The sequence below is a fragment of the Protomyctophum bolini genome (genome assembly GCF_963924005.1).
Source record: "Protomyctophum bolini genome assembly, chromosome: 8".
NCBI lineage: Eukaryota > Metazoa > Chordata > Actinopteri > Myctophiformes > Myctophidae > Protomyctophum > Protomyctophum bolini.
In genome coordinates, this window is record NC_137869.1 from 16,622,063 (window position 1) to 16,687,348 (window position 65,286).

Sequence of the window (65,286 nt, forward strand, 5' to 3'; positions counted from 1 at the left end):
TCAGCAAAATATTTGCAAACACGTCATTCTATTGTTTGATCACTTAATTATACAACGTAGGCCTAGTTATTGTTGTAAATTATACTTTTGCAGCAATTTGTGATTAAACTTTGCTCTGGCAATTTCCGCTGCAGGATTTGCAAAAGGGATTTATGCAATTCCCTTTATTATATCATTTGAGTCAAATAAATCCAGCATATCTTGTTATTCTAGCGGTAAATTACATTGTTTAGTTATCAAAGGCTTTGTGTAATTACATTTGCACAATTCACGATGACAGGGCTGATAGTGTCTGCTCAAGACACTGGCATACATAATCACAGCCCAAAATCCCATTAGGGAGAATGCAGGCCATTATTATGGAAATGACCTTTGGTTGACAAGAATTCAGGGGGATAAAAGACTATGTAATCCATCCAAAGGCACGGTGTGAAACCCTCCTTATTTTCTCATGTGCAAGCTGGTGAAATCTTAGGTGCTTTCTGAAAACGTTGGCCTTGCTTCTAAAATCTTCTTGCACAGTTGTTCAGTGAGATAGACAAGATGTGACATCAATGACTGTATGGTACGACACATGGTATGCAATAGGTTATTGCAAATTTCTGTTACTTCTGTTACTAGTAATTTATTATCTCCAAGTGATACAGGCATTTGATAAAGTATAAATCTGGTTTTACATCACTGTTTCTTTATTGTGGCAGTGAGAGACGGAGACCACACTCACCTTGGGATTACTGAAGTGTCAAACTGCATCTCACTGTGTTTGTTTTGAGCCACGCTTTGATACTCTCACACTAGAGAGGCAGCTTCATAAATTCACATTGTGCCAAATAAATCAATAGATCCCATTAGCCAGGAAGTTCTGTAGTGCAGTACTTGAGGGGCCGCACCCCCCAACCTCCTCTGCCCTGTTCTGACATTTCTTCAGTGAAGGTGAGGGTTGTGTGGGAGAGTGTACTGTATATAGATGGCTGCTGATCCATATAGACAGACTAACTCCAACAAGTTGAAGTGGTCTGTCTGGCTGACTGGTCCCTGTTGGTCTCCAGCAGCCTCCACTGTGCTGCCAGCCTGGGTCCACACTCAGTCCAGGTAGAAGACGGAATTAGTTTAGACTATAGCAGCCTTCTAAGCCCACAGCAACATGCCCTCGTTCTTATATAATACCTGACCTTTGCGGTGTGAAGCAGACTGTTGACTTCGGCCTGTCTGTGTTATTGTTATGCTATTCTTTTCAACCATGGTATTTCCCTGCAATACCGATAAACATAACAATTCCCTGGCAATTACTTTTAACTTGTAACTTGTACTGTAGGTGAAAAAAAGGTCCATTCTCTGAAAAACACACAGTTTTGCTTCAGTGGGTGTTCAGGAGGGTACCGTGCACCAATGAACAACAGCTCCCCAATATAGTATTTTAAAATAATAACATGTGATGTTGTGAAGAATTTAATACTATTTTCCATCAATCATTCCTTCTTTAAAATGTTTTTCTGACAGTGCATTATGCAGGCAGTGCGCAGATTGAACACTCTGCACTCTCCACAATCAGAAGCTCATGACCCTCCTCGCCTCTCACCATGCTAACGTCATGTTTCTCGGTGGCATCAGTCCGACACTCTACCCCAAGCAAGCACGACAGGTACAGGCTTTAGTTCCGACTGTCATTAGACCGGCAACCTACCTCAAACCCTAACCTAACCATAACCGCAAGCACGGGAGCAGCGCATGTCGGACCACATGTCGGACCACATGTCCAACCGCATGTCCGACCGTTGTTTCCGCATGTCGGACATTTGGTATGTCGGATCTACATGTGCATCCCAAGCACGACGCATCACATGGCATCAGCCGTGGAACACCTGTGGCAGGTGCCAGTATTTCTCGGCGGCATCAATCCGACACTCTACCCCGAACCCTTACCCTAACCATAACCGGAAGCACTGCCGTGGAAGCGAGTGGCAGTCGAGTGTCATAATCCGCCCCTTCTCCAAGCAGCGCCGCGGCTGTTACCGGCAGTTTACCGGTAGTTGCTGTGTGAATCGGCAGCCACGAGATGGAGCGGCAGTGGAGTGACATAATCCCCCGGCACATGCCGCCCTCCCCCCGGCAGCGCCGCAGCTGTTACCGGCAGTTTACCGGCAGTTGCGGCGGCTGGAGTGCGGACCGACAGAGCAGCGGTCACCTCCCCTGGCAGTGCCGCGTCTCATGCCGTTGCCGGCATTTCTGGGTCTTGGCGTGTGTCCCAAATGACATGGGCGTGTGCAGTGCAATTTTATTTGACCAATGGTTTCAGAGAACCAAAAAATCTGTCTGTGGAGGACGCACTGAATCTCAAGCAGGGTATGAGTCTGCCAACAGGACGCTGAGTAGGGCATGCGTCTTGCTCAGCAGCCTGATGACAGGCAATGCCGTTAGGCTGGCCTTAGACCTTTTTGCTCTTCCTCTGTGGATTATGCGAGGGACTGGTACTTGGACTTGGACTTTATCTCTTCTTGAACAATGTTGCACCTTGAATAATGTGGCACCTTGACTAGTGTCCTGCACCTTGAATAATGTCCTGCACCTTATATCTTCTTCTTTTCCTTCCGTCCACACTTAATTAAATATTTGCCTCCCATTCACTTCCACTGTATGTGAAGCAAGGGGCTAATAAAACGTCTTCCGGTGTCACAGCAGTCCAACTTTGGTGAACTTTGACAGGACCTCAACCAATATTAAAATAAGTGTTTGTGGCTGACGCCACTTGGCTGTCAGTGTCGGGCCTTAGTTTTCAGCCAAGATGGAGGAGACCAACCACAACCATTGAAACGGTCTACAAACCAGAAAATCATTCAATCATTTCTTGTGCGTCACATCCCACACATTCAGCACGACAAGATACCAGTAAGAAGACGCCTGAGGGCGAGATGCGCCTGGGTGACAGCAGACTGCTGGGTGAGCGCTGGTGCTTTGGCATGGGGGGTCAGATCAACATATGGAATGAATTCTATATGGAGCGTGTCTTAAGTGAACAGCTTTTGATGTGGTCAGATCAACATATGGAATGTCAGAACAGGTCAGCTCCATATATTGAGCGGGGGCAGTGTCTTGAGTGTATAGGGTTTGATGAGGGCCCAGGTAGGGCCGGGCCTTAATTTATTTTCGGGCCTGTTGAGAACTTCCCAACAAATTTTTCTTCAGCAGGTGGTGTCACTCCCATGCACTCGCACAAGTGACCATGCCTGCAAAGTACTGTATGCTGGAAAGACAAGCTCTGCCACTGTGTGCCCAGAAACAGTTTTATACTGTTATGTCATGCTGAGGTTTGTTATGGGTCATGGAATTCTTCTATAATGAATTTGTTGTATTGATTTCATGTCATTGTTGTCAAATGTAAGAAAAAAGTTTCATATGATGAAATCTGTAAGTCAGACCAGCTGCTTGTTAAATATAGAGTGGAAAGGTCTGTTTGTCTCCGTCGGGCCTACAAAATCGTGATTTCATCTCATTATCACCTTACTGTTTTTTCTACATGAACCTAAAGAAGAGGTGCAATGAGAGTGTTACCTCAAGTGGTGAAAGACAAACCAAAATGAAATCAGAAACAGAAAAAGGGCCCTCTATCACGTGTTGTCTTGCTCAACAGCAGACAGTAATTCTCCCACTAACTCTCATTTGACAAGCGAGAAAACAGGGAAAGTAGCGGGCAGCATTAGCAGGAGCTCATAGAAGCAGATCAATTTGTGCATACAGCTTAAATGTATTTAAGCTTGTAATCCCTGTAAATATCTTCAGGCAAGGCAAAGTCAGCCTTTTAACATTGACTAAATGAAGTAAATAGAAGCAAATGAATTTTTAAAAATTGCATTTCTGTTGAACCCTGAGTGTGTGTGTGTGTGTGTGTGTGTGTGTGTGTGTGGTGTGTGCATGTGTAATTGTGTTTGCAGTACACATTGTATATATTATACATTACAATATATAACTATGTTGTATACAGTATGTGTATACATAGAAATGCATATGGCAGCAGGCTGTGTGAGTTGGCTGCTAATGAGGCCTGTAAATCTCCGAGCTCAGATATTTTGATGGCTTCGTCACCCTGCTGTTTGGGGAGAGGGGGGTGCCGTGAAGTTGGCTTTAAATGCAGAGCGTCTGTTCTCCCTTCGAACCTCTAACACCACAACAGATGGAGAGAATATGGAGCTCGGAAGGTTTTACCTTTGAGGTGGTAACAGTGAAGCCACTCATTAACACTGAATTTACCACTTCGTTAGCACCGCAGCTTCCTGTAGAGAGCAACCCAGCGCTGGATGTCAAATCCACTGAGCATACGTTTTAGAGTAGTGGAGCCAAGTGCGCCCCGGACACATAATGGTGGTTTTAAACGGCGATATTACTGTATGTCACAATGCTGCATCTGTCATTTTTGATGCCTGGTATTATTTTTATTACATTTAAAAACAAACAAACACATGTTATCAATCAGCAACACAAAGTGACTCATAGCTTATACATCTGACAGTCGACCCCTTCCCCGACAGAATTTCCGTGCGTGCGTGCGTTTTACACATGGAGTCTGCGGCTGCCAATTTGTCAGGATTCAAGTAACAACAGTCTCGTGCTGGGACCTGCGTTGGCACCATCATGGAGTGAAAAGACAGAATGTGATCTCATTGGGAGATGTGTACTTTGTTCCCATGGAAATTGGTCAATTTTCGCAGGCAACTGAGAACTTTAGGGGGAGATATGGGAAGGTTGTGTCCCAGAGGTGTGCTCACATAATTAAGCATCCTCACCAAGGTATTCGGGGCTAACAGCAGGGTTTGTTGTGAATAGAGGTGGTGAGAGAGGGTGTTGGAAAATCATAAATGTGCCGTAGAAAAATGCCTTATTGCTCCATCGTACAAATGGTGCCACATGCCGTAAAATATAGGAGATCTACAAGCTCACAGCACATTGCAAATGCAACGTGATGTGAGCATGTAGAAGTGGCGGGAATACACCACCAAAACTGCACTTTTACGAGCAACCCGTCGTTGTCATTGTGGATAAGAAAAACAATTACTAAGATTTCATGAACTAGAATGTTATTAGGACATTTATTTTATCATCATTTTTCTTTTGATTATGGGATAAAGACAGAGAGTAGGGGAATGACACATAGGAATCGGTCCTGTCAGCCGGGAGTCCAACCAGCGACTCGCTGAAGAAGGCATTTTGCACCCTATATGTGTTATGCACTGTGGGCATAGGAGTGATATTCTACAGTAGGACTATATGGAGTGCATATGTATATACGCTGTACATATTTTGATATTCTGATGTTGTTGTTATTTTCTCTTCTCAGAAAGTATTGCTGCTATGTCTGATCTGAAGCCGAAAGCACAAGAGGACAAACATGTGAAATCTGCTTCTGACAGTCCGGGTCGCACTCAGGAGCCATTACAGAGTCACACATCCTCCCCAAAGAACAATGCCACGGGTCTGTCCTCGGATGAACATGAAAATCCTTTAAATGGAGCCCAGCCAAATCCATTTGTATACGGCGGTGTCCCTGCTGTTCACCATGCAGGCGATTCATTGCCTCCAGGAGCACTTGTTAATGGCCCTGGTTCACACCCCACCTCAGAGGTACGCCGGGTCCTGAACAAAGGCACTCTTTTCTCCAACAATGTCCTGGAGGCCGCGTGGCGACTGGAGGAGGACACCAGCCCTCAGGTGTCGCTGCCACCCAGTGAGCTTCAATCAGACGCTTGGAGGAACACAGCGGGACTCGTCCTGAAAACACTGCCCACGCAGCCAGGTGCCGACGCACCGTCTCACTCCGAAGAGAATGAGTCTAAACTGCCCGGCTATTCCACTCTGTCAGGTGACGGTTCAGACCAGATGCACATTAGTCGGCCTCTGATAAACAAGGCGGTGAAAACAAGAGCTCTACGGGATGTAAACACAGAGTTGTCAGAGGGCTGCTCAGATGATTATGATGAGAAGGAAACAACCAGATGGGATTCAGCACAAGAGCTTGTGCACTCCTTGAGGAAGGGCCACACTGTTAACAGACGGCTGCAGAGAAAGGCCAGAGTGACACCTCTTTTAACAAGCCAAATTGAGAGGAAGTACAATACACACGTGAGGGGTGTGCCTGGCACTGCAAAGAAGGTTTACAACAGTTTAAATCACACTCACAATGGTTCCCATAGTGGCATCGATGTAGATAAATTTGACAGTGCCAATAAATATGTTTCTTTTGGTACAAAGCCTATTTTAAAATATCCCATCGAGTCACTGAAAGATCACCCCAGCAGCACAACAATGGACAGCGAGCTACTAATTGGTAACAACGCAAGAAAAGGTTGCTACACGCAAAACGACTCTGAAGTAGCATGCAATTTTAATGCTAACCCTGAACAACTGAAGATGGAACATTCTGAGTCGGAGCCACTGTTCGCACTGTGCAATGTTAATTTCCAGGAAAAAATACATTTGCATAGACATATGATGTATCATTTAGATGGGCATGATCAGGTGGAGAATGCTCCGTATCCCTTTATATGCAGGGAGTGTGGGCGTTCGTTCTGTGATAGCAGTTCCCTCATGAAGCACATCATTATTCACCAGGAGAGGCTTGAAAAACTCATGGAGGAAATCAAAGGTCTCAAAAATCTTGAAAACCAAGGCAGGAATGCCACATTACAATGGCCTCGGTGTGTATTTGCAAGCAATTGCCCTAAAACCTTTGTCCAGCATGCCAAAGCAAATGAGAATGTAAAGCACTATTACTGCTGTGAGGAGTGTAGCTATGTAGCACTAACTGAAGATGCACTTGAAACACACTTAAATGTTATGCACTTAAAGACACATCACCAGCAACAACATTGGAGTCATACTAATGACACAGGGATAATGGACCTGGTTCAGCAATGTAAACTGTGCTCTTTCACTTGCCAAGACAGACAAATGTTAAAAAGGCATTCAGAACTGGAACATCAAGAACCATTACATGATGAATGGGGCAGTCCAGTATTTCATAAATTGTATGAGCATACAGAATCCAAGGTGAGACGTTTGAAGCTCAATGACCGACCCAACACCGCTGATTCAGAACTAATGCACTTGATGCCAGATTTATGTAACACACAGCCCACTTTCTGGAAAAGAGCTGACTTCACCTGTTGGGCCGGTAAAAATTCCTACAAAATTCTACACTCTTCACAGTTCAGGTGCAGTGATCACTTCACAGCACCCATGCTGTCACAATCTTTGTGCAAGACTGACAAGCGTGGCAAATTATCTCCACAGCCAGGAGACAAAATAGATATGACACCAGGTGTACCCTACGCAGAGGAGGACGGCCAGGACAACTTAGAACATGCAAACTCTCCCTCAAACATTGATATTGTGCTCACGGCAAAGAAGGCTGAATCAGACCAGACCAGTCAAGGACAGAAAAATGCCTTGGCGAGTGCAAGTTCACAAGTGCAAGCAGCCCTAAAGTCTCCATCAAAAAGTAACATGTCAGCACCATCGCTTCCTGAACAGATGAATGATAATATATTTCACAAACCTAACCAAAGTTGTGAAAAAGATACCGGCCCTGAGGATATCAAACGAGACTACAGTTATAACTTCAGTCACTATGCCGGTGAAACTACAGCCAACTTTCTGGACAGCAGTGAGAATGAAAAGCATCTCTATGATGATGATGGAGACGATGACTGCAGTGACATACAGCAACTCATTATCAAAGAGGAGTACATCGAAAGTGATATCTGTGACGATTCCCTAGACCTAGAGACATCTGCCACCATGCCTAAGACTGAGCCTTTTGAGTTCCCACTCACGGCTGGGCCAGAACACAAACCCTGTCCCTACTGCCCCGCCGTGTTCGAGTCTGGAGTAGGCCTGTCCAACCACGTGCGAGGACACCTCCATCGAGTTGGGTTGAGCTACAATGCTCGACACATGGTTTCACCGGAGCAAGTGGCGTTACAGGACCGCCAGCCACGCATCCGCAGAAAGATCCCCTCTGGCACAAGGAAACTCAAAAAAGGTGATGCTATTAATTATTTATTTTTGTTGCAGGTTGTTAACCAAACAGTGACTGTACAGCAATTCATATAAAAAAAGTGCAAGAGAATAAATGATAACCCTGACATTTTATCATTGTCCATGGTTGGATGATAATATTTGTATAACATACTGTACCCCATTGCCTTATACACTTAAATTGTATACTTAATTGCACATACATCAAATAGCAAAACAAGCTCAGAAAGTGCACTGGATGAAAGTCCAGTGCACAGTAGCACTTTAGCTGGTCATCTGCCTTGTATGGTGCTTCAGCACTCATTATTATTCTCACTCTCTGAACTGTTACAGTTGATAAGCCGGAGTCACAAAGACACACATGCCCCCTGTGCTGGGGTTGGTTCGATACTAAAACGGGCCTTTCCAATCATGCAAGGGGCCACCTAAAACGAATAGGGAAGACCATAACCAGCGATAAGAAGTCCCCGGTGTCCATACTACTTGAACTCCTCCAGGACAAGAGGGAGCGTGAGAGGATTGTCCAGATCCTGAACAAGGAACAGTTCGTCTCCCGTCCATTCATCTCCCAGAAGTTTGTCAGCAGCGGCAGCCTGTTTCTGATGCCCCCTGGGATCCCAGTGGAAATCCAGTACGCTATGAGGAATACTGTACCAATGGGCAGCTGTGTGCCCAAACAAGAGCCAGAGTTCTGCCAGACAAGCAAGGGGATTGAGGAAGCACAGGCTGCTGACGAGACGCCCTCGAGCACTTTGGTCAAACTTCTGGAGACGAGAAAGAAGGCAGCGGAGCTGAGGGAGCGAGAGGCTTTATACACAACCAGGAAGCACTTCAACATGGAGGCACAGATGATCAGTGAAGAGTCAAGTTGGACTCATGGTATGGTATTACTTTTCGTGCCCAGCATGAAACATTCTATCTCAAAAATAGAAACTAGATAAGCAAAACTGAAATCTCATCTACCACCTTGCTACACTGTCTGAATATACTGTTAACACAATGGTGCTATCAGTTTTAACACAAAATACATACACATTCTGAACAGAGCTGCTCAAGCTCTGTTCAAGTGTTTCTCTACACATGAAAATCCCCAGTGTTCATTTGACTATAATGATCACTCTCTGGGAGTTACAACACTGTGGATTTTGCTGTGCGTAAAGAAAGCTGTATGACTGTTCATACATGTATATTACAGTGTTCACCATAAGGTATCGAAGCAGGGAATAACACATTTTAGTGAATTTCAGTTGCATACAAAGTTGCACACAAATTCCTACTCTTCAATATCAACACGTCGTGTATAAGCTCTTTCAAATATGTAAATGTTTACTGTACTTGGTTTTGTATAGTACAACTTGAAATGTGCTTTAGTTAGCACAATATAATACAATTTTCATGTTTTTGTTGCCAGTTTCACCAGCATTATTTCCTTATTTTAAATCATTTTAACGTATCAGTCGAAGTACCAATCATCCTTCTATTAATAATTTCGATATGAAAAGAATGGACTGCAGATGTTAGTGGGGGCTGAAACATCTCACGTTTTCTCTTGAAGTCTCTTGTCTAGGTGCCTTTGGTGTTTAATATAATAACTATTATGATGTTTAAATGTGCTGCATACAGCCTTCTGTTAGGAACTGTGTAGACACTCATGTTTCTCACAATTTAAATCAGTTGATTATACAGCTACCAGCTCAATTGTGTGATAAAAATAAAAAGAATGTTGACAATCAATTGATTTGTTGGAACACACATGAAGAATAAATGTCACCCAAGTCGCTTTGAAATTGAAATGAATGAAAATATCATGAGAGCACTTTGATGTTGAGCTGGAATCACATCAGCTGTGTTTACAGGCTTTTGTTTAATGTCGATCCAAATCAAACCTTCAATCAGGTACAGAGAACAGTGTTGATAAGGATGAACTCAGTTTCCTTTTTGTTCAAGTTAAAACCCTGTGAATAGAGCTGATCATTTTCACAGCATGACAGCAGCTGCAGTGACATACAAAACATTATGAAACCTACACTATTGGCAGGTTGGGATTACAAAAGAGACATATTGCTGATTTACATTATGAAACAATGCATTGCTGGGAATGTTTTTGATATGGCCACATCATTATTGAGTTACCGGTACATTTAAGACAATTCACACATACCGGTAGGCCTATATTATTATGTCACCACATTTCAATTTACAATATTCTTACATGAAGAAGGTGCTATCAATGGGGCAATTTAATAGTTAATAGAAGTTTCAATCCGACTCACAAAGCAACATGTATATATAATTTACATATACTGTACAGTACATAATCAATGTCACTCTCAATGTTCATGAACGGGCAATGGAAGTCTGTATCGTTTATGTAACATATTGATGCGGTGTTGGCAGCCACAATGTGTTGTCTGTTTGAAGACAAACAACGAAACATGAGATGTTTTCAAATTCATCCACTACCCTTCATGACATCCATAACATGTAAGTGAAAATAGGCCCCCTGAAGACATTAAATTGTGTTAAACATTATCACCAGCACTTACTTCAGAATGGAAAACACATCCTTAGTATTTCAAACCAGATGGAGAGAGTGGTTAGGGCACACAGGGAATAGCAGTTTTACTTTGTACAATATTTCATTCCTTCTGCACTCTGAGACACTTACAGTACAGTAGACACCTTAGGGCGAGAAGTGTGGTGCACACATTTGACGGAAGACTGCTGGGCGAGTGATGGCGCTTTGGCATGGGGGGGTCAGATCAACATGGAATGAATTCTGTACTGGCCATATAAGGAGCATTTCTTGAGTGTACAGGGTTTGCTGAGGTCAGATCAACATATGGAATGTCAGAATAGGTCAGCTCCATACAGTTTGGAGATCGAAGGGTGGTAGCGGGGACATTCTCTTGAGTGTACAGGGTTTGATGAGGGCCCAATGTAGGGCCTGGCCTGTTGAGAACTCTAGTTTTCGGCCGGCTGCCGGACACGGCTGCACTAATAACTTTGGGTTAACGTCTAGAGTTTTAATGGACAGGTATCAGTCAAAAAGGAGACATCGAAGAGGAAGGATGGATGGGGAAGGATCAACATATGGAATGTCAGAACAGGTTCTTCTGACATATGGAGATCTAACGGTACGTTCAGACTTGTATGCTTAGAGCGTCGCGATTACAGACAAAGTCGATGCAAAGATGAGAAGTTATGCGAGCGCCACGAACGGGCACGGCGTGACCTGGCACAGCACAAACGGGACGAACCAAGCCGAATATTTAAATTCAAGTCTGAGCGCACTTTAAGGGTTTGAGGTTTACATGATGTAGAGTTGCTGGCCAATATTGATAACATCAGGGATCTAGTTCGGTCGTGATTAATGCATCATTTCTCATAACCTTGCCGTACAGCCTTCATTTCATTGTCATTATTAAACTATTATATGAATCTATTAGTGTAAGAGGTCAGTAAGGATATATTCCTGCTGTGATGACTAACTGCATACAAACCAACATTTTGAATACTTTTTCTTGCAGATGAATGTGAGTCCGGTCAGGCTTGTGGTCACTGTAACACTGCCTTCCCCAGTGCTGTCAGTCTGTCCAGTCATCTCAGAGCCTTTTCAAGCAGAAAGAGGTTCACCGTTTTGGAAGAAACGAGTAAGTGTCAGCCACCACGACTCTGCAGGCAAATGTAATATTAAACATAAGGCCTTTAAACAAAGGCCTCCAGTATGAGGGCTGTGGTGTTAATGGCAGTTTAATGGGTTTGAAAGTTTGACAGCTATTTAACATAGCACGCAAAGACTCACAATAAGAAAATAAATGCCAGAAGTCTTAGCGTCAAGCCTTCCTCAGCGTATATGCTGAGGAAGGTTTGATGCCGAAATGCTTCTGTGTACTGTATGCTGCCTGTGCCTTAATGAATTAAAAGTACCAAAACGTGAACTTTTCACACAAGTTATCTCATAAGCTATAGGCTGATTCCAGAATGGATATAGGACCTGCTAGCAGTGTTTTCAGACTCGTCTAAAAACAGATTTTCATTCCCCAAAAATGGTACATTTTTATCGACTTGTTTTGTCATTCTCTAGGCTATGATTTTAAACAAAAGAAGTCAAGATCAGGACACGGGAAGAAGGTGTTATCCTCCTTGAATGCTGTGGAGAAGATCTACAGACTCACCTGCAGGTGCTTGGACCAAGCCTATGACTACATATTTTACTTCAGTATTTTGCTGTCTAGGAATATTAATCACTGTTTCCCGTGTTTAAATTTCACCCAATTTGTGCAGATTCTGTGACTTAGTCTTCCAGGGTCCACTGTCTGTCCAGGAGGACTGGGTCAAGCATTTGCAGAGGCATCTTATGCACACTAGTGTCCCTCACTCAGGGACAAGGATGGTTGAGGTGTTTGGTCTTCAACAGATACACCACTTTCCGCTGGAGAACACAAACCTGGAGCACCCAAAGCTGGAAAAGCCAAACCTGGAGCAACACCTCACCCATCTGGAACTTCAGGTTGCCTCTTAAATGTTCTAGGTTGTTTACACATCAACATGTCAGTTAACTATCAATCCAGCATCCAGTATATCTATTGAATTGTACTGTACCTCAATTATACTCTCTCTCTCTCTCCACACACACACATAAGATAACAACTTTTTAATTTTGTATTTGCCTTATCAACAGCTTATAAAATATTTGTATTCATATGTTATGCAAAATGCCAACAAGCTTCATTTCTTAAAATCGTTATATGGTATATTTAAATCAACAAAATATATATTACATATACATACAGTCTTAGTTCTTAAATATGTTTTCACTGTTTTAACTATATGCACACAGACTCGGGTACGTATTACGGGTAAGGCAGTACTTTGTGTTGTACCCAAGACTTTGAAAAATATTTGTCATCATATGACAAAGGCACTGTTCATGTTTATCTTTATATACTTGCTTCTAGAGTACACAGCAAAATACTGAGTGTAAATTTAACCCACATTTCTGAGTATTTACTGAGTGTGAAAACTGAACTTTACGGTTTTTTACACTCGATGCTAGATGCAATGTGAATAAGGACATTGGCCCGGTTTCCCAAAGGACACCTCTTACACCATGGTCTAAGAGGTATGGTGTTGCACATGCTCAGTTGCCCTATAGGCCGCACATGAAGCCTGTGAACATAGACATTCCGTGCATAGATGTGCCACGCAATGGTAGGCCTCAGGTCTACCATTCTGAAATTTAATTTAATTTCTTTGATGCTGAAGTAGGCCTTCATTTCAAATTTTTATATATTTAAATGAGTTGAAGAAAGTCACCACTCGCACCACACATTTCTCTGCGAATGGTTTTAATACTGCCACATGTCGACAGGTGTGTGTAGGCTTTAGGGAAACAGGTTTGTGTATTAATGCAGGAGGCCTTACGTGTGCAATGAGGACAGGTATGGCTGTGCTCTAGTCTAGGTTGTGTATTTCTATGTTGTTGTGTTTGACAGTGTTTCCCAAAAAAGGACATAGTGTTTGATTGGCTGCCATGCAGCCAATTAGGCCGCACACAGGCTTCATGTGCGGCCTAGAGGGCAACTGAGCATGTGCAACACCATACCTCTTACACCATGGTGTTGTTACACTATGGTGTAAGACAGGGGTAACCAACCCAGGGTTCGCGATCTACCAGTCGATCGCGGGAACGTTTCCAGTCGATCGCGAAGTGTTAGACCCATTGGAATAATGTCAGTGCCGCTCGTCACATGCAAATTAATTTTGAGCAGCAGAGCGCTGTGGCTCTGAGTTTGAGAATAGACCCCATCGTCCAAGGGTGTGTGTGCGTGTGTGGTGGGAGGGGTGGTATCTTAGCAACACTGAATGACCTGTCCCATTGGTCGTGTGCTCGTATCATGAGCCAATGGCTGCAGCTCTGAGCTTCCCAGACCCAGGTTCACATACTACACTACACAAGCCGTAAAGCGAACTGACAGGTACCATATTAGCAGCTGTGAGCGCTCTTCTCTTCTCGTGAAGAAAGCAGGACAGAGTTGTCAAATAAATCCCGCCGTCATTCATACTGTATTTATTCTCCGACCCGACATTAAAATACGGAACAACGTGCGTTCATTACGGGGCTCGTGACAGGCTGCAGACACAGATAGATAGATAGCGCCGCTGCTCCTTCAGTTTTCGTTGTTCGTTGTTATAATATTTTTTATTATTGGGATTTGATCATTGATGCAAATTCTAAACATATGGATGCAGCTGCAGAAGTTGTGTTGCTTAAAGGAATGCATAGTTGCGTTCTCCTCAACTGCTGCGCACTGTGCGTAGCAACAACAAAAATATAAAAATGAGAAAAATATACTGAATATACCAGTCTGCAATGCAAACTAATAGGCGAGTGCACTCCAGGGCATATGCAAAGGGAAAGAATGACTTCCGTCCGTGACAATAATCAATGCTACAGTTTGAATTCTGTACACATGCACACATAGAGCAAAAAATATGATAAATATGAAATATGAAAACTTGTTGAAGTACAACGCATGAGTCAAGTAGCTGCTTTTGTATCAAACCCTTTCCTCTTTACTGAGCCTACTGTCATTGAACTGCTGTCCGATAAAATGCAGGATGTGTTTGCATTAACTTCAGATATTTAAATGGAGATTATTGGATTAGTAAGTGACTGTCACCTGCAGGTCAGAGCTAAAGAGAAGGAATTTTGGTCTCTTGTGAGCAGAGAAGTATCCCCTGATTGTGTCGTGTGCACTGAAGCTGCATGCCTACTTTGGTTGCACGTACTTATGTGAAATGGCCTTTTCACAAATGAAAATAATAAAATCCAAGTTTAGAACTCGTATGACTGACTCACATCTTAATAACACCCTCAGACTGGCAATCACTAAATATGAACCAGATTTCAAAACGCTTGCAGATAAAGTGCAGTCACAGCAGTCTCATTAAAGGTGGGCTGACCCTGAGAGTATGTCACCATATCTGTGCAAATATATATGGTCATGTTATGCCTATGTCATTTGAACATCTGCCAATGTGAATATTCATTGAAATGAGAAACAAAATATTTCTAATACTAATTATTTCTAATTTGTCTTAATATTATTTGACATTGATAATATAACTTACTATAAGTATTTATTCTAATTTAAGCTTTAGTCTTTGTGTGGATGTGTGCACATGCATTGAGCCTGTCAGAAATAGCAAAAAAACAAGTGTTTTTTCTAACACGTTTTAGTGGTAGATCTTGGCTTACAATTGGGAATAAAATGGGCTCTTGGGCTTGAAAAGGTTGGTTACCACTGGTGTAAGAGATGTCCTTTGGGAAACCGGGCCATTGTATGTTTGATTGTACTTTAGTTACATGGGACATTTTGATGATTATATAAGCATTCTATATCGTTACAGAAATATTTATCCTGATAGACTGAGTATTTTATATTTATACATAATGAACCTGTTTAACGCAATTCACAAAATATTATATATTTTGCTTTTCTTGTTAGCATATATTGCACAATTTTTAGACTAATCTATATTTTGCTTTGACAGCAGGACTGATTCAATTTTTAGTAACCTAACATTTTGTACAGAAGTCACAAAATTAGTTGCATGATAAAGAATATTATTGCTATGGTAATATAAATATGAGCTAATTTTATAAATACTAGCACCACAGAAATCAATTAGGTCACTAATGGCAGTGTAACGAGCTTTCAGTAGGCAAAATGGAAGGGGTAAAGTACCAGGACAGATTTAGACTTGGTATCATGCCTGGTAGCCATGCTGTATATTGTATACAATGTACATAGTAACCCAAAGTTCTATCAAAGTTCAACATCGCTTTCAGCTTTTTTTTTGTGGTGGCTAATCTTAATTTAAAGATTTGTATATTGCGCCTTCACAGCATTTAGGGGTGGTAGGGTCACTCAGTCAACCTTGGCAACAGAAGTAGCAGCTTTTCAGTCAGAGTTAGCTAGGGAGCGTTTATGTTTATGCAACTTGGTGCACTTGTCAGAATAAGGCCTAATTGTATACCTATATTGGGGTCCTTGTAAGGTCATGTTGCTTGCCAAGAATATCCAATGTTTTTGAGTGGTGCAACCACTCCTATAGACAGCTATGTTTGTCCCTGGCTGGGTCTGAGCACGAAATAGCGTTTGGTTGGTTTTCACAACCAAGTGTCACTGTCGCGCAGCCTAACACACTCACACACACACACACACACACACACACACACACACACACACACACACACACACACATCTGTATATATGATGATTTGGGGTGTTAAAGTAAAGTAGAGGGACCCCCTGATCGCAACTTTGCCATTTCTCAACCATTTCGGACACGGGGTGGCTCACCGGAACCGGGCCGGCCCCCTGGGCACGTTCCTGGGGGTCTGAATGTTCTGGGGACCCTCACACAGAGTTGCACCACTCACTTCACACAGGTGTGATTTTAGTTGAAAATTTCTTGTTTTTGTCTTCTCCTGCGAGTCGAGAGCCGAGAGACGGAGAGAACAGAGCTGGTGACGCCAGGGCAGTGTTGCCAGGTTTGCGAATTGTAAGCGAGTTGTAGTGTATGTAAGTAGCGTGGTTTAAAGGCCTTGTTTCTGGCCCTGTTGGGGCAACAGCATAGGCAGCAGTGGTTAGTGTTCCGTGTAGGGAAGCCTCAGGGGTGTGGGTGATTGGGGCGAGAATGTTTGTATTAAACAAATGCATTGCCGGCGTGAGTATGTGGAAGGGAGGCATTATTTTGGCAGACTATTGTTTGACGGCTGGTGGTCAGTGTTGGCGTCGGGCGCCTTATGAGGAGATAGCGTTGGAACACTGCGAAGGGTAAGTGTGTGACGTCACTGCCCGTGTGAGTGTGTGTGGGTGTAGTGTGTAAGATGGTGTTGTGGGTGTTGCAATAGCGACGTAGCTGTTGTGGCTTTGGGTTTCTTCTGGGTACAACGTATTGGGTACAGCTTTTGGGTATCACTTCTCCAATGTATAATAGACTGGTGTATAATTGCACAAGCTTAATACACTAATATATTGAATTACTTACTTGATCGCCACATTTTAGGTTTGCGATCTTCAGTTCTGAGGTCCCAGTTCTAGCCAGGTTGTTTTTGGCCTGCCTTGTTTCCACTTTCGGGCCCATCTCAATGCTATTTTAGGAATGCAGGTCTATTCAATTTTAAGGACATCTGAGCGGTCTGTGTTTAATTTCAAGCACTGCATGGTGTCAGTTTGTCCTTTTTGTACAGGTCCTTGTATTAGATTAGATATTAGATTACAATACAATAATAGGTGCAATAACGCTACACCACACTAATAATAATAAAGACATATTTTATAACATTTAGAAAATTACAGCTTTTTACTTATACATTAAATCAATGAGTGTTTTGCGTGGCCAACTCATAAGTGTTATTCTTGAGGGCCTCCAATGCCCAGCTTTGTCTGTGTGAACACAAACACGATGATTTGATTGACATAGCGATGATCTGATTGGCTGAGCAAAGTACATATTGAGGATAAAAGTGAGGACAGAAAAGTGAAGACGCCAAAAGTGATTGGCCGGAATGACATTTGTGATGATTTGATTGGCTGAGCACGGAATTTGATGTATGATGATGTATGATAAGAGCGCCCCTCACTTCACACAAGTGTGATTTTTTTTAAGATGATGAATTAGTAGTATGGATGGATTGATTGATTTGAAATCATCCCCTGTAGTGTAACATTGAGATTAAGAACTCAATCAATGCTTTTAAACAAAACACAAATATTTATTGGATGACAATTTTATGTCATCTGGTACTGTCATTGAGATATATCAATTACTGTACACTTGAGTGCCTCAAGTTTTTCATAATCTTAATCTCAGACTCAAATGTGTGACTGTTAATGTTCAGAAAACAGTGATTTGTTCAAAACTATTATGGGTGACTGACATTCTTTCTTTATTTCCCAGAGAAACCATGTAACAATAACACACACATCAATCATCAGCATGATATAGCTCAAGTCCTGAGAGTTCATTCAAGTCCTATAAAAATGTACCCGTAAATGAACATACCAACATGACCAGCAATACATTTTCTTTTTCTTTCACCAGTTTATATTGTAGCTTAAGTTAAATCTTGTGAAAGTAAAATGTAAATAAAATGCTTCCTTCACTGTTTTGTATTGTGCCCTCTTGTTAACAGCAGAGTGTGCCATTGTTTACCAATAGAAACTGCAAGCTGTAAAGTATGTAATCAGTGCTTGATAGTCGCATCTGGTTCTGCTACACTACTTACCAGTGGCAAAGGGGGCTAACCCCGCAGTTTATCCTGGGCAGTGTCTAAAGCAACGATCAAAGCTGTACAAACCAATTGTCATCATGTTTCTCCAGAGGGAATTTTGAAGTACATTAATGCTCCTTCTTTGGGAAATAATTGTCCCACTCTGTGACTTCATTAGGACTCCTGGTTGTTTCAAAAGATGCCCTCTCTAGAGCCACATTGCTAGCAGACAGCATCCCAAGGGGCCGAATGAATAAAAAAAAGAGAGATTATAATGAGATTGAGTTAGCCATGACCAGGGATTGGGCTTTTCATTATTCCACTCTGGAGAGGGAGGGAGAGAGAGAGAGAGAGAGAGAGAGAGAGAGAGAGAGAGAGAGAGAGAGAGAGAAAGAGAGAGAGAGAGAGAGATGGGGGTGGGCAGGTCTGACATAAAGAATTGTGTTGTCGTAGAACCCACACTCACCATCTGCCATGAAGGTCCAGTAGGAAGGGGCCAGTGCATGCTCACGATTACCATGTATATCAATAGGCTCCTCTCTGGAGATTGCTCCATTAAAACAGCAAGCACACCCTGTAAAACCGAAGAATAAAATAAACCATGTAGAAATAATAACAATTAACAATAAGTTATTATTGATCAGTTTATGTGCCAGGGAAGCATACAGCAAGTTATATTGTCTAAACAAATTCCCTTTGTCCTGAACAAAAACGTTTGTGGTGTATTTGCACACCTGTGTGTGTTCCATCCTAAACTCTGCTCCACAAGAAAGCGCTTTGTCTGGTAGTCCTGTCTTTTTCACTCACTGTCTGTATGTGGCAGCATCAGGACCATTGATCATGACCTTTACTTTGGCCGGTTTATTCTGAAGTGCCACAGACTGCCTGTGTGAAAAGAGAGGAAAAAAGAAGTAGAAAAATCAATAGGTTTCCATTATCTGGTTGGGCAGTGTCACTGGCCTGTCAATGATCCTGTTGCAGTGGTGGTACAAGGGTGCGACACGGGCCCCCACTCAATCGCTGCTGACAAGAGGAAAACATGCTGACAGGCACCAGGAACAAGTTGGAACACAGATTTGCACTTCAAGCAGCCGTCCGAGAAGGTACAGCGCGAGGCCACCACACGGCAAGGGGCAAGCTCAGTGGGAGTGAGGTTTGGGGGGAGGAGGGGGGGTTGTGGATCCTCTGCCAGCCTGCCTCTACCACCATCTGACTGTCTAGCTCTCCACCACAAAAGCTTTTATCCTCCCATCAATTATTTAACTCTGGATACACCAAAGGAAACTCAGGTGCACTGATTGTGGCTGAAGCAAAATTGCCCACTCTCTCTGTCAGTGTCTTCCCTGTCCAGACACTCGTTAGCTGCTCCTGCATGGATAGTACCATGAATACTATATCCATGTAATATGTGTTAAACATTACAGTATGTGTGAATGGAATTATTCATGAAATTGTCTTCAATTAAATGTTATCCTTCAAGACGAGATTGCTAAACTTTACTGTACTGTTGCACAATATAATTTACTTTGTGATATCCATAACATATGGGAAATCATAATTATTTAAACAAATATATATATATATATATATATATATATATATATATATATATATATATATATATATATATATAACTTTTACGTCCAGTCCATTTGACCTCCCCTAATGGCCAGTCAGAAATTGGTTATAAGGAAGACATCAACTGTCTCTCAGAAGATCATAAATCAATATATTTTGACAAGGGGGGGAAAGTGTTTTGGATCATGCACCGCTTTGGCCCCAAAACAGCCTTTCACCTCTTGTCAATTGTCTTTCTTTTGGATCAAGTTTTAATGACCACGTGTCATTGTCTTTTTTTGTGCACACTAGCGAGTCACTTCCAGCTGAATTAAAATGGATTAAATAAAGTCATTACGACGTGTGTCTTTGACACCTCATTAAAGCCTTGTATTGAAGGTATATAGCCTGCCCTATTATCGAAACTGGACAGTTTCAATATGACCCATGCAGGCCACTGCACGGGCCGTCATCTGACATCAAGGTTCTTTTATTGGACTATACAATACCAACAGTTTTCGTTTTCAATTACACACTGTTCCGCTTGTGTGGACTCCTCCGTATGTAAGCAATTCAGTGATGATGACTAGGGAATTCAGGTTAATATGTTGACAAGGTTTAACAATACCGGGTCATGTTGCACAACACACGCATGAGTGGTTCTGTTCACTCCAGCAGCTGACAGGTCCTAATCATGCGCTGCCCTAAAGGCACTGGGGCAGAGAGGACTTTAATTACTGAATTATAGACTGGTTTGCCGGCGTCAAATTGAGACATAATTAAAGACAGACTTATTGGGCTATAGAATTGTTCCAGCTAATTGGGCAGAGCAGTCAAGTGCGATATGGTGCATGCGTTTACATTTATTTGTAATAATCATATACTACACAGTAGCCAGGCTAGCTTATTGCCTGGTCGGTCTCTCAAGCCGACAGCTGCATTTCATTTAGCCAGGCTTAATAGGCAGATACATTGAATTTAATATCATTATAGGCTTATAAAAAATATCACCATAAGATATATAGGCTATAGTCTAATAGTCTACAAATATAGACCAATTACAGACAATTTGGTTTAGGTATATGCGTATAGCCTATATACAAACAACACATTTCGCATTTGTTTAGCCATATTATAACGCCTACATGCAGCAGCAATAATGTGTCATAATATATTTGCAAAACATATATAATGCAAAACACAATGTGCTTTATAGTCTTGACATTCACCATTGTGCATGTCGCACCTTTGGAAACATCATTATTTCCTATTAATTAGTCTCAAAACATGCCGTTAGAAATAAAGATAGGTGTGATGGAGAACTGGTCAGCGAGCAGCTGCCCTTCATCCCTCTAGGCACAAGCTGACCTCGTTTTTTTACATCACTGAACTGGAAGCTTGACAGGCCATAAAACGAAAGACATTTGATTTGGATGTGGAGAGAAACGCAGAATATGAGCCAGAAATGACGAGTCAGACTCAGACATGATTTCGGGCACAAGATTGTCTGTAGGCCTATAGGATAGCGGCTAGCCTATAAAAGAAAGAAACAACACGTGTCTGTTTTGGAAAAAGCGTCTTCAGGTTAGCCTATATCCTTCATAAAAAACGTTTTTTTTTAGACGTTGACGATTTCTCTGGTTACGGCCTATAGGCCTATAGTGTCCATATAATGGCATTCAGCCACACCATTATAGTAAAAAGCCTTATTTGGTTCCTCAATTAGCTCGTTTGTATTCTAGGGTAGCCCATTCTTCTAAATTTTGGGAGAAAATAGAGTCAAATGAGTCTAAAACAGTTATTGGCGCGCATTACTAGTATTTCTAGTATTTGCAAGTAAAGTAGGCTAAAATAGCCTCAGAGCCTGCAGGCCTGTACTGTAGCCTGTGTATTTTACTGCAATTATCTTATTGGACGGCAGGGGACACTGCTCCTTTCGTTCTGAAAGTCAGCAGTGGAAGCCAACCCATATAGCAGTAGCCTATGGGGGAACAAATCTATTGCGGTACGTTCACTATAATTTGGATACTATATTTAAGAGGCTAAAATTCCTATAAGCTTTAAGGTAGGCCTATAACATAAATGATGTTCCTATCCTATAGCTAGCTGGCAGATCAACGGATGTAGCTTTACGGTGGCTAAATTTCTATGCACTTTCTCTGTGCATTAATTTGTGATTGGTCGGTGTGGGCCTGACGTTGTTATATAGGCTACTGCTCAGTGCTCACTGCTTAAACTGAAGGAATTATCAGATAGGATAGTGGCCTATAAGTCCCTAACAGTTCAAGTTCAGGTAAGCCTATATTAGACAGAGTTAAATTTGGCCCGTGTAAGGCCCTCAAGGGCCACATGTTCCTAGCGCTGCAAATACGATGCCTTTTAGTTTCAGAGACGCTTTTATAAGTCTAAAGACGCACACTCAGCCCATTATCAAGCTGAATAGCCTACAAGAATGCTCACATTCATAAAAAACTAAATTGTCTATGGATGTAGGAAGGCCTATGGCGTTATTTCAACATCATTAAGTTATATCAGTTTATTCAGTTAAGGGCCTATATTCTAGCTAATCTGTAATAACAAACGTTGTCCTTGTATGATCCTAAGATAAACCATGATGATTATACGGCAAAATATAAACCTACATCCATTTCTTGTTCAATTTATCTGATAAGCCATTTAGGCTAATTGCAACTCGAGCCAATTCGTGAATTTAAAACTTTCAGGCGACAAGCGAATATAGAGCAAATGTCAAAACATAGAGGAGAATAACTGACAGATGAAAAGACAGAGCATGTGCAGCTATCTGGCAGACGCACCAGTACAAAGTCACACGTACCTTTGAGAGCACAGTTTGTTTTATTGCTGTTCTCCGGGTTGTATCTCCTGTCGATTTGCTGAAGAAAGGATAAGCGAACATGCCCTGTTTAAGAAACAAACATGCAGATTATATGAGATCCTGACAGCATATACCTCATGCACACTTCATGTCCCCAAAGCTCATATATCAACAAAAAAGGGGTAAAAATCCTCAGCACGGTTGACAACACCAATTCTCATCCTACAATTTACAAATAATGAGATGGCATCTATATAGCCTATAAATAGGCCTACATCAAGTAAATAAATAGATGGCGTTGGGTCATACGCAAATTAAATGGCCTTTCTGATTTAGGCCTATACAGTTTGAGGAGTCAGTATATGTTTAAGATTGAAATATGGTCTATAAGATTGGTGTAATAAATTGGTTATGGTCTTTTTAACCCTCATCTACAGTACAGCTGAATAGAAAAAAATAGGCTACATTCCAACCTGACAACTTAAGGCTTGTGTAAAAAGCGACTTCAGGGAGTTGTCACCTGTTATAGGCCTACATGTCAGCGCAGGCTCATGGTTTCCACTCACTCACTCGCCTCATCTTCCAGCCAGCTGATGCTGTGATCCTACTCGGTCCTAACGGTTACGGTCATAATAAAGCATCCTCGGTATAGGTCGACTTTTACTCTTTGAGAAACAGACTATAGGCTAGTCAAAGAACACACTGCCTGTTTCAGTTTGATGATTAAACATACTAAACACCACCAGATTGATCACATCAGGGATCTCCATCCCTGATGATGTCACGATGTCACCATATAGGTCTTGCGGAAATGCACGTTTTCATAGTAAATGCGGCTTGCGGTCACAATAAAACACTAAACTGTAACTTCCCAACCAAAACAACTTCCATAATATCTCTCTCTCTCTCTCTCTCTCTCTCTCTCTCTCTCTCTCTCTCTCTACACACTCTCCAAACAGTTTTGTGTCTGACTTCTGTCTCTATTTTTCTTTCCACCTCATTATAACACTTTTCTATTTAGCCTATATCCAATTCGCCTAATCGTCCACTTTCAAATTAGAATAGTCTACAGTGATTACTTTAACTGCATGCATCAGTTAAAGACTCACATTTCTCCAATCGTTATTTGGCCTGCCGTAGGCCTACTTTCTACAGCTACACAGTAACATGCTGATGCTCAGTGTTAATTTATCCTTATAACTCTGGGAGTGTACTTGGTTCCATTTGTACTCTCAAAGTTAAATTAATACTCAAGATGCACTGTGTGCAGTAACCTGTAGGTCAGTGTTGAGTATGCTGCCTGAATGCAACAATAGTTGAAATGCTATTAATTGCCCAATTTCCCATATTCCTATGTAACTGTAAAGGAGCATGTGTCCCATGCAGGCCTGGATGGTGTACTGTGCATCAAATCCCACAGGGAGGTGCCTTATTCCATTCTCCTCAGCTACCCAAGGTTGATCTAATCACCAGATCAACAACAGGCATGTATGAGAGAACAAAAATAATGGAGGCAAAATGAACAACTGATTAGCATGCTGTGAAAAGTACAATACGTTTCTTATTTAGCATTTAGATAACTATCTATCCTGAGGAGCAAGCTTCAAAGTTGAACTCAGTTTAGGCGAGGGGGATTAATTCTCTCTGCTACATGCTTCATTGAATCTCTCATTACTAAACTTTGTCTGTATTGATGTTAGATTTGATTGAAGATTAGAGCATTTAGCAAATCTTGCTTTTCTGCGTGTATCAGGCTTTTTCAAGCGCACCACAGCCCTCGCTGGTCAATACCCTCACTTTTATCCAGTGTCTGCTTCATTTAAACTTAATCAACTCCATCAATGAACTGGAACAGCGAAACCCGTCCCCAGGAACAATAGCTTTTGTGGGATAATGCTTTGGTCTTATTCCCAACCCAGTGGCGATAAACCTAAAATTACACTGTGATGAACTATTTCAATCAATATGATAATGGAAATTGGCTTGGGTGACTCTTTGCAGGGCTTAAGGAGGTAGGCTAAAGCCTATGTGACATTAATACATCCCCATGCGCTCTCCGCCATTGCAACCCCCTGCCTCACTTTATTGTCCCATCTTTTCAGTGACATTGACTAGGCCATATTGCAGAGCGCCTGGTTGTCTAATGATCTATCTTCACCGGGGAATGCCTTGTGCTGAAATGGATGCACAACCTGACGGCTCATGCATTGTTTTCTCTCTAAATTATAGGCTCTGCAACCCTCTTTTCCTGTAGTGGCCCAGCAGGGTGTAGATCAATCATTGATGGCACGATTGCAAAGCAGGTACAGCATGACTTTTGTTGCACATTTGGACATTTTGTCCTTGCGTGCAATCCAACGCCTGTTATAGGCTACCGTTCATCATATTTATATTGCTACCAAAAGACCAATTTCCGAATCCTCACAGAGAAAAACGCACACTTCCATCTGTTGCATACTAATAAATGTGCCACCTTCTGGCACTATACAGTGGCAATCATAGGATGAACCGCCAAGTGCTACAATTTATGACTTTCCATAAGGCTGTTTATTTGAAAATCTCTCCTCAGCCGATAATTAGCAAATTAATTCAAGCATACATTATTTTTACAGAAATGAATTATAGAACATGTATTCTGGTGTTTTCAAATGAATGTTTAAATTCATTTCCATGATTCCTTTTTTGACTAGCTGATTGGCATAGGGTTTTAGATAAATGGCTGAGCCCATATTGCTCTATTCCAACCCCTTAGGCATTTCTCAAGCCTGATCACAGCTTAGAGAGCTTTTATTTTTTCATCAGGATTTCAATGCTGTATTTCCTATCACAGCCAGTCAGTAAAGATTTCATGTACTGGCTGGTTTATGTACCTTAGTTTGATTGGTGATACTCACACATAGAGCTTGACATCCTAAAAGTATATTTTCAGAGTCAATATTTGAAATATTATCTGGAAATGAAGTAAGTCAAATACTGAGAAGTAAGAAATGCAATATGCCTAAAGAAATGTCAGTATGTGAACGAAAGATGATGCTGACTTGCACACATAGGCTATGCTTCAAGTGTTCAGTTGCAACCAATGCTTGCTTGGAAATGAAATGGGTATACGTAGATTGTAGATCATATCACATTCACACCCACACTTTCCCAGCTTGACGTCTCTTTGTACAGACACTGTCTATATTGTCATTTTGGGTACAAGGAATCTTAACAGAACAACAAACCAGTTTAAGCCAGGTGAGTTGGTTATGCCTCTGTAGTTTAGACATTGGTAATGTAATCTAATGCAAATGGCACAAATAAGGTTAATTCTTCAATCAAATAATTCTGTGAGACATTATTTTACTGCTGTTGTTAGAGAAAGGTCATTTTACATTCATTGCTTTGACCAGAAATTGCAAGAAATATAACAGTACTTTAGCTGCAAAGGATCTCCATCTATATACACATAATCTCTGTCTGTGTAACTGTCCCCTGTAATAACTGGAGAGTGTGTTGTGCTGATTGGAAAGTCAGTCCGTTGTCCAGAACCCAAAATCCCCAAATCTCTCTGTCTGTCTGTATCCCGTGTATGCCCATATACAATACATCTGTTTGTGTCTGTTTGTGTCATGCCCATATATGAAGATCCCTGATATCATGAAATCATAGTACTGATGTCATAAACTGGCCTCCAAGAACTCAGTGGAACACCTGTCCTAAATCAGAAACTACATACAATATAATGATAGATTTTAAGCCAGTTCTGTGAATGAGTAATTTCTGTCAAATCTGGAAAGAAGAGAGCCAAGACTGTGATTTCTGATGTCATTCTGCTGCAGCAGCTCCACTGACAGTGAATGACAGACTTAACATGTCGATGTAGATCAGCTAGTTGAACTATTACACATGTGCGTCATAGATCATATCACATTCACATTAAAAATAAGTTTAGGGATAATACAAGATAATTAAAATGCAGGTTAAGTTACTTGCGGAATGCGGACCTCATGCAAAGCGACATTCAGTTTCAGACACCTTGAAATGGTGGTAGACGGAGATAGTCGGGATTACAATTTACAATTACAATTTAGGCATTTAGCAGACGCTCTTAATCCAGAGCAATTTACATTAAGCAATAACAAAAAGCATGGCATACATCACATACATAAAAAGTAGTTTTCATGAAACGTAACAGTGGAGTATCTATATAATGAAACTATATATATAAACTATACATACTATACTATATTATATATAAAGTGCTACTATCACTACATAAAATGCAATTCTAGTGCTGTCTACGTAACATGCTATAAATCTGTATAAAATGCTATCTAAGTCTACATAAAGTGCTATAAGGGGCTAGGGCAAGTGCTACGGGCCATGAGTCTGAAAAGGTGGGTTTTCAGACTACGGCAGAAGATTGGGAGTGAGGCTGCAGTCCCCCTCCCTCCGTTTTTAGTGAAGGTACTTCCAGCTTCCCTGCGTTGGCTGATCTGAGTGCGTGGGAGGGTTTGTAGGGTTCGATTATACTTGTAAGATATGGGGGGGCCATGTCTTTGGTTGCTTTGAATGCCAGCATCAGAGTTTTGTATTCTGTGCGGGCAGCGACATGGAGCCAATGGAGGGAGCGGAGAAGGGGGAGACGTATGAGAATTTTGGCTGGTTGAAGACCAAGCGAGCTGCGGCATTTCGGATCAGTTGGAGGGGCTTAAGTGTACATGCCGGTAGGCCAGTAAGGAGGGAGTTACAAGAGTCAAGTTTTGACAAGACTGTTGTCTGGATTAGGAGTTGGGCTGACTCCTGGGTGAGGAACGGTCTAATTCATCGTATGTTATTGAACTGGGACATTTGTCACAGCCTAGGACTGTCTCTTTCTAACCTGCAGACCATCCTATTCCACTTCCTGGAACAGCCGGTGTCAATTATCCTGCCATGTAATAGGACTGAATCAAGTTGCCGCCATGTCACAGAAGATCTGCCAGCATCAAAGACCAAATGTGTCATTTGACACTTTTGAATATGTTTATTTTTTTTGTGCCTTTGTTACATGTTTTGCTCCTGGTGCTGGATATGATTTGAGAGGACCAACATACGTATACACAACAGATATGGCACCTTGAACATCAAAGACCAAAAAACGCACATGTGTGTCAGTAACAAGCATACTGTGTGTGTGTTTGTGTGTGTATGTGTGTGTGTGTGTGTGTGTGTGTGTGTGTGTGTGTGTGTGTGTGTGTGTGTGTGTGTGTGTGTGTGCATGCGTACGTGCGTGTGTGTGCGTGCGTGAGTGTGCGCTCGTGTGTGTGCGTGTGTGTGTACGCATGCATGCTTCAAGTACCTGCGCCAGGGTGAGGTTGTGTGTCTACCAAAAGCATGTGAGACAGCCAGAATATAAAAATGTACAGGGTTTTCTCTCTTAGTCTGTCTTATCTCCCATTCTCTTAGCTGAAAGGGGCCTGAGTGATGGGCCTGCAACCTTTCATCTCACCCTGTGGGTGTAAATAGCTGTCATGTTTGATTGACGCTCTGACATGGACTTGTGATACCCATGGAAAAAGAGATTCAATGAGAACACAGTGCATGATAACGCTGGTCTCCAACCAAAGTCCTATTACACACTGCATGCAGCGCAATGTGTAATTGAATGGAAAAAGATAAAAAATGTTGCTACATTACATCCTTAATTTTCTTGTATCTTTATGTAAAACATAAAGGATAAGTATTTTGCACTCAAATCACAACTTGCGAACTATCACTGGTTCTCATGCTTGGGTGAAGCAAACAAGGCTCCAAAACCATGCTGAGCATTGATAAAAACCTGTGAAATTAAGCCCAATGATGCATTTCACAGTTAAATACAGCATTTACCGACGCTGTGTAACATCCACGGGTGTGATTTTTACAGTACATTTGAACATGTGTAAAATGTGTCCTCTGCTCTTCTTACTCATGCTATAGGCCATCCTATGCTTTAGGATGGGCACTAGATCCCTACTATTTCATGTTTTGTTTTTCTAGTTTATGATTTTGCATTCTGCCTCATGACACGTGTTGCTTGACACATATTCCTTTACTTTGTTCAGAAAATAATAACGCTAACATCCATTTCAATGGGCTTTTGCTTTGATTTAATACACAACTAAACATGGCACTTTCATCTGCACTCCAATGAGCTGGAACTCGAGAGATGGAAGCCATTTAACTAAAGAGAATATATGCATCAAATGAAAAACAGATGAAAAAATATGCAATTATGTCCATGATTGGGTCAAGTATTTCTGTGCCAGCTGAGTACCAGCTAGCTACCTACAACCGAGAAACCTGTACCAAATGGGTGGCATTCATGCAGGCCTGGGCTAGGCCCCAAAAAAATGTCAGAGTAGTGCCATCTCTTGCTACATGCATTTCCTCAGATCCATAGCCAGTAACATTACCTTCCCCTCTCTCTCCTCTCCTCTCGGTGCTGCTCATCTCTCCTCCACATCCCAAATAATGGAGCTCTACTGCTCTCTGCCAAGGGATCCACGGCTGCTCGGGAGTAATGACCTGAGGGGGTACTTTGTGACAACCAGGGTATAATAATGCCTCCAGCCACGGACAAAGCAGACCCTAGGGGTCAATTTTTAAATACTTTTATGTTTCACGCCGAGGATAAGAGTCATTTGTTTGTATTGTAGGTTGTATAGCGTATCATAGCCTACGTGGCAGGAATATCACATTTATTCTGAATAAAAAGGGGAAGGTTATACGTTGCACAGTTAATGCTAGTAATTTTAACAGAACATGGTTTCATGTAAACAGAACAGTGCTCTTGCTAACCTAGTGCTTCTGATGAAATATGGTATGGGTACATGCTACAGTACATGTAGCCTACACAACATAATACATTACCACAGCCAATGTCTGAAGGGTTCAAGCCTGCAAGGGGCCTCCAGATCAAAAATACTCACAACTCTGGGACACAAGGGAGTGCCGAATCACCTGTGAATGAAAGGCTTCCGCTAATAGGTTAATTGTAACAAAAGCACAGGGTCTTGCCCCATTGAACAGAAGAGGATTGTGGAACACAGGCCTGTGGAAATGGTGTCAAGCAATGTGATTCCTGCTCTCCCCTGCAGGGCCTGAGTTTGTCTGTCAGCAGTTAAATGCTTACCTCCCACCCCTCCCCTAACACTCAACAATCAATTTACCTCCTCGGGGTCTAGGTCTATAGAAAAACCCAAAGATCTGACCTTGCAGACTGAGAGACTCAAGCTTTGCTTCCCACCTCATCTCATACACGTACAACAAAGAGCACTTATTAGAGCAACTGCATAGAGAACAAAGATATTTTGAAGTAAGCAGAGCTGTTTTATAACGGTTTTGTTGTATTTTTTTAACACATGGATGGGGAAATGGTTCCCAGGCCACAGGCTATAGTTTGGCGATGAAAGAAAGGCTTTATCATGCAATTGTATTTTGCCAGGAAGTGATACATAAATCCTATGGCTCTGCTAAAAGTTAAATATGCTCTTTCAATTGATAATTACTCTTCAAGTGATAAGTTGGGAATACATCTTGCTTATGGAAGGCATCATTGAGAAGACTGATGGATTAATATGGGAGATGAATCCTAATTTGTTCACACAGTACATAATTGTCACTTGTTTCATACTTTTGTCCAGATAGCCATTCTACTAATATGTTTTATTTGGGATATTTTATTCAGTCTTAAAAAAAAAAAAAAAAAAAAAACATAAAACAAATTGTGTTGCATATTTGCTTGTCTAATGTTAGGCCTACATGAGCATATTTAAAGAGCTTGCTGCACTGTGACTGTCTGCAAAATGCATAAACAATAACTGGTAACAGTTACATCACTGTTCTGCTGACAAAATTCACCAAACTGGCAACCCTCTGCCCCTCCCATGGTCTTGTGGCTGTAGCCTGTAAAAGTAAACAAACAGTTCTATGTTGATTAGTTTGCTAGGTTACAGTCTATGTCTGGAGCAAGAAGATGAACAAAATAAATGTAAGAGGATGCAGCTAAAATCAGGGGTTGCTTGTTTGTTTTGTTTTTGTTTTTAATTGCCTGTTTTATCTCAGCATCACAAATTACTGTGCAAGCTAGCTGAGAATTAGCCAACTAGCTACAGGTTTTGTCACAGCAAAGGGTGATGACATTGGCTAAGCATAGTCTTAATTTTATTTCTTCTCACTGAGTAGCTGAAAGACCTTTACTGTGAAAGAACATGGATGGAAACATTGAAATTGTTTGTTGTCCAATGTGTGATAGTGATTTACTTATACCATCTTCTCAGAAACTCTACTGAAATGTTTTGACCCAGAGTCCCAGACCATCAACCTGGGTGATGACGATGATGATGGTGACCGCGATTCCTGGCGATGATGGCACTATTGTTGGTGAGCACTACACTATACTAAATTAAATCGTTGACTGCTATAGTACAGTATAAAAATACATGCCTATACAGTAGGGAATGATCAAACCTTTGTCCTTTGCAAAGTGTTCTCATTTAATATAGAATGAAATGTTCATACTATTTGTAAGTGACATTGACAATGTATTTCTTTATGAGGGGATCGGCATACTGTAGGATGGATACACTGCTCTTGGGTTGAATCTAGCTCTGATCCATTGAGGCTCAACCAATCATAATGCACATAATGCAGGATGCAATAGCACGATGCATGAAAATGATTGCTTATAGTTAGTTCCAAACTCCAACACAAATCTAGTGCTGATTGTCTAGTGCTGATTGTGGTGATACAATTAACATGGCATTGAAGCCAGTGTTTGTTGTAAAATGTTTTTCGACTTTTAATACAGACCACTTGCCCACATAGATTTCCCGAAATTGTAGTGTAATAATGATGATGTAAAATACAGTCCGCCTCTGGCAAAATAGTAATGTCGTCTTCTGAAGCAACGAGTGTTAATGTTGGTAGAATTAACGACCATTATTTTGTCATAAAAAATATTCTGACAACATTTACAGTGAGAAATCATCAGTTTACAGTGGACTAATTACTCATTTGAGGAAAGTAAAGCCTATTTGAAAATGTGGTCCGACTCTTTTGGAGATGGGCTGCTCCACTAAAAAGAGTTGCAGTGTGTCCATCTCAAAATAGAAACATGCTTTCTCTGATCTCATTAACTTGAGAGAATGTTCTCCCCAAGTTAACTTGAGAACATTCTTCCCAAGAAAGGTTACAAGTCTGTTCTTTGAGTGGTACTGAGAAATGGCCTGTGTTTATTCCATGTATCCACTGAAAAGCAGACTACCGTGATGGCATCACATGTTTTGTTACTCTGAAGGATTTTGAAGGCTTGGAAGGCTGTAGGATTTTGTCTGTCAAGGCAACTCCCAACCCACTGAAATGGGTCTAGGTAGCTAGAAGTTCGTGCTCAGTTTGCATTAGTAATTTAGTTTATAGAGCAAAAATAGCCGTTAGTGACGTGTTCCAAGCTTACCGGATTTCTTTTGCAGAATGTTTGCCTATTTTTGCCGTATGTTCACCTGCTTTTGCAGAATATTGGTCTATTTTCGCCTATTATGAGTTGACATGCTCAGAATATGGACGCTTGGGTTCATATGGTTAAGCTTGTTTTTCCACAGCTGCGTGAACCATTAAGGAAAACACAACATATAGTTTTGTGCTGCTGTAGTTTCATTTGCTGAGGGGAAGACAGAGCGGTAGAGGATACACTGTATACACTTGGGGGAAGGGCTACAGTAATAGAGCTCAGCTGGAGTAGGTTACTTGAGGGAACGCTCCGGGAGACGGGATGGAGCCAAAAGAGCGAGGAAACATACTTCACTTTATTGATTTTGTCGATCGTCTTAAATGAGGGGCACTCCAGGCCAAGGGCTCACCTCTGCATTTTCTTTCTGTGCTTGTGCCGTTCCGTGGACAACAAGCGGTAGAAATATAGTTTACCAACCAGCTTTCTAGTTTCAGCGAGTGGGAGAGGAGCATTATGTGGACCGGTGGTGGGGGGTAAGCATGGTAGTGGGAGGGGAGCATTATGTGGACCGGTGGTGGGGGGTAAGCATGGTAGTGGGAGAGGAGCATTATGTGGACCGGTGGTGGGGGGTAAGCATGGTAGTGGGAGAGGAGCATTATGTGGACCGGTGGTGGGGGGTAAGCATGGTAGTGGGAGAGGAGCATTATGTGGACCGGTGGTGGGGGGTAAGCATGGTAGTGTGAGAGGAGCATTATGTGGACCGGTGGTGGGGGGTAAGCATGGTAGTGTGAGAGGAGCATTATGTGGACCGGTGGTGGGGGGTAAGCATGGTATTCTTAGAAAGGCAGTAGTCAAGTTATATCTCAACTTTACCCATGGATTCAGAAAGACTTAGATTTCAACCATTTGAAAAATACTATACTATGTAGTATATAGTATAGTGGCCATTTTGCCAACGTTTGTCTATTATATCAAGATATATACTGTATCATGTCTATGCCAAAATCACATTTAAGATGAACAGTGAACACATGTATTCCTGAAAGTATCCCATGTCTACATTTACCCCATCATGGATGGTGACCTTTTGCAGTACACTAGAGATACATACTATTGCAGCATATTCATCATATGTCACCAGGTTACAAATGGCTTCTTAAGGCAAATATTGATTAACTCAAGTGCACCATCACTTGGCTTAAAGCGAATGTCCATAATCAATGGCAGTTGGTACTTTGCATTTTTCTGCTTTCGCTTTGACTGACACCCCCATTTGTTCTACAGACCCATAAGTCCTGTCCAACAAGACAGCTTTGCTATTGCTGTGATTTAAATCACAGCAAAGAAGTGTATATGTGAGGATTACAAAACAAACAGACAATCATATAGTAACACTCTTTTCCAAAACCTACACAACAATCATGGTGCCATATTATGCTATCATGGCTCCATGATGATCAGAATATAATAGTAATCAGAAAATAGAAAAACATAATCCACTATTTTATATTGGCTCAACTGCCTCTGGTTAAGTTTCCTTCTCTTGACTTGGATATAATTGGATTCTCTATCTTTAGGTTTAGACTTGACTGAAGGGGCTCTGAACTAGAGCACTGCACAGAGCTAACATGGCAGTGTTGTTTGCCACCAACATAATACAGTAGATCATGACATGTTTTACGCTGTGGATGTTATGTATTTTCAGCGGGCTCACACTATCCCTTTGTTGTATTAGATCCTGAAGTACTATTTTGATCTGCTCTGCATGTTACTTTTGAATCTCTTAGTTATCCCATATGATTGTTTTTTGACTGACAGGAATGGCTCAGTCGTGTTGAGGGAATAGAGAATGATTTCTTCTTACAGGGTCCTCCCCCTCTATCCCTGTGTTCCCTGTCCTGCAAATCATCTTCAACTGCTTCACCGTTATAAACCGCCTAAGCTTCATTATCTTTTTGTCTCTCTTGTTTCATTACAAAAAAATCCCAAAGAAACTCCTGGGCAGGATCAGGCAGCCTCAGGCAGCTCAGTGGTTTTCCTGTCCTTTATTAAAGTGTAATCAAACATCGGTTTAAGTGGAAAATAAATATCCAGATCTAATAAGCTGCTCAGCCGGATCGTGTAAATGCTAATTTTCAAGCTGGTTCCCATCCGTGCCACAGAGGGGAGAACAAGCCGTGGCGATCGCCTCCTCCGCCCACGATTGTAAATCAAGGAAAATAATGGCTGGATAATGACCAGTTTGCGGTCTCAAGCAGATTGAATGATAACAAACTGCACGTGCTGCATGTGGCTTTTCATTTAGCATCCTATCATGGGGAAAGCCGGCGAACAGCTTGGTGTGCCTCATTAAAAGGGGTTGTCGATGCCTTGTAAATTTCGCAGAGCACAAGGGTAGAAAGATTCACAAGACAAACTTCCTGATATGGGAAGACAGGGTTTATTCCCCGCCCATAGGGGCCTCCTGCTCTGCTGGAGGGAGCCTGAAGATCTGAGCGGACCAGAGAGGAGCCAAAATCACTGCAGTCTGTTTTCTAATGGAGAGGGAAGAGAGTGTGAAGGAAAAGAGAGAGAGAGAGAGAGAGAGAGGAAAAAAATCCCCACTTAGACAGCGCTAAATAATAGACATATAAATTGCTTCGTTTTCTTGTTTGGGGTGATGCTGATTTAGCTGCTAATTGGTGACAGAAACTGTCAAATGGGTGGCAGATAGTGATTGCAGTGGCTTCTGTCAGGATTAGGTGAGAGTGGGAGAGGGGAAAAAAGCAGCTTTCTTCTAGTGAAGGCTTGGAAGATATGACGGCAGTCCCCTCCCTTCCCTTGTCTGATATTTACCCAAAACACATTAAAAAGACAAAGAAGACCGAGCAAAAGAAATGGTAAGCTTGGCACCATGGCCCTATATCATCTCTCATGCTCCTGAAAATAGAAGTTCTACAAGCTCGCGATGCGTTTTGAGCTTGTAGATCAGCTATTTTCAACACTGTCATACAACGGAGCATAATTTCGGCATCATACCCCGGCCCTCATACGCCCCTCTTCTTCTCTCTGCTGCTATGCTGTCTCTGAGATTGATTAACGTGTTTGTTTGAAGACATTTCTGAATGTTTGCTTAGTCGCACGCTAAAGTACACTGGCAAAGACATGTACACAGTACACGTAAACAAGGCACGTGCGTGCATAAACAGACAATGAACCGGCTGTACTAAAGAGAGAGAGAGTGTGAAAGAGAGACAGCGACAGCTAAAGACTTGACTGACTGATCTCTCGAGGGCATCTTCCTCTAACCCTGCCTTGACTCTGCTCCCTTTCCTCTGGAGCATTAAAATGAACAGTAATTAGGCTTTGATACTCTGGCAAATGAACAGTAATTAGAGTCTGCTACCGCGGATCCTCTGCCTAGGCTGCTCATTGAATATTCACACCATTATTGAACGTTAAGATTAGCTTGCCGCTGCCGAGCACAAACAGTGTGTCGTGGCAACAGCCCCTTACAGATGGTGTTGGGGTGGTGGTGGGGGAGATGGTTGCAGGGGGCTGGTGGAGGGAGAGCGTGTGTGTAGACAGGTCGACGGAGCCTGGTGGACCCTCAGAGGGGATTTTCCTGGTTATTAGATCCTTGCCAGATCATGGGCCAATTATAAAGAAAACTGTCAGTCAAGGCAAAGTGGCTATGTGATTAGCGGAAAAGGACAAAATCAGGTGAGGAGAGCGGATCTTTGTGGAGGCAGCTTTGATTTGCTAATAAGAGGGAGAGGGAGAGAGAGGGGGGACTGGGGCAGGGTCCCCAGCTGTAGTCCTGCCTTGCTCTCTTCATTTTCACTGTGACCTTCTTTAGCACTGCTGGCCTAATCTGCACTGCGGAGGAGACAGGAAGAATGGCTCTCGAGGGGGCTTCTGGGTCCAGGCTGTGAATGAGGCACATAGGGGTCAGCCACCAAAAAAAAAGAAAAGAAAATGAGAGCAGTACCCCCCTCCCACTCCCAACCACAGGGACATGAGTAATCAAACAGTTCCTCAAGCACAACAGGGGCCAAATGCTGCTTAATTACCCTAATGGTCTTTTTTTCACTCCTGATAAAAAAACAACAACTTTCATTTAAAAAAAGAAAACGCTATGTCAGAGAGAGAGGAGTGAAAGGATAAGAGGAGGGAGGGGAGAATCGCTTGTCTCTGAGAGCATTCTCAGCAGAGGGGAAGGTATGTCCTCTCCGCTCCCTAATTTCTAAAAAAACGCGACAGTGTATCCTAATTTAGTGGCTGGTGACCAGGGCTGACATTGAGGGGCGTGGCAGGGCCTTTCTTCAGCTGTGGTTTGTGGCTGGTGGGAGAAGCGAGCGCAGAGGGGAGACAGGCAGCACAGTGCCAGTGCTATAATGAAGCGCACGAGACGCCAGGCCTGACAGCTCTGGCAGGTGATGCATGGGGCCCATGCTAATTCTTCAGCAAGTCAGTGATGGATCCTGAAATCTTGACCACACATCCCATTAGCCCCTGTCTGTGACAGGAGAATAAAGATATTAAAAAATCCAGGGGAGCTGGGAGAAGGGGAGGGGGTGCACGGGCGCAGGGGGACACCAGAGAGGGACGTGGACAGCCAGTCAAAGGACCTTACGCAAACCTGAAGTCCCCTGCAATATTTTCAGCAGAAAAGTTATTGATGACTTAACCTCTGGGGTGCAGGTTATGGGTGATGGATACTGTGCATCCGCAGCATGGAACAGCAGAGGATAACAAGGTAGACAGTGAATCACCTGCCCAGAGTTGATAAAAATAGAATATGACATGCTCTACAGCATATACACTGTATTATTCCGCTGTAAGTTCTAAAGAGATGGGTGAACTGGGCTTGCCTGTAAATAGATTAGCTCAGTGAATGGATTTTCTATGGTCTCAGCTGTTCTGCGCATCCCCACCGTCCAGGCTTTTGCATCTCAGCACTATGAATGCAGGGACTGTTTATTAGGCTGTCCCATACCAACTCCTTTGTGACCCCCCCCCCCCCCCCTCCCCACTCCTCGGATAAAATAGAATAAGAAAATAGGGGTGGGTGGAGGGTGGTGGGGGAAATCCTCACCTATCAAGCATTCAGGTGTGTTTACCATGTGTCTTTTATCTTCTTGCACCGGGATAAGGCTAATATTTCTGACAAGTTTGGTGGGAGATATAAATGACCTAGTCCTGGTACAAATAGGAAAACTGGTAGCGAGGCGGGCCCGAATTGCAGCTCGGCCCCCAGATCTCTGCATTTCTCGGGGGTTGACAAATAGCGCTGTGGAAGTTCCAGGGGAAACTGAGAGGTTACTGTGACAGACAAGGAGCACAATTATCACACCATGATGAAAGAGCCATGGCGAGTGTGCGCCGCACCGTTAATTACCGTCCTTTTTCCACCAGCCTCTAATGTGAGGAAAAACACGCGATGACAAGTGTGTAAAAGAGCAAGCACTAAATTACTGTCAGGAAAAATAAACGGAGGATCGTGCGGCCCGCACAGTGATTTACGGGGCCAATTAGTCACCGCCCCACGGAGATGCTGAGGACAGCAGTGCAGCGGGACTGTGTCAGGGAGAAAGAGTGAGGCAGACACCCCGATGCTCCACCCACACTTCAGCCACACTTCCAGAGAAATGGGGTGGCGAGGATGAGGATGTACTCTGTGCTCTTGGATGGGTGACCTTTGTCTTGCAGAGGAGCCCTTATCCAACTTTTCATCGGTTTGAAAGAAGTTGCAGCACAAAAGTTAAAAAAAATGTTTTCCGGCCTGTAGCCTACATCACAGCCACCATAGCTACAGTGAACTGGATTGTATATTGTGCTGTTGTGTTAACTGTGTTCTATCTTGCATATGTTATCATGCATACATCGAAAAGGTGTTAATCCAACTCTGAAAGTAGGTGCTGTTTGGGTCATTATTACACTTTCATAGTTGGATTAACATACTGAATCTTTACTGTGTATATATGTATAATGTAATGACAGATTATATCAAATGACAATATGGAACAAATTTAGGTCACTTTTTCGTCTGGTCTCTAGTGATGTAAGATTATTATGACACAGGTGTAAGAGACGTTAAAGCAAAACGTCTATCATTACGTAGTATCAATAGGGTTCATCCCTTTCTCTTTAGTCAGAGTTGTCAGCCGACTTGAAACGCTAAATATCTAAATTGAGCAGTCTCCCATATCTCCATCTACATCAATGGACTCATAATTGTTTCTAAACGTGACACAAGTAGGATGCCTCAGTTTAAAGCCCATCTGCACATCTCAGAGTGATGCTTGAATTGTTCTTACCATCTACTCCAAACAGCTTCTGAGACGGGGGGGTCACGTAGTAGACGTCACATGTCCCTCATATATTTCACGCTCGATGTGAAACGGGTCCCTTCATCACACATTAAAAATACCTGCTGTACTTTTAAGAAATTAAAGCCACTGGGAATAGGCAGAGCGAGCGAAGAGCCCATTGATTCGTAATGTCTGATGACAGATTGTGTCACATCGTTTTTGCTAATTTCACTCATTCCCATCCATTGAACAAACATGGCATGCCCGTCTCTCTGAGAGAAATTTCATGGCTCTGTAGTAACAGGGCATCGTTGAATAAATTTGAAGTGGTCCTTGTTAAGGGATTGTCGCATCGTGTGATATCTTACAGACGAGTGATGAAATAAAGTATTTGTCAAGGATGGAAGCATACAAGAGACAGCAGATGGGGGGGTTGGGGGGGCCTTCACTTATAGCACTACCGTAATGTATCAATCACAGGTAGCTGAAGACAGTTAGAAAGCTTAAAAAGGGGATGCCTTCAGACGAGAGCCAATGCAACATCTCGAGCAGCTTGGCACCAATGCTCAAACTTGGTAAGCTAAATGTCAGATTGTATTGGATAATACTGTCAGTGTAATCGGCCCTGTCATTTTCCTAGATACGCATTTAGACTGTGCATTTCCAACATGTATTGTAAGACAACATTAACACTGACAGTAAGCTGAATGTTATAGTGATGGGCGATGGGGTGGGAGGGAAGATCCTTGGTCTTGCGGCCATGCGGATCCATTCGGAGGCTAGTGAGTGGGCTTGTTAGGTTGGACTACGTTTCCAGGTCAGTGGCCTTGAGCATGCTTGGTTACAGCTGTCTTGCCCATCCTTATTGGCAAAGGTGCCATAAGATAGGGTTGCAACGGGCCATAATGCCTGACTTATACTTCGTTGTGCACAGTGCCCTGCACTGACATAGCAGATCTACAATCACATAACGTAAGCTTGTAGGTCAGCTGTTTTTCGGTGCGCGACACTGGCACACAACTAAATATAAATCACCCTTAAGTGGTGGTGAGGTGGAAGAGGTGGAGCAGACAGCCAGGAAGGAACCATATGTAAATCCAGTAGACTGTACCCCTAAGGCGCTCTCTCTCTCTCTCTCTCTCTCTCTCTCTCTCTCTCTCCACTGCATTATCTGCAATTTTGTGGGGTCTTAAATACATAGACATCAAACTTCCTCAACCTGTCGCCTTTGCGTCTCCTCTGGAACAACAGATTGGATGGGAGAAACAGAGCCAGCTGATGTAGATGGAGGACGATAAGGGAATCCCTGGCAATCCGAAAGACCTTATCATGTTTTAACTTTACCTGCCCGCCACCCGCTGACATTCAAGGACATCCTTCTTTATGGCTGTCATGGTCATATGTATCATTGTCACTCATGCATCCTATTTTTATCTTCATCATTCAGCCCTTTACCCTAACCTCATTTGGCAGTCACTACTAATAACAGTTTTTGGTAGTGAAAGCTCTTTCTTGACCCAGCTCTTTTATGAGTGTAAAAATAATCTATAAACTGTGAATGAAACATGGTGTTACAATTATCATTAATATTCAGACCTTGTTCTTTAATACTAGACACACAACACAAATACTTTTGCAGATATACACTGTCCAACATGCCCTTTGGAACAACACGCATGCCATTCAGTACAACACAAAATACTTGTAATGACTATGTAACTATGAAACCTTGCGTTATTGTCACGTCACTCACAACAATCCCCATCACTCTGTGATGTCACCTAACTCACCCCAGGCAAGCCCCCAGGTCATCGTGACATCAGCCCCTGGTCACCCCATATCCTGTCTCGTCCGGAAGGCAATGGAGTCTCTCGTGAGGAGCATAGCAAATGCTGCTAGCTCCCTAAACCTCTGATTCTTCTTATATACAGTATGGTTCACTAGATGTGTGTCATGATGACGATGCCAGCCAACTTAGTACGTATCACCATGACGATGCCAGGCGTGTATATCCATTCATGAGGTTTCTATACTAGTCTGATGTCAGCGCTGGATATTGCTGTTGTCTCCATACATGGAGCTATAGTTTGTCTCCATATATGGAGCTCTATGTGAAATAACAAAGGCCTCACCTCACCTTGAGCTCCATATATGGAGACGATCTATAGCTGATGCCCCCCATGCCAAAGCGCCAGCGCTCGCCACGCAGTCTACTGTCAACGAGGTGGATGCGTGCACGCCCTTTAGGGCGAGGTCGCTTCTCGCCCCCTGGTGTCTTACTAGTTTTATTAAAATATATTAAATGAAAAAATAAAGATAATCTCTATAGGTCAAGGTAATTACTTTTTATAGGTGGTCAAGAAAGTCATCTTATTATTATTATTTAACTATTGGCCTTACACTGAATGACTATCTATATACGGTATACACATATCTATGTAACATACTCACATAACATGAATATCATTTGATTTATTAATCCCCCCCACCCCCAGTTTTATTTGTTTACTTTAAAGAAAAAGTAACACTATGTGAAGCTGTCACATATATTTGGGCTTCTCTTTCATTTTTTTAATGATGAAATCTTTGTTCATGTGCCTTCCAAAATATACCTCAAAGTTCAATGATAAAACACCTGCTAGTTATCTTTGTATGACTGCTTGGTGCTCTATGAAACCAGGCTGTGAGCCTAGGCCTCACTAACTGGCTATGAAAATAACAGCCACAGAGAAGAAAAGGTAAAAAAAAAAAAAATAGGGTCTATGAATCAATATGGGTAATGGGGGAGGGCCAAATGTAATAAATAATACAATAACAAGCCTAACTAATGAGCTGTTGCCAGGGTGCAGTTCACAGAATAGTCCCTTTGTACGAAACCCCGCTAATAATCTTGGGGAGTCGGCGGATGATGAAGTGTTGCCATAAGGCAACACCTGTGCAATTAAAACGGCGGATTCTTTTGCACGTAACATTAATTTCAGCCCGTTGTAAAGGCCCGATGAGCACACTAATAATCTAGTCTACTTGACTCCATGTCTAGCCGAAACAGGGCATCTAATTAGGTAAAGGTAATTAATTAAAGATAAACGGAGCTAATCAGGGCCCGTTAGCGCGCCCACTTTCTTGGCATTAAGACACCGAAGCACTCTCGCTCTCTCATTGGCTGTCCTGTCATCTGCTCAGTGAACATGAAAAAGATATGTTTTTAATAAAAGCTCTGTGATCTGACAATGAACTAGCATGTTCCCTTCAGATCAACGTTCTATCCTATGCTTCTCTAATGATCTTGTTAAGCGGTCCATTGCTCAGGAAAGTATTGTTTTTATCAAATATCCAGACTGACTACCTCTCTTAAATGAACATGATGATGCATTCTCTTAATTGGGTTTAGTTTATGTCCCAATGAATAAATAAAAGTAATACAAATCCATTTAAAATACTCCTGGTGCTGATCCATATTGAATAGAATATTGCAGAAATGTATTCAGAATTGAAGGTTGATGATGGCAGAGGGAGAGAGTGAGAGACACAGAGAGATAGAGAGAGGGCAGGATTTAAAAAGGCATTATATTAGCAGCATATATAGAAGTAATATTTATGATATATTTTCCTCCAGCGTTTCATGAAGTCCCAGACACCCAACATCCAACTTGTTATCATTTTCTGTGTGTTCTAATTAGCATATGTAACGCCTGAATGATGAGGGGAATCCTAAATATATGCAATGAGAACTGCTGAAGAAGGCCTCTCCTCTACCGCTCATGTACCTATCACGTCCAATTCCTTTCCAATGGATATTCAAGTCAACACACAAGGGCTCAAACTGTTGGAAAATGGAAATTTAATGGTTATTATAATGAATGTTGACTTTGGAGATCAGAAAAAGTGTGATGATAGAAGAGTTGGAAATCCTGTGAGAAGGAGAGGTTTGTTTGGATGCTCTGGTGGCGTGTTGAACTTCATGAGGAACAATGAAATGGGAAACATTATTATTTTTTCCCCCTGCTTTCCTCATACACAGGGGAGTCGTCTGCTACAAGGAGGCAGGGCGCTCCCTCGACACGCATCATTAGAAGGTTTTTTACAAGCGACAAGCAGGCTATTTGGCTGTCATTGGGATTGTTTGAAGAGAATGTGTTTCTGCACCGCACTCAAGGGAGTCCCGCATCAGGAAAAAGTAGATCACCCTTGAGCACTTGACACTGCTGTTATGCATTTGTCAATATTAAGGCTAATAGGTTGGCCCAGTGTGTGTAAATTGGGAGTTTGCCAGCACTCCTTGCCTCAAATGTGACTTGACCTTTGGCCTGTCTTGTCATTCACTTGCTGACCTTGTTGTCACTAATTGCTATAGAAAGCAGAGCGCTTGTGAACAGAACATTAAACATGCACTTGTCCAGAGATATTACTTAATAGGTTACTGGTGGGGTGATACAATCAGGTTATCTTGTATTAATAATACACATATTAACACTACTAGTACATAGTAACCACACACAATTAGATTACACATGTAATCTCACCATATGGTAATTTTATTACGGATACAATATTGTGTTAAAGAAATGCATCTGAGGGGGGGAAACAAGTTGACAAAATGAGAAATCGGCTATTATGAAATTATAAACTCCCACAAAGTGCCATAAACCAAAATTGTACTGTAAGCCCTTGCAAAATTGACTGGAGGAGACAGCGGTGAGAAGTGAAGTGGCACATTGTGTGGACATGATGGACTGTCATATTCCGAGCGTGGCCCATAATGCAACCATCACTGGTCCAAAGTGCAGGGTGTGCGCAGCGTTTACAATTGAAATGAGACAGAGTGCAAGCATAGAGCTTCTCATTATATCATCTCCCTAAGGGCCAAGGCCAGCGCTTCAGTTGGGAAGGAGGAGACAAGTGCGTCCTTACCGCTACACAAAAGACGGAGGCCACTAACAGTTACACCAGATTTATACTTAGACGTACCGCGCTGTCACACGCTGAAAATAGCCAATCTACAAGCTCCAGCGCACCACATCAGTGACATGTTGTGAGCTTGTAGATCTATTATTGTCGGCACACGACACTGCATAAATGATTAATAATTATTGCTACAACTCGTCTTCAAATTATTTAAAAAGAAGAATGTTGGCTTAGCACAGTAGGGAATGGTATAACAATTTGTGCTGGCGTTTGAGACTGTGGTTCGTTTCTCTGTTGTTCACCATGGGCAAAACAGGCGAACATGGCACATGGGGTCACATGTGATTCCCCACTGGAGATGAGCTTGTGATAGGATGGCAACAGTGTGAGGAGGCAGCATTGCACCACTCCGCCGTGTCCAAAAGTATCTGCATCAGTGGTGCTGATTGTGAGGCACCCGCTGGCGCTGTTTAGATAGTTTGACTACATCAAGCTCCCTTCCAGACGGCTCTTACTGGTGCGATTAGAGGAGGTTGAAGATGAAAGGTGTTCGGTGTATTTTTAAAATTGTTGATTTTCCGTGTAATGATAGCTGGTGCAATTAAGCGCTGGCTTCAGGCTCTGCATGTCCTTGTGTGAAAAACCTCAATTATGTGCGCACAAGTATATGCTTCTTGCACAGCTTTGCGCATGCATGGCACGCACGCACACGCACACACACACACACACACACACACACACACACACACACACACACACACACACACACACACACACACACAGTATAGTATTGAAGACAGGAATACATAAATAATACACATTATGTAACGTATAGACATGTATGTACAATATTATACATGCATATATTAATATAGACAAGTGCACATTGATTGAAGTCAGTAGCACTAGCTGTGCCCTACTATTATATTGAAAAGAATCACCCTGACAACAAATGCTTCCTCTTGGTTTGAAACATAAGTTGTGTTAGTTTCCACTCATATGATTCACATGATATGGTTGACAGGACATTTTGTCTTTGCGTGTTGGGAAAAAAGGACACAAAAGGTGGTGGGAGTGTGGTGTGTAGTGTATACAGTGTGCGTGTGCGCGTGAGTGTGCTCCCGTGCATTTGTGTGTGCGTGCGTGTGTTTACTGATGGGTTGGGTATGGGGTTGCTGGGAGGGGGGGAAACCTGTAGGGGAGATTGTCTAAACTCTAAAGGGCTAAAACAGCCACAAGAGTAATTGTGTTGTTCCATGACATTCACTTCTGCTAAATGTAATCACTTTAAATAATGTCAGTGACATATCTCGCCAAAGGATTTGGTGAAAGAAAAGCCACTATGTAGGGCAGGCATCTTAGTGTGTGATCCTGACTGTCTGTGCGTTAGTTTCTCTTTCATTAGAGATGAACAGCCTGGGGTATGACTGGGGCGAGGGTGTGTGTGTGGGGGGCCGTTCATTGTGTGTGTGTGTGTGTGTGTGGGGGGGGGGGGGGGGGTGGCGCAGCAAATATGAGAGGGGATGGCTTTACTGGAAATGGTAGGATTATAAGTCCAGCGTAGCCTAAAAGACAACATTGAGTGATGATTAGCTTAATATTTGTTGCACAATGCACCATTGGCATGCAGGCAGAACATTGTGAACATTTATTGCCCGTGCCAGGCACTCTCGGCAAGCATTTCATCACACCCGACTCTGGCCCTGTGAAATCCCTTGTAATTTTACAGTCAGTCAGCGTGTTTGATGAGATAAAAGAGAGAGTACATGTTATTGGCGGATGCCTGATGTGCCTTCCGTACCTTGAGGCACGGCGCCTGAAAATTCAGCATGAACTTTCGACACTTAAATGCTAAAACGCAACTGAATTGGGATGATAATAGGTGCCCTAATAGAAGCTGATCCTTTGCAATGGCTTGGAGTCTTGTAGCAACGAGCACAGTAATGCAATGTGAGCAGACAGTTGAGAGGGGGGGGGGGGGAGAAACACAGAACGGCACATATAGTGAGAGATAACACAAAGCATAATCTTCCTTGTTCGCTGAGAGGGATACATGTCTCGCAGAGCACTGCTACATATCGGGGTCGGAGGTGGCTGCTGCTGATCGGAGAGGATGCAGGAGAGACAGTAAGTGGAGTTGGCAGACAGAGGATCTAGGCAAGAGGTCTTGGCGGTGTAAGAACTGAGCTGACCCCTCAGTCCTCCCAAGATCCACACATGGATGGAGGCGTCGGATGGGACAGCCCCGGAGTCACAGACCTGTTCAAGGTTGACAGTAGCCGAAGTCAACCTTCACCAGGCCCACTGTAAACAAGCTGCTGGAGGGGACCTAAAGGGCACAGAGCACCAGTGCTTCCATGGTAATTCTCCGCTTATTGTCATGCTGAATTGGCCTTGGAAATATGATGGTTGCCTCAGAGGATCTAGGCTCACACCGCCTCTACCCCTCCTCCAACTATACTGCTGCAATCATGAAAATGAGGTGGTAATTACTGATGTGGGAACAATGTAATTAGTCCCATTTTATTGAAAGTGATACCAAGGCTTTGTTCAGACTGCAGGCAAATACGATTTGTTTCTCAAATCTGATCTTGAGGAGTGACTTCAGACTTATTATCAGATTTGTGTGTTCAGACGGTTCAGACATGGTTGACCTGTATGCTTTGGTTGCTGTGGTAACAACATAATGACATACTGTAGGTGTAAGAAACACTGCGTCATATTGCAACACATTGTGAGCTTAAAGATCGGCTATTTTCAGTGAGTGACATCATCGGGCAAACTAGGCTTCAGTGTCTGAGAATCCAGACTGAGACATACTGTATTTAGAAATCAGACTTCAATTGTATTATACGCCACCTACTGTAGGAATGTGGTTTAATACAGTACTCATATGTTGTTGTTTTTTTGCTTACTCAATGCTTTGAGTATAATGAAATGATACCAATAAATGTTTTAGTGGAGGCAATGTGTTGACTTTCACACAGTACTGTCTAGTAGAAACCAGTCCTACCAGCAGGCAAGCCCCACCATGAGACCCCATTTACATGACAGTGGCTGTCACCACATTTTGATAAATTTGAAAAAATGGCAATGGGAGCGGCCTTAATTGTTCCAGAGATAGATTTGGCTTGTCTTTCTGACATGGACCTGTGTTATAAAAATAATAAATATACCTTGGTTGAATGATATAGTCTACCATCTCATCACCAGAGTGGGTGAGGATCCCACAGTGACCGTGTCCTAGCAGACAGTGTTTGTTCAGGCTTTTAATTAGTAATAAGCGGGAGCCTCCAGAGGCCAGTCCTTACAGAAGGACAGTGGAAATGGCAGAGTGGTTCCACCTTGCACTGCTGTGACCAAATCAACCACACTGCCAAACCCTGAATGACAATTTAACCCTGATTGTAAAAATGACACCCTCATAGTCTTAAAATGCATGATTTAAGAATGATCTACAAACCAGTAACTTGTTTTGTGTGTGTGTGTGTGTGTGTGTGTGTGTGTGTGTGTGTGTGTGTGTGTGTGTGTGTTGTGTGTCTATCTTTGTGTTTAGAAGATAATAGCAATCTCTGAGCGATGACAATTATCTTAAGTGAAAGTTTGTAGCGATGTCTATTGTCTATGATAATATTCTTTCTTAATCATCAACAACAATAGTATCTAATGAGTTGAGTCTATTTAAAGGCATCATCTCACTGTGGATATTAAAAGCATACACATGTGACTACTCAGAGTGCACGAGAGGGAGACGTAAGCCGCCAGCAGTGTCACACGCCCGCTCTCGTATTATTGTTATCATTTCTGATGCATTTAATATCCTCGGTTTTTAGCTTTGAAGACAATCTTTGGGGAATATTGAATCTAAGCATTCTTTTTTGCCCTGGATTCCACTTGCAGACAAAACTTTGCTAATTAGCCCCTCGTACCTATAGGCACAGTTTTCATTTTACCCACTTTTCCATGATATTAACGATGCTGCTGACTCTGTCCCCACCATTTCTCTCTTCCTCCTTCTTCTCCTCCTCCTCCACTGTTGTCTTGTTATCCGCACACGCCATTGGCACTTTTCACATGCAAATTTGGGCCAAGCATTTTTCCTGCATCCTCCCATACCATTAGTGGTTGTGGCCCGCGGACGCCCCTCCACACACGTTTTTTATTTAAAAAGTAGACAGGCAGCGTCTTCGACGGTTCTGCGCGTCTCCTTAAGGCCCTCTTAACCCAGTCCACACCAACCAGCGAAAGCTGTCTTGTTATGCATTCTTTTAGCGCCCTTGTTCTAGAGGGGTTCAAAGTCTTCGCCAAATCTTGCTGTCAAGATAAAGTTAGGCATGGGACCTTTTAGGAATGTATTTTAGAAATCAATACGCCTTCCCCCAGTGATGCTGCACCACCGCCTTTCTTGGCAGTTCGTTCTCTTAACTTGTCACATGGTTAACCACGTAAGCCCTGTTTTATAAGCCCTGGTGGTTTCGTGCGGGGTAGCCGATCTACAAGCTCACAACATGCCTTGTCATCGCGACATGTTATGTTGTAGATCTTCTATATTAGCTATTTTTGAAAATGTTAAATTTCCATGCCCAAAATAGGTATACGCCAGGTTATTGGACTGTTTTATTCAAATACCGGTATACAGATAATTATTGACCAAGAGTCGACCAGTTTCACTGTTGAAAGATCTCAACTAATGTCCCAGTGTCTTGCCGATGTGTACCATCAATACATATTCCTCTCATGTCCTGCTGCACATGGTTATGAAAAGATATGACATGATGATGAAAAAGTGGGAAATGGCAGAATACACATTTTTTTATCTTCCCAAGACCCATTAAAAAAGTGAAATATGAAGTTGGATAAACACACATTATGACAAAATTCTCTACTGCCTAATTTCATTTCAGCTTTGATTCTAGTCTCACTTTAGGAATATGAAGATATAACCTGCAGCTATGTGATTCACACTAAAGGACTGCTTTACATTGCCAAAGGGACAATGCTATGCACTCCCCTAACGCACACACGACACAGACACACACACACACACACACACACACACACACACACACACACACACACACACACACACACACACACACACACACACACACACACACACACACACACACACACACACACACTGATGTTATTTGCAACAATATGCAAAGCACTGTCACCTGGGACTCTCAAAAGGAAGCACACTTGAGCATTAGATCATTGGAAAATCATTATTCAAAGAACTTGTACATTTTATTTTCATTGGATAGTAAAAGACATGATTTATCTCCGCACTACAATTAACTATCCCAGGGCTGGTTGTATTTTCATTGAGGCCCACTCCATACGACTGTGTTGTCCCTGAGAGCAGATCTCACATAGGAATATACTTTATGTGCCTCTGCCATACAGAGAAGGTTAAAAGTAAACACATATGATATTGCTCCTGGTAATCAGTAAGAATTGACGCTTTTAACTGCTTAAGCCTTAAGCTCGATTTTATATGACGTTATACAAGTATATATATTTTTTAAACATTTTAGATTTTTTTTTCTGAATTTCTGAAAATCTTCACCTATAATGACATTCCCTATAATAGGGACGCCAGGTTGATAGTGGTTCAATTCAATCTGGCCTAAGTGGCTCTGTATATCGCCCCACAACGTGCTGGTCAGAGCCCACCTGAGGCACTTCTGTGAGGAAGAGATGCATTCTGGAACATTTCATCCAGACATATACAGGGCCATCGGTGTAGAGTCGTGTTTGAATGGCCCATTTCGTGTGATGCGGCACAGAGGCAGACGTTAACAGTGCTGTAAAGCATAGTGACAGCCCCTCAGAACAGCGCCATGATCACAGGCAGTAAAACTATGCAGATGGTGGCAGATGATCAGTGCCATATGAACGGAATACAAATGATCGCCGTACAAACCGGATGTGAACTGTGGGTCCTGTTAGGACAAAGAAGCAGCAATGGTCGCCTCTGGGGATAATATGTAGCCTTCTGCCGTTGCTGATTACACACCGGCAAACTTTTCATTTGTGTAAAGTTATTGAACTTATCTGCCGGGAAGCAAAGAAACGGTACCCTCATCGGCCATCAAGTTCCAGATGAAGGGCAACGCTTGTTTCTATTGTGTGTCCCATGTCTGTTCCTACAGCTGCATATTTACGGAGGCAGTTCAGGTTAAGTACCTCAGATACGCAGCAGTGTCCCATGTGGGATTCCAACCTTCTGGTCACAAGTCTGCTCCTTTAAACATCCCTCCTAATTGGGCTGTGGGTATAACTCATATGTTGTTATAGACTATGGAGAGCAGCTTTCCTCTGGTTTTCAAAGCGTTGCTGTCGGGCGGAAACCTTGTATGTCCAAAACTGTTACTTTTCATGGAATGGAAAAAGGAATCTTTGTTCCGGTGGATGCAATGGATCCAAGCTCTTGTTAATACTATTCATGGGTTCAGTATTTATAAAACCCACGGACAACACTTTGACACTCAAGAAATAGCAAAAAAAACATAGCAGATCTACCAGCTCACAATGTGTGCAAAGTGTTGTGTGCTTGTAGATCTGCTACTTTTTTACTGTTGTGTAACACTGTAGTATATGACAAAGTACAGTATTGCATAAAGAGTTGAAATATGGAGATACAAGGTTTCTATCCGACAAAAATGAAAGCCAAGGTGCAGGGTTTAATCACAGTGCTCTCTAACAAGCATATCGGATGACAGCAGCATGGTTATTGATTGCATATATTGTGTAAAATATCTTTTGAATAGGAGAATTGCAAGGTGCTGCAGAACCTGCTTTATACGTAGTACGGAGGAGAATAATGTGTGCAGAGGTGGAATTTAATGTAATTTATTGAGTTTGTACTGAATATTAAATATGGTGCACTAAAATGTTGGGGTTTCAATAAGAGGGCTCCATCTAACGATGTGACACTGGGCATTTTAATACAAATCACTATAATTTTTCATGGCTTTATATGACAACCCTTGTGATAATTTATTTTATAACTATTATTTCTGTTTACTTCTTTTTTTAATTGTTTTACTCCTTGGAACATAGCCTTACAAATGCATGCAGGAAGTTATACAGAAATTGAACGGAACAATAAGCCCTTATAGGCTTTAGAATTTAGTGTCCCATACAAAGTCTGTTGTTGCTGTCATTTGAGGCATATTAATCTGACATTGACAATAAAAATAAAGTTTGACTGCAAAGCCTGCAGAACATTTGACTGCAGGCTTTGGGCTCTATCTTGTGCCACCCCTTACCCCTTATCCCTAAAATGGTAGCCAATCTACATTGACACATTGTGAGCTTGTAGATCAGCTATTTGGATAAGGGCTGGGTTGCACAAGATATAGGGCTTTGTTCCTTACATTGATATAGACTCAGAGTAAGGCTTCGTTTGCGTAGTCACGCCTGAAATTACTGTTATTTTCAGCATGCGACACAGGCATACAACAAAGTATAAATCAGGCTCAAGTCCATCCTGCCACTCACTTTCACCGGTTAATGAGTCTCGTTTATAAGAAGAAATATGTACGATAGCTTTTTGATCTTACCTTGAAGTTCACTAACTGGAAGTCTGGTTGTTACTTAAACTGGTTGATGCTGGGATGGATTGCATTCAGAATGTAGTACTGTAAGACAGTGGTTCCCAAAGTTCCTTGAGGGAGTTCCAGGGGGTCCCCAGTTAAATGATAGCTTGGAACTAAATGGACCCTTATGGGTCTGTAACTCTGAGAGTGTACAAATGGTTCCATTTATACACTCTCAGAGTTAAATTAACACAGATAGAAATGCCATTAAATGGGGGTCCGTAGATGAATACCAAACAACTCGCCCCTTTACCAACTCGCCTCGGGCGTACAGCCGGTGGAACTGTGCAGCCTGGTATTCCTAAAATAACCTAAGTAAATGATGCTTAAACGGTTAAACCTAACCTTATTCCTAACCTTAACATCAGTAAAACTAAATAAAGAATACAAGAACCGCCGCACCGAGTGGTCGGCATGAGGTCGGCGAAAGAAAGCGGGGGCGAGATGGAATAGGGGCGACCGTACCTGTTACCCCGTAGACTAATGCATGTCAAACCTTGAAATTAAACGGGTTGAGAATCTCTGCTAGAGCCGTAAAAATCTTCTCTTATGGGGGTCCCTGGCAAATCTCTTCAAATGGGGGTCTGGGCTAATTAGTGTCAATTTGGGGGTCGTTGACATGAAAAAGTTTGGGAAGAAGTAGATGTTCAAAAGCTATTCTACCACAGAGCCCTGTTTTGATATCCTTTCATGTTCCATTTTGACTTGCTCTTTGCGAAACACACCAGCTTTGGTCGATCCATCCATCTGTCCATCCAACGCTTTGTTCCCAAGTATAAGATCTTGAGAACTACCAAAACCCCACTGGTTTTGGTATCCTCGTGGCCTTTAGCGCCTCATCAGTAATGGTCTTTATCTTTACCCTTGGGCCAAAATTGCAGACAAAAGATCTCAACGTTGAATTTGCTGATTGCCGTGAAACTTACTGAGTGCATATTGATTGATGAATGAATCCTAGCAATTTGTAACACATTCTCACAGAATTGACAGAGCTGTCATATATTTGCACACAGGATATTTCATAATGGAATAAGCAGATTTGTTTATTTAGCGAATGACTCTTTTGTATTGGTTCTATGAAAATGAATGATCAACCCATTCTCCCTGGTGCAGTTGGACTACTTCATTATTCATTCATTGTTGAACATAATTGGCGTAGTACATGTTAACATGATGCATATAGATAATAAGTTAATGTGATAATGAGCCTTAATGTTTCAAAGAAAGAAACACTTCTCAGGATGCTGCTGCTGGCATGTATGATTTAGTTCATATTCATAATTATATACTGTAGTATGTAATATAAAATACAGTTTAATATCACCAGTCAGCCTACTCAACATGGTACAGTGTAATATGTTTTGTTTGATGAAATATCTATTTCGGGCTCGCCAAGTACCAAACAAATGAAAGATTACTGATTGATCTGTACTACCATACTGTATAATTCTGTAATATAATAGTTCAGTATATGTTCTTCAACTAGTAGCTAAGTGTTTAATAGTGCAGAACGTATGTTTGAAAAACTGTGGCTGACCCCCAAAGTCTCCTCACTTTCTTTAATTTAGATCATTTTGAAGTGTGTGATATGCAGCATTAGAGCACCCTTTAACCTCTGAATCTTGACTGAACTGTGCATAATTGGGTGGTCAGCTCCTTTGCTAATTAGTGTAGCATTAATGTGTGTGCAGCCCTGGGCTACAGTACTGCCAGAGTGCGGGGGAGCATGGGAAGGGGGGGGGGGTGGCGAGGCGCTGCAAAGCAGGCACCGTTATCCGGCCCGTGGGTTGCCTGCTGGGAGGTGACAGTGCTCATAGACCCGGTCCAGTCCAGGCCCGGGGTGCAGGCTAAGAGCTCTTCCAGATCCTCGGTGTCCTTGTGGAGCCGCGCGCTGACGGAGACACAGGGCGCCGGTGATATTTACAGCATCTCTCCTGCAGTGATCTCTGGCTTTATGATATCATGACGGGAACGTGGTACAGCCAGGCGCTCCTCGCTGCAGGCATGGCAGTGCTGTACGGTGACTGATGTTGGCATGAGGCATGGTGCCAAGTGCCCTCGCCTGTGTGACCAATCATGGATGTTTATTTCAATTAGCTTAATCACATGACCCGATACTGACCTTTGTCTTCCAAGGGCTCTGTCTTTTGTCCCCCCCCCCCTCTCTCTCTCTGCACATTGCCACAGCTGCCCTGGGCTTTACAATGGAGGTCAAGTTGCGTGGTGTTTGTGTGGCTAGCTACTGGTCCGCGCTCAGGTCTTCAGCCAAGACATCTCAGCCGTGGCCTGCCAAGCCTTGTTGGTCATCGGACAGATCAGAGGGTGGGGGAGAGGGGCAGGGGACTGGGCTAATGATGTAAAAGCTATCCTGATAATCAGCCTGAACAGTGGTTGGTCTTGGCGGCTGGTGGCTGCCTGGTGGTGGCTTGATTGATGCTGGCCTGTGTGCCCATGCAGAGTGCCGCTATGTCGACCCCACTGTGTAAACACTGTCACTGCGGTGATTCTTTCAGCTCCTTAAAACCCTGGATCACTGAGACGGTTTGTAATCCCTTATGCTGACCAAAAGCAGGCAGATTGTGAGCTTAAAGGGCCATGGGCAATGGGCATGCTACTTGTCTGTGCTAATGGATTTCCAATATAGAATATGGTTCGAGGCTTAACATGTTGTGAGTTTATTCAGCTCCATTCTGGATGGCATTTTCTTCTTACTTTGATGTCAGAATGATTTTTGCTCTTTGATGTTGCATTATTATTTGTGTTGTCAAAATTGGATCAATACAGTACCAGTAGTCCCCTGTCTGCGTTCAACTATTTCAAAGAACAATACAGAGACAACATTAAGACCCGTTTCTGTTTTACAACATTTTATCATGCTCCGTCTATGAATTTCTTTGCAGTGAGAGCCCATTGTCTGCACGGCCCAGTGGGGGGAGGCCATTTCTTTAAATATCCTCAATGTCACTGCTACTCTGTCTAGGTCGGCTCTGGGGCCTGCAGACCAGAGCAGCAGCTCCCCTCTCCCATCCCCATCCCAAATGCTGAGCTCGAAGTCAGAGATAAGTGCTTCTCCAGAGATGGCCCCTCTCCTCAATTGCCTTTCACATCTGTGTAAGAATGTCCGAGATGTGCATGTTTAACATGTGACCATTAATCACATGGAAGACAGTCAATTAAAGCCATCAGAGCCGCGGGGGCAGGAGCCACAGGCCACGCGCTGGCGAAATAAAACATGGATACATCAGAGGACACTTTCTGCCACAGTCGCAATTAATCAACAGTTCAAAAAAGAAATATATATATATATGCCTGGCCATGATGATGAGGATGATCTTGGCCGATGGACTGAAGAATTGGCCTCCAGTTGGCTGTTCTGTGCAGTCTGGGCCAGTCTCTGTAAGAGCTCACCTCTTCGTATTTCTTTGCAGGACAGTTCCAGTATTGCACGTTATCAGCTGTGTGTGTGTGTGTGTGTGTGTGTGTGTATACACACACACACACACACACACACACACACACACACACACACACACACATATAATATATATATATATATATATATATACTTCTAGCTGTTATTATGTTATTTGAAATGTAGGTGAATTAAGTTTCAAGCAAAGTGGCTATGCTAACATACAGTAGGTGGTTAGAGCCATACATATAATTGTTCAAACTGTTTTTTGGTTGCACAGAAATTCAAAGTATCTAGTAGCTAATGTATTGCCGTAAAATGACAAACTCTTTTCCACAAGCAACCTAAACATAAATGTAAATATGTAATGGCGACGACAAAACCAAGAAAGAACCAATTCAGTATATCCAGTTGCAAAAAGCAAACCATTCAAGTGCAGTTGGGTCTTTTATTTCCCCTCTCTATCTGTCACCGGTATACGTGGACACAGGCTATAGATAGAGATGTCAAACTGGACCTTTTGGGTCACAGGGTCAGGGGACCTCTTCACTTCTGTTGACCCTCAGACAGACAGATTTATATACTGTCAAGCCTCACGCCGAGCCTCTGTGCAGCCACCACAACAGTCCCTTTTGTGATCAGACACAACCATAATAAAGATGCCTGGTTTTGACCCCCTGTCAATCTTCATTTTGTCAGTAATTGTCATGATTGCGGAGTAACACCCGGGTTCGTAACCGCAAGTTCGCCAAATGACATGAGGTGAAGACTTTGAGTAGTAATATCTCTGTACTCTGTCAGGGACAGGCCATTAAAAAAGGTTCATCCATTTGCCAGAATAATCATGGTAAATGACTTCGAGCTCATTTGCGGATTGTTGTCAGTGAGATGGAGCGCAGTTTACGCATTTGACAGCTTAGTTAGCAGTCCAAAGACTTGTGAAATATCACACATTCCCAATTTTAAAGCCACACCATTGAATGTGAGAAGGGAAAGCGTCTGGCAAGGAGTTTCATTTGCCACTGTATTGTCCACCCAGCATTTGCAATTTTGTCGACAATGAAGCAGAATTGTACCTTGTCAACAAAGGATTTTTGATTTGTTAAAAACATAAAATCTTTGACAGGCTATAATAAAAAAAAACACACAATCCTGAATATACGTAGCTAAGCAAGAAATGCAAATTGTCATTGTCGTGCATTGCTGCATTTCTGTATCTGTCTATTTTACCCCATGTGGGTAAACAAGCGGTTGACATAAGTTAATTATTAATTAAACATGAGGCGGAGAGAGAGACGAGGAGAAGGCGTCCCTAAAGAGACCTCCAAAACAAACGGGGCGTGGAGCAGGTACCAGTGCGACCCTCGTCCCAGGAGTGCTGTCCGCGGTGAGACTGCCGACTCACTAATGAGCTGTTTGCAGACCTGGGTACACAGTGACAATGACCCCTGACCTTCACCCACACTGTCTGGGGAACAGCAAGGTTAGCAAGGAAAAACCTGCTACGTCTCCACGGACCACAACCCTTACTGGCCAAAAAGTGTTTCCTGACTGTAAACATCTTGCAGTGTTTCACTGTTGGGAATACATTGGATTGGAACATGCAGGTTTATTCTTTTAAGTAAAAGTGGCAATAGCATAAAGCAGAAATACTCTTTTACAAGGACGTTCAGAATATTACTTGAATTATTTCATTGATGTTTTTATTGAAAAAGATATACATATCATTGACAACTTTGCAATCGGTTAAGGGGAGGCAGAGGCTGGTTTAAAATACTTTGTGCTGCTGGGAAGCTTACATTTGTTGTAATAATCTAAAGCTGCAAAGTAACTAGTAACTAAAGCAGTAAAAAGTACAATATTACTCTGAGAGTAAAAGTACCTAAACATGTTACTTAAGTACAGTACTTGAGTAGAGGTACTTAGTTACTTTCGACCGTACCATTCATAGAACAAGGCTGCGTCACCACTTCACAGCACTGTTGTGCTATGATGTCTTTATCAGAGACTGAGCCACTTCACAGCACTGTTGTGCTATGATGTCTTTATCAGAGACTGAGCCACTTCACAGCACTGTTGTGATATGATGTCTTTATCAGAGACTGAGCCACTTCACAGCACTGTTGTGCTATGATGTCTTTATCAGAGACTGAGCCACACACAATTAACTTGCATACGGTAATTACTATTGCAAAATGAACATAAAGGCATGGCCAATGAGCAAAAAGCAGCAGATCACCTGTGCTGACATCCCCCTAGGCAGAGTGTCTTTTCCCTACAAAGTGTTGTGTTTTTTATAGTGAAAGTGTATGAAATACTAATGACCAGTTTGATGGTGATGGTGGGGGGGGTGTTTGAGGATGCCAGCGTTTCTGCCACCAGGCCCAGTGACAGTAAAAACCCATCTAATTAACCCTCCTGGTATGACATCATGTGATTAAATTAGAGCACCATCATTTCCCTCCGGGTACGCCTGGAAAATGCGCGACCAACAATTCATTTGTTAATCTTTACTTTTAAAAAGCCTCTTTTGAGATGCCTGATGCAGAGATAATTACCAGTTTCATCTCGGGTGGGTTTTGCTTCCACCCAGCGTTCATTAATAACGATAAGAGGTTGGGAGGTTAAAAACTCATTTAATTGCCTTTATATTAATGACATTATGAATAGCGAGGACTGTATAAGAGTCTAATTCTGTCCAGTAGTTAGTCTACATGCTGAGGCCCCCTGGAGGACTGCTCATTTTGCCCATATTACACTACGGCAAAGCTAGAATTAATGTGTGCAGCACTTTAACAGCGATGACAAACATGCTCTCCAGCCAAGAATTATCCTGAGAAATGGTGGAGGAGAATGCATGCGTGCACATCGCATGCGCACACACACACACACACACACACACACACACACACACACACACACACACACACACACACACACACACACACACACTTGCACAAGCTGGCATTGCATCATATGTTTATGAACTTGTGTTTTGCACACACGCATTACAATCTATCTCCTTTTTGGAAAATATGCTTCCTTGCAGACCACCATAGTTCTGATTAGAATCTGAGTGTTAATTTAACTCTCGAAAATAGACCCGCACAAATCGGGTGCATTTGGTTCCATAACTTCCATTTGTACACTCAGGATTTCACTGTGTATTACTGTCCTCTAATAGTGTATAACCCCAGTTGGGCACTAATGACTAAATTGTAGTCTGCTTGCTTTGGAATAATGATAATGAAAATGCCTTTGAGCAAAGCTATTCCAACCATGAATATTGCAGAGGGGTGATTTCAGAGAAGCGTTGGCATTTTAACTAATTTAAATTCCTCTTAGTTAAGAGGACAGCAGCCCGCTGAGAGAAAGGTTTCTGATTTGTGGCTGGTTTGCATGAGGACACTTTACACCATACATTTTAATTAAACTACTATAATCAGCCGTAATAATAACAGTTCAGCATGGAGAATTCCAAAGATAATTATGTTGGTTTGCATATGTCAACAATCTGCACCTATTCCATGTTGTGCATACGGCAGTGACTGTCGTGAGAAATCTAAAGCCTGATTTTCATGGATGACGTTCTCATGAATACATTTGTACAACAACAGGCATTCTCTATTCCATGATGTGCCTATTTGTTAAGCTGCACCATGTGCTTGTGTTGTTATATCTCACTGTGGGTTTTTCTAAAACTGTTGTACGGGGCAAATCTCATTGTGTGGTAGCCTATAAATACTAAAGCTTCTACACAGGGCCACAGTGCACCTGTACATGGGAGCTTTCCTTTCCCTTGTTTATCCCTATAGATATAAAATAAAGGCATTTGAATATGTAGCATGATGATTCTAACTAAATAGCACAAGGAAGTTGTTAGTTTACAAGTATCACCAGACAGAAATGAGGCCAGGAGGAGGGGGGGGGGGGTGATGAATGGGTATATTTCCCCCAAGCAATAGGCTGACCTGGATACGATGCGTTCTTTCTCCCGTCCCCTGTGCCAAGTGGGCCACCATTTTTCACTGGCCTCACACTTAGCCACAGACAAGCTTAGTTGGGCTCACGCTAACGTTAGCCCTGACCTGCAGTCAGCCTCCCACCCAACCTCCCTCCACATAACTCCTCGGAAAAAAAGAAAACACTGAAGAAAAAAGAATCTGTAATCCGTTCGCCAGGGCCCCGTAATTTGATCAAATAGCATGCACCCTTCCCCACCACTTATTGGCCAATTAAGTCAAGTTCTCACGCAGGGGGTCCAGCTGGTTGGGTGTTATCTGGGGATGAATTGATTGAAGCCATTCCACATCTATGAACCCCACTTTAATGATGTAGGTGATAATACTTGTAATTCTTCTCAGTCAGGGGACTCATGGGCGCAGCTGTTGCAGCAGTAATCCTTGTCCTGATACACTGAAGTACCAGAAAGGCATTAATCTGTCTCTCAGATTCTCCTCCATCAGTTCTTTTTTTCTCCGCCCTTCTCTCGCTCATTCCTCTTTTTTTTTTGCTCGTGTCTCGTAGCTAATGCTACATCTGTGAAATGTGACATTAAAAGGTGCAGCCTCAAAACGCTACAGTGAGGCGTTGGGCATTAATGAGTCTGCACTAATGGTATCCCCCTGTTTAAGCACTCCTGACCATTTTGTAACAAAAGAGGGAAAAAAATAACCTCACTAAACCATGACAACTTAAGAAGGATAGATTTAGGACAGAAATATCAATAAATACATGCATTAGTTTCGCAGACTTCCCTTATAATCCTGCCTCGAGCCATTCAACCAAAAAATATAAAATTATCATAATGAGATGTAACTGCATATAAATGATCAGCATTAAAACAGAGGAGGTTACACATAATGTATTGCATTAGTGTCTTTGTTTTTGCAAAATGTTAAATATAGCCTGCTTTTTACTTTGGTTGTTCCATAGAGCCATACATAAATTTGCAGCACATTTCATTATTGTTACAATAATTTTGTCAACAAGACAAGAATGGGTAATATGCTACAGTGCCGGTGTAATCCCTTTAGTTTATGGATTTCTTCAGAAAGGTGAGCTATATTATCTCTAAGTCTAAATTAAAGATATACAGTGTGGATATTGTAACGTATTATGCACAAAAGAGCTGAGCATACGCTTAAAAGCATCAAACACTGTCTGAGAGAATTGTACAGGAATTACCAGTTTTCACCCTGGCATCTCTGTTTTGGAGCTGTCATTATAGACAAAGGTCTTCCACAGTCCAAAATGTCAAACAGTTTTTCAACAATAATTGCTCTTTTGAAAATTGCGAAAATAACAGATCTAAAAGTCCACAATGTGTCACAGCCTGACAGGTTGGGCATAAATGTGAAACAGGTTACTTAATACTGAGGGATCGGAGAGGCCACCTGAACTCAGTGGTTTGTGTACTGGGTTACCACTGGGAGTTGGACACGATCCTTTTACCCAGTCAAATCACTGCAGTTTTTCAGCTCTGTCCAGCTTGTCCATTTAAGCCCTAGCTTGTTCACTTGAATGCACACATACATGCGTGCGCACACACACGCACGCAAGCATGCAAGCACGTACGGACATACATGGTAACTAATAACATGCTCTATGCTGCTGTTAGGTCAGTATTAGCGTCCTCATGGGTGTTCAGCTCTGTCGGGGTCAGGGGTTGCCAAAGCCAGGTGTAGTCTGGAACGAATCTATCAAGGGAATGAGATCATGTAGACTTTAAAGTATCGTCAACAAGGGCAAACGCAGACGGGCCAGCTGCTGCTCTGTGCCAGCGACAACACTCACCTGCCAATAAACAATGAAGATGCTCCTCTCTCACTTTGGGGATTCATTTGCCTCGCTTGTTTGTGTTTGCCTTGAAATATAGCCTACTGTACCGACGATGTGTCGTATACAATCAATGTCTGCAGATCTTACTGTGGCATGGAATTATTTATTCAGACACCTATCTGCGCATAAATTCCACGGCAGAGCATCCATTTATCAGTGCCATTAAATTTACATTGCCAACTTCTGTAATATTAATTTCCCTTAAAGCCATTATGTATTGTAGGGAAATATAAAATCTTACATTTTGTATTATGTGTATTAATTTAAGTATACTGGTGGAATTTGCAAATCATTCCGAAAATGCATTGAATAGAAATGAATAATAAATAACTGCTTAACAAATGAGGACTGTTTCAGCCTGAACCACAAGTGTTACTGGAATGCCACGCAAGATCTGCGTGATCTGCTTATAATACTTCATAAAACTTGTTATTATATAATTATATAATCACCAAAATGGACCATTTCACCACTTTTCAACCTATGTTCATATAATTGGTCCTCACTAATGTTCATGATAAAATACTTTTTTTTTTCTACTCAGTCTGAGAGTAGAAAAAAATGATTTAATATATATTTACATTTGTATTATCGTGAGAACGATTGCTTCCATTATCACATAATAGAAAGCCTGCAGTTTCTATTAGCTTGGATTCCCCATCGATGATGTCACTGGTGGACGTATGGGTTTCTGAACTGCCCACAGCCCTCCCTGAGACACAAACTGAGTAGGCATTTTATCATGAACATTAGTAAGGACCAATTATACGAAGGTAGAAAAGTGGTGAGTGGTCCTTTAATAATTAAAGGGTAAGACCACTTTTGTAGATGTTTGGGTTGTGTAGTTACCCAAATGTGGACAAGAAATCTAAAATAATTGCTCCAGTTTATGCTGAAACAGCTCTCAAAGTCACTCTTTTAGTACATAAACAAACACAAACAAAGTTTATTCAGACAATATAGAACATCATAGTGTTTTTGTTTTTTGTTTCCTTTAATAAAAATGTTAACTTCCTGTTCCATCCATCTTCAACCGCTTATCCGTAGTCGGGTCGCGGGGGCAACAGCTCCCCCAGAGAGCTCCAGACTTACCTCTCCAGAGCATTAGTGAACTTCCTGTTGATTTTGCAAATTTTATTAGGAAGAAAACCCAGACTGGATCCGGATCCAGATCTTCAAATGGAAAATCAACAGGAAGTTAATATTTTATTATTTTTATTAAAGAAATAAAGCAGTATGAGTTCTGGTGATGCTCTATTGTCTGAATTAACTTGGTTTGTCTTTGTTTACATACTAAAAGAGTGACTTTGACAGCTGTTTCAGCGTAAAGCAATGAGAAATTTGAATTACTGGATCAATTATTTCTTGTCCACATTTGGAGTTACATCATGGCAAGGTAACTACACAACCCAAACCACTACAAAAGTGGTCTTACCCTTTAATACAATTAAATCTGCCATTCTGCATAATAGAGTGTATACTTTTACATAATGAGATCAATACTACCAATAATACCAATACTGATCAATATCAATCCACCACTGTTGTTCGGTTCACTGCAGCAGTGGCTGCTGCTCGGTTTCATGACGTACTATGATCAGTGATTCAAGTGACAGGACATTCAGGCCAGCACTCAGCTCAGTGCTTCCCCTTTTGTGCTCCCCTTCGTAATGTCACACCTACTTTTGTCTGATAGCATATTGCTCAGATTTGCTGCTGCCTTTTGTTCTTAAAAATGCATGTGTTGTGTGGTGCATGTGTGTGCATGTGTCGTGTGGTGCATGTGCGTGCATGTGTCGTGTTGTGCATGTGCGTGCATGTGTATAATACATGTGTTGCATTGATTAAGTATAGCGATTCACCAGCAACCTTGAATCCTATTTACAGTATATGTTTAATGTTTGACATACGGTAGCAGGTCATTGGAAATGTATACGTACCACGTTACCAACATAACAAATGACTGAGCCAGGATATACAGTATATGTGTGTGTGTGTGTGTGTGTGTGTGTGTGTGCGTGCGTGCACATGCATTGTGCATGTGTTTGTGTGGCTGCAGGTTAAAATAAGCAACAAGCAAATGATTGGACCTGTAAACACGCATAGAGAGGAACGTCTGTTGGTTTCTCTCCTTATTATTTTTGGCAGGGTTGCATGTGTTCGCTTTGCCGAGCCGAGCGTGATTATCATTCCAATCAGCAGAGGTGGAGAGAGTCACATTAATTTGTAGTAATTAATAGCAGTGATGCATCTGACAGCGCATGCTAACGAGACCCTTTGATTGTTTGGATCTCTAAGTACGCCTCTCCTTGTTTGCATCACCTCGGAGGAATTCGTAATATCAAAGCTTAGCGCTATCTGATACTTGTCAAAATGCAATTTATAAAAGTTTAATTCTTGTATTGATTTAGTTTAGGTTTGATGCCTGCAGTGTCAGCTCCCCTGGTAGAACTTAGTGGATTCAAATGCTTGTCACCGGATCGGCCTCCTTTTTACTGAGAACAATTGCCATAGGCCAGCCCAACAGGCATGGTTTAATTGCCATTAATTAAAAGCATAAATCTTTTTTCTTCTCTCGCTCTGCTCTTAAACAGGGCTTTGCGTATCTGCTTTTTTCCTGTGCTTGTCAGAATCCCTCCTGGCTAGTGAGGGTTCAGCCCCCCCCCCCCCCCCCCCTTTCCCCCACATTCTCTTCCCTCTCCCTCCACTCTCCCCCCCTGTGCTCTCTCTCTCTCTCTCCCCCCCTCACCCCCCCCCCCCCCTTTCTCTCTCTCTCCATCTCACGCTCTGTCCTCTTTCCTCCCTCTCATTCCTCCCTTCCTCTCTCTCTCTTGCTCTTGCTCTCTCTGCACAAGACGTTTCTGGAATCATCTTTTTTTGCACACTCCTGCATGATCTGACGTGAAGTGCGAGCGGCATGGTGATATTTAGTAAACCGGGTTCTTTCTTTATTGCTGTATAATGAGGTCAAAATGAATCCCCTTGTACGCATGCTTAAATGGCTCCTTGCCTCAAATCCTTTCTGACAGCGAGTAAAACAGCCGGAAAACACAACGGCAGCTCCCAGAACCGTGGTTGTGAAAAACCAGGAGAGGGAGAAAAAAAAGCCTCTTTCATACCCTGACAATTTCCCTCCCGTCTGGTCCTTAATTAGACACTTATTACCCTCTGAACAGGATTCCTCTTCTGCTTTCAGCCTCTAATACTACACATACTGCATGGTAGAATTAACATTAATGCCCAGTTCAGTGTAGAATGATGGCTCGATTTCGTCCATAATTTATGGTTGCCTTCTTACACAGATTTATATTAGTTGCCTGTAAATAAACAAATACCTACCTACATAATTAAATGCACGCACACACGCATATGTATTGTATATGTACTGTGTGTGTGTGTGTGTGTGTGTATATATATATATATATATATATATATATATATATACCTTTTAGTAGTTGGATGAGGCAGTATGATAATTGGCTCATTTTAAGGCAAGGATGTTTTTTCTTTTTTTTCTTTTAAGGGATCATTGTCTTCTTGAAATTATCAGTGGTGTCATAACAATTCCGCTCCCATTCACTGGCAAGCCTCGTCTCCCTATAGCCCTCAGCTCAATACCCACTGCTCCTGGGTGACCATGTCACCGTCAGTCGCTCATCGGAGCCGTACACCCGTTTACGCATATTAGCTCTTGCTGCATCTGCCAGCATTCGCAGCCCCCAACTACCCCCCCCCCCCCCCCCCCCCCACACACACACACACACACACACACACACACACACACAGACACACACACACACACACACACACACACACACACACACAGACACCAACCCACCCCACCACCCCACCCCATACATACAGCTGCATGCAGTCGGTGCTGAGCCTGGACGGGCCTTATTAAAAACAAGTGAGTGTTTCAGTTCAGGGTCACTGAGAGACTACGGCACATAAATATGTGAGGGCAGCGCTATCAGCCGTTCGGTTTACTGGGGTGATCGATGGAGGTCCCAGCACACTCCCCCAACAAACATCTTAAGCGGATGCGGGTTTTTCTTAATTGGGAGCTTTGCAGCACAGATTCCGTGTTATTTGATGTCGATCATGAAGTCCCATGAAACCACTAAGATTCTTGTAAACCCAGTGTGTTATGCTGCATGCCGTCTGCATTCTTACACCGGTCAGAACTCTTACCTATAGCTTGACCCACACTGTTTCTATCTCATTCCAAAGGGTTATGGACACACACATACACGCACATATGCAGTCACACATACACATACAGTACCCTGAGCTCATTTTTAATCCTTGTGGCTCACGTTGAAGGCGGGAGGAAGTACCAATTAAAATTGAAATAAGCTCTTTTAACGGTCTCTTAAATTGACAACTGAACAATGATTTTTGAATTGGTATCTGTCAAAGGTCTTGGAAAATCCTCGGTTGATGAGGCCCAACGCATCCAATTAGTAGTGGAGTCGGGCCTCAGCCAGTAATGATTTCCAGGTCCCTTAAGATGTGGCGCGGACACTTATTGCAAATTACTGACAAAGAGCCACGCCGTATTGATGTGGGGAGAACAGCCAGCTCTCCGTGTTCCCATCAGGTGGACAAGAACCTCGAAGCAGAGCCCCTCTCCCTGTTTTCAGCCATAATGTGGCCTTGCTATGTAGCACGTATATGCCCCCCTCCTGCTGCTGACATGGACTCAGAGAGACCATATCTCTCTTGCCACGAGCCCCAGCCACACAAAATGGTAATGCTAACACGAGGGAGGTGTCAGCAGTGGCTCATCAATAATGTCTGCAAGTTTACTGCTTCTCTTCTAATTATAGCGCCTATCTCACAGGGGCCACAGGAGACAGCAGTGCAGCTCCTTAATTGAGCTGAGGTAGATTTTCCCTTCCCTGTGATATCAGTAGCACTATTGTTTACAGTCCTTGAAACCGATTGAAAGGAATCAAAAGATTCACGGGTATGTGGTTCCACGCAGAATACATTAGTTATAGCCTACCACTAGATGGAATAAAGGGGGTAGGTTTTTTCTTTTGTTGGTCAGGATGGGATT

General features: G+C 42.4%; 1 protein-coding gene across 1 annotated transcript; it reads left to right on the forward strand.

Moving 5' to 3' along the window:
• Positions 1-5,343: 5,343 nt before the first annotated feature.
• znf644b (zinc finger protein 644b) lies at positions 5,344-12,553 on the forward strand (the record flags this gene model as incomplete). Its single annotated transcript, XM_080770447.1, has 6 exons — positions 5,344-6,775; positions 7,637-8,032; positions 8,362-8,907; positions 11,559-11,681; positions 12,116-12,212; positions 12,316-12,553. 6 exons carry the CDS (start codon positions 5,344-5,346, stop codon positions 12,551-12,553), a joined length of 2,832 nt encoding a protein of 943 aa, XP_080626573.1.
• Between the last annotated feature and the right edge of the window lie 52,733 nt (positions 12,554-65,286).